Consider the following 72,089-nt stretch of genomic DNA (forward strand, 5'->3'; position numbering starts at 1 on the left):
TTCCAGAGGTTTGTTTGTTGAGGTTGATATGACCCCTTGACTAAAACCTAACCCTTGTTTGAGCCACTTGTTTGTGTATAGCGTGTGCTATCTATGCTTGTAGGATTGTTTGACTTGCTTCCTGTGCAAGTTAGGATAGTTTGACTTGCTTCCTGTGCAAGTTAGGATAGTTTGACTTGCTTCCTGTGCAAGTTAGGATTAGTTTAGACTTGCTTCCTGTGCAAGTTAAGTGTGTGTGGCTTGCTTCCTGTGTGAGCCATACTTAGGATAGGTTGGCCCTTGTGCCATTTAGCTAGAAACCTTAACTTAGGGATTTTGCATGATAACATCTAGGCTCGAGTCGTAGTCTCCCTAGTTGTGTCTCCCTCTGTTATCTGGTTAGGCTAGATCCTTTTTCCCTGCGTAGGGGAACTACATCGCCCTGATCTTCATACCAGATGAAGTATGTAGGCAGGAGATTGAGCTGATCTCTCCGGGCGCCCTTTTTTTCTTTTGTGTGTGTTGTTTGACAGTTGCTAGGCTCGAGTGCTTGACTCCTTAGCAATTTGTTGTCTGTTTGTTTGAGTGTGTGCTTGACAGTTAGAGGCTGAGTCCCCGACTCCCTATCGACCTGTTGTGTTGTTGTGTGCTTGGAAGCCGATGTAAGTCCATCGAGTGGCATTTGGGTTCCAGTGTGCGTGTGTTTGGTTCGGATGCTGATGTAAGTCCAGTGATTGGCATTCGGGCTCCATGTTTGCCTTTGCCTTGTTTGTTTGTGTGCGTGTCAGCCGAGCTACGAATGCTCTGATTCTTCTCTCGTCCGAGAAGATACGTATGCATAGGATGCGACATCCTAGCGAGCATGTGTCGTTTCCCCAGTCCGAACTACTTCGACTCTGATGTCTATGCCTGATAGACTAAGTAGGCCCAGGATGCGACATCCTGCCGAGTCAGTTTCAGTCAGTTTCTTTTGTCTCTTTTCAGCCAGTGTGTGTGAGTATTTGAGCAGTGTTTAGCAACCAATTTTCCTTCCTTTTGTGCGTGGATCCCGTAGAGTACTACGGATGCGTAGGGGTGCTAATACCTTCCCTTCGCATAACCGACTCCCGAACCCATACTCTTTGGTCGCGAGACCATGTTCTTTCCCAGGTTTACTCTGAGCGTTTCCTTTCCCTCTTTTGGGATAAATAACGCACGGTGGCGGCTCTGTTGTTCTTTCTTTTCCCGCCGGTTTTTCGCGCGATGCGACAGCTGGCGACTCTGCTGGGGAGTTATAGAGAAGTTGACCTGTGCTGGTCCATCTTCCCTAAGCGAGTCTCTCCTAGCGCTCTCTAGGTTAGGGTTTTGGTTGCTTTGTGCTGTGTTTATTATTGCATTCATTTGTATATATTTGCATTTACTGTTTGCATTTATTATGTGCATTGATGTTTGCATTTATTCATATTCATCTGCTGGTTGTCTGTTTCTCTCTGTTGGGGTGGGAGTTACTTGAGGTAAAAGGCCCAATACCCAGGCTATGAGTGAAATCTAGGAAACCTAGGAATAGAGTGATTCATGGGAAGCGGGTGGTATGGCGCCACTTAGCGGAACATTGATATCACGAGCAGTTCAGACCCTGGTGGGATATTATCGGTGCATACATCGGGTGTGCACAGGATGATATTCTGCGAAAGGTTATTTATGCTGCGTTTCTCTCGACCTTACCCTGGCCTAGATGACACCCGTGAGTGGGGAGGGTTTGATCATTACAGGTACAGTTGCTGATTGTTGGTGACTTGTTGGTGACTCTTGATACTGGTGGTGACTGTAAGTTATGGGCATTTATTTCTGGGACGCCGGAGTTCTGTCCGTGGTTTATCAGCGGGTTCCGTTTATTTCGGATCCCCGGGTTGAATTTGAGAGTACCTGTTCAGAGGAGCTGGCTGTCATCCGTTCAATGGATGTTCCTGTAAAGATAAGTGATATAATCTCCGGTTCCGTTTATTTCGGAACCCCCCAAGTTGGATTTATGGTGACTTGACCCCATAGATTGACTGATTCAGAAGAGCAGAGGGCCTACAGTCGACTTGGTGGCACAAGGGCCTGCATTCATGCATTTGCATCATATCATCTCGCATTCATCTGCATTCAACTCATGTCTGTCCATACTCAGGGTCCATTATTTTTAAATTAAAAACCCCGGTTGAGAGACATCCAGATGTCAAAATGTTGTTGATTAAATTTTATCTGTCTCAATGAAACCAGAAAAACAAAAAGAGAGAGAACTGAATATTCCTAGTATGGACAGACATTGCATGTGTGAGTCATATTAACCCATTTGCTGTTTTGTAGGTTTCAGTATTCAACCGGTACGCATAGCTCGTCTGTTCAGATAACCTGCTGAGGGTCAACAAATCCAAGCTGATGGATCTTCTCAACGCCGACGTCCTTGAGCTGAAAGGGATGATGAGGGAGTTGTTCAGTGTTGTGCAAGGGCTTGCCTCGGGGCAGAAAGCCATGTCCGAAAGACTGGAAAGGATTGAGAAACGGTTGATAATGGAGAAAGTTCAGGAGAATGCTCCGTCCTCCGAAGTAAACAAACCTTCTGGTACTGCAACAAAGAAACCTTCTGACAGTGGTCCATTCCAGAAAGAGGATAAGCCAGTTGGTGTGCCCGCAAAGAAAGAACGTAGCAAAGACCGTTATCATCCTTATGCTGCCACTGTAACCATTCCTGTCAGCAATCCCCCTGCTCAACAGCAACAACTGCCACCTCAGCAGAAGACACCAGGAGCTAAGAGCCAGGTGAAGAAGAAGAATGAGGATCGTCAGTTCGAAGAACCACCGGTGACTTATGCCTTTCTTTTCCAAAGGTTGAGGGATCTGGGTTTAGTTCGGCCGAGGATTTTGATTCCTATAGAACAGCAGCGGAGGCCTGCCAACTATGATGAGAGTGCCAAGTGCGAGTTTCACTCTGGGGCACCCGGACACAGCATTGAAGGTTGCAGAGCTTTTAAGCATATCGTCCAAGATCTGGTGGACTCCAAGGCTATCAGCTTGGCCCAGATAATGAATAAAGATGTCAACCCCGCACTCAGGCAGAGACCAGCAAAAGTCAAGATGGTGAAGAAGGCCGAGAAAGGAGTAGAGATGATTGAAGAGGGTCAGCTAAAAGGTCCAAAGGCTATGTTTCCAAAACTTCTGCTACAGGATGGAGCCTTACCTGCTGTTGATAATGCTTATGCCGCCGTCACTACAGAAGAGTGTGTATTGATGAAAGACACGACCCAGAAGATGAAGAAAGTAGAAATGGACGGTGTAAGATGTAAAGCACCCAGTCTGGCAGTTGAAACCGTCCAGGTAGAGAAGGCCCTTGTTGCTGAGAAAGAGAAGAAGCTGTCCATTTCTTCTTATAAACAAGCTCTGGAGGTGGTGAAGAACCAAGAGGCCCAAGGCTGGGGAAGGATCATCGACATCGTGGCAAAAGCAGACATGTTTGGAGTCGGTTATCATCCAGATTTAGAGTCATCCAGACCAGACAGAGGATGTCATCCACTATACGCCTTCGTCAGTGCAGGAATGATGGATCCTGGTCATGCCCGTTCAGTGGGTGGAGATGTTGACAACGACCGCGAGCTTGAGGCATGGATAAAGTCATGCGTACCAGGCAATTGGAAGGCCTCCAAAAGCATCACTGTCACTCGTTCTGAAGAGTAGTATTTCTGTTTTTCAATTTTTGTTTGCATGAAAGCCATACGTTTTGCCCGAAACGTAATGGTCCATTGTAAGGGCCATCTCATGTGTTTCATTATGCAACATTTTGCATCAGTAATGAATGGATGTTTTTATAGTTAAAAGCAGCGTTCCCTGTTTTTCATTTAATTTTGCAATTTAAAAAAGAAAAAAACAAATAAAAATGGCAACGTTTTTTCATTCTCTTTCCTTTTGATTTTGTCTCGTTCCAAAGTGACTACTCTCCTGATCTCACCGATAACGATTTGGTTACACCTCTATATGACTTCGACGATCCAAGCTATCATGCCGAGGAAGAAGGCGCAGAAGATTATGATTTGCTGGAATTAGCCAGGTCATTGAAACAAGAGGAGAAGGTGATTCAACTACACGAGGAGCGATTCAAGATTGTTACTCCAAGCTCCGCCGAGGTTAGAAAGCAAAAGCTGAGGCCGACAAAGGATGAGAAAGAGAGAAGGTGTGAATAGACTATCAAGATGCGAGCAGAGCTAATCTGAAAGATGGATTCCCGGTACATCACAATGAGGTATTGGTTGATCATATGGCTCAGGTCTCAGTGTTTATCTTCATGGATGACTTCTTGGCCAAGACCAGACTGAACTGTTTCCAGATGATATGAAGTGAACCAGGTCCATCACACAAGGGGCACCTTCTTGTTCTAAGTTGGTGTCGTTCCGTCACATGAGGCCGGTGCCACGTATCAGAGGTCTACGATGATTTTGTTTCATGATATGATTCATCGTGAAAGCAAATGCCATGTTGATGACATGACGGCAAAGTCCCAAGCAGAACAGGGGCATCCGGTAGACTTGGGGCAAGTTGTTTGACCGTTTGAGACAACTCATACTGTTGAGTCTGAAGTAGTACACTTATGGAGTGTTGTCCGTCAAGCTACCGAGGCTTGTTGTGAGCGAATCAGAGGAATCGAGGTCAATCCTGCTAAAAAAAAAAAAAAAAAAAAAAAAAAAAAAAAAAAAAAAAAAAAAAAAAAAAAAAAAAGAGATAAATTGCAGGAACCTCTGATTCTGATACCTCAGTAAAAGAGATAACTGTTAATCCGGTACTTGATAACCCTCGAGGGGTCCACGAGGTGCGTATTGAGTCAGCATGACTGGTCTTGTCGAAAAGAGTATGCAATTTACCTAAGCAAAAAGTTTATCGACTGTGAAACAATACACTCACTGTTCGAAAAAACTTGATGTACTTTGGCATAGGCTGCTCGCCGACTGAGACAGTGTATGCTAATTCATGCCATTTTGTGGATGTCCAAAATGAATCTGATCACATATGTGTTTGAGAAGCTAGTAACAACCCATGGAAAGGTTATCAACCAAGGAAGTTTGAGGTCCCTGATGAGGACATCTCGAGGTACTCAAATCGAAAGATTGAGAGTGACTGATCCCGGAGGAGGGGCCTGACCCCGAATCCGAACGGATTCCGATGTCTGAGGGGGAGGAGATGAGGTGAATAAGTTAGTGCTTCCCGGATCACAGTTGGTTGCACCAACAATGGTGGCTGAACATAAAGTCTGTATCCTGGATATTGAACCTAGGGATGTGTATCTACCTGGGGCAGTGTCTCCCTCACAGATGTGTGAGAAATCAGAGAAGACTAAATGGATAAAGACTCAGAATGACACGTTGAGTCCGACTGAGGGAAAGGGTTGACAATTACTTGGCATGGGGCAGTTGTACCCAGTGAACGAAGCGTGTTGTTAACCGAGAAGTGTGACCTCGCGTGTACCACGTGGAAGAGTTGGTTGAAAAGGATCCTTCCTCCTCAAGACGATTATGGGGCAAATGGACAAACAGCTATGAATGTCTGTTCGTGGTCAAGAGGGTCCCATCTGACAGAACCTTGTTGTTTACAACCACGGATGACGACGATTTTCATCCCCTGTGAATGCGGACGCGGTTAGAAAATACTTCGTGAAAAAAACCCGCTGGACAAAAAAGAAAAGAATAAAGAGTCCAGGCAAAAATTGGGCATCCCGGCGAACCAAGAAAAAGAGAAAGGTTCGGGCAAAAGTTAGGGATAAAAATAAAAGAAAAGAACTGTACACCCGGCAAGTTGAAAACCCGTAAGGGCGACTTGGGCAAAAAAGGGTATCCCGGTGGACTGAAACCCGAAAGGGCGGTCCAGGCAAAAGAGGGACTGAAACGAACAACTGCGTCCAGCATGACCGTGTGTGCTCTTGATGACTTGGCTAATCTCCGACAGAGACCGATCGGAAGCGTCTTGTGCAGAAGACAGAAGGTGCGGAAAGTCCTGAGGACATATGAGGTGTAACTGAGTTGGAACCCGATGAGATCACAGTTTCACGTTGCCATTAGGATAGATTTTTTTCTTTTATGTGCAATCACCTCTTTCCAGGGTTTGCTTCCTGTGTGTTGCTCAAATTGTGAGCCATCTTTTATTCCAGTCAAATAAAGCGTGTGTTCGGTCAAATAAATTTTGTTTTTTGTGTCATTACTGTTTTGGTTACGAAAACATCTATTCATTTTGATAAGAATATTCGCCTTTTGAAACATAGAGGTCCCTTCTGATGCATGCTTGTGAGATTGAAATCTGGAAATCTTACTTGGAAGTCTGAGTGACCTAAGTGTTGAAATATCAGAACACCTGGGGCATACCTGGGGCACGTTTTTATCTGACGATCTCTTGTGCAAGTACTGTTAGACATCTTCATTCACTTGCCAGTTGTAATATGAACCTTTTTGACAAAAGATCCCCTCAGAGTCCAACCAGGGGCAAGGGATAGATGAACCGTGAAAAGACGGTGAAGGATTACAACGACGATCCTGGAAATTCAATCAAGAAGACTCTTCAAAGTCTGATGATTGGAAAGTATGTATGAATACCAGGAGCTCGATCCCCGTGGAGTACGGGCGAGATTTGGAATACAAGATGATGGAGCAGAAAAGTCCAGAAGAGTCTGGGAGTTCTTAGAAGTGGAAAGGTCAACACCATGGGTGGATGATGGACACTTGTGGGAATTCATCTCCAGTATGATATGACGTGCTGTCACCCTCGACAGAGTTGTTACTCTCGCCACTATGGTTGTTCTCTCCACTAGGATTGTTCTCCTCAGCAGAATGGTGTGGTTTTCCTCAGCAAGTTCCCCGAGTGGAGCGGGTCTCATGAAATACACCTCCAGCAGTGATTCTCCTACATATGGACTGGTTGGGTCGTCCCTAATGGAGTAGCATTCATTTCTCCAGCAGAGTTCATCCTACCAGTGGATTGGACGAGTTTCTGTAGAAGACTGATATCTGCATCCCCAGTTGAGTTGATTCTACCCATGGATCGCGTGGGTTATCCCTAGCGGAGTAACAGACATTCTCCCAAGCAGGGTTTATCCTATCCGAAGGTTGGTTGAGTCTTTCTCCCAGTGAAGTCGTTGTACCATTCCCCAAGCAGAGTTCTCCGCAGAATATTTCCCCAAGAGGAGTCTCCCCACGGAGTCAGAGTATCTGGTCATTTTGGCTCCCTAGCCAGGGTTCATTTGCATTTTTGCATTTAGTAATCATTGCATCTTCAAAAATCGCGTAGCATTTCCATTCCTAAATGGAGCATTACGCCATAGAAAAATTCAAACATATGCATTCATGTGTTCGAAACCCCATCAAAACGTATTCCCTACAGAGACGGATTTTTTTGTTCAACCTGTACAACGCATTGGTTACAGTTACTCCAGTCAACATTTGGTGTTTATAATCCCCACGGAGGTTTATTTCCTCACCTGTTAGTGACAGAAAGTTTGTTTCTCCCCAGTGAGACCCCCTGCAAGTGTCCAGCCTTGCCAGGTCATCTTGTGGATGTCAGTATCCCGTCCGCACCCGCGTGTGTTTGTTTTCCTTGGTGTCGGTAACACCCTCTTTCGGTGATCCCCAGGCATGCGTAAGTGTCTGGTCTTCTTTGATGTCTGTAAACATCATCTTTCGATGTTCGTAACGTTGTACCCTCCCCATGTGGACTTACCTCTCCGTTGGTTTCGATAAACGACGAGTTTTTCCCAGTCGTCCGTCGACGTCTGGTTGTGTTTCTCTTATTCCCATTCATCTGTAAATGTCTGGTCGATCCTTTTGGTGTCTGTAAACATCATCTTTCGATGTCTGTAAACGTCGAGTATTCCCATTCATCTGTAAATGTCTGGTCGATCCTTTTGGTGTCTGTAAACATCATCTTTCGATGTCTGTAAACGTCGAGTATTTCCATTCATCTGTAAATGTCTGGTCGATCCTTCTGGTGTCTGTAAACATCATCTTTCGATGTCTGTAAACGTCGAGTATTCCCATTCATCTGTAAATGTCTGGTCGATCCTTTTGGTGTCTGTAAACATCATCTTCCGATGTCTGTAAACGTCGAGTATTCCCATTCATCCGTTGATGTCTGGTCGAGCCCCCCCCCCCAGTCATTCATTAATGTCTGTTTACCTCTCCGTTGGTTTTGATAAACGTCGAGTTTTTCCTAGTTATCCGATGATGTCTAGTTGTACCCCTCTCCATGCAGAGTTACCTCTCCGTTGGTTTCGATAAACGTCGAGTTTTTCCCGATCATCCGTTGATGATTTGTTTGTGCCCTTCTTCCCTAGTGAAGTATTCCTCCTCTCCGTTGGTGTCGATAAACGTCGAGTTTTTCCTATTCGTCCTATGACGTCTAGTTGTACCTGTCCCCATGTGGATTTACCTCTCCGTTGGTCTTGGTAAACGTTGAGTTTTTCCCATTTCGTCTGTTGACGTATGGTTGTATCCCTTCCAATCATTCAATAACGTCTGGTTACCTCGTCGTTGGTCTTGGTAAACGTCGAGTTTTTCCTAGTTGTCCGTTGGCATCTAGTTGTGATTTATTTTTCCCATTCGTCATCGTTGTGATGTCTGGATGTGATCGTACCCTTTGAAAACAAAACCAAAAATATATATACCCAGCAATAAATATCAAATCCCAGTGGACGTTTCCATTGGTGGATCCCTGTATTGTGCAAATTCTACGGTTCTTTGGTATTCAATCCCTGTTTACCCTGAAAGTCTGACAGCCGTTGCTCTCATCCATTCGGGTTCCCAGCTGATTGAATAGGGGCAGCTGTAGCACCTCAAATTTGCACCTATCATTGTACATACATTTTCATATTGGGTCATAGCATATCATGGTCCATTGCATAGCATTTGCATTGTTCACAGTTGCCTCAAGTGCAAGCAATCAGAATTAGGTCAAACTAATCTTCTGATCAGTCAACCAAGCAAGCAAAAGAATTTCTCATTGAATCAAGGCCCTAAGGTTTGTGCAACAAGTTCACATGGTTTGGAGGTCTATTTGAAGTGTTCATGTCAAGGGTTAAGGGCTCAGAGGTCAGCAGTTCATGCCCAGACAGTCAAAAACCCTAGAAAAGTCAACTGTCAGTCAAAGCAGTGGATGGTGGTCATTCTTGTGGAATTTGGGCACCATGGTCAATAATCAAGAGTTCATACAACTTGGGACATCATTTGAAGTCAAATTCTCAAGGAATTAGGGTTTGGAATTCATCAGTCAATGCATAATCAGACAAAAACCCTAATAGTCAACTGTTGGTCAACTGTCCATTTAATCAGAGATTTGATGATTGGAATTGGTTTGTGGGAGTTCATTCATGTCCAAATAGTCATCATATATCATGCCAAACACCATCAGGGAAGAATTTGAAGCCAGATCATGAGTTTCCCAAAACGGAAACTGGGCCTGTAACTGAAACTTGCCATAAATGGAAAGTTTTGATCCTCAAACTTACATCATGATACAAGCCTCAAATGAATTTTTGCCCAACATGAAAGTTGAAGATCTTGTTCTCCCATTTCCAAAAAGTCATAGAACTCTCAATTCCCATGTGTGGTTGGCAAGTTATGATCGAATCGATTTCAGAAAATCTTGAACTTCAAAGGGCCATATCTCCCAAACCGTTTGGCCAAATTTGGTGGGGTTTTTTCCTACAAACCACATTTTTCATCCTCTTTCCAAAAATATAAATTTCATGACCTAAAACCTTACCAATCAAAATGGCATTTTTGGACCTTTTTCATTTAAATTTAAAGTTTGACCAAGAGTTGACTTTTTGACTCAAACATTTTTTCAGCATTTGGCCAATTGGAACAGCTCATAAATATCATTTTGAGTGTGTTTGCAAAGTCAAATTATGCAGCACATGTGAATATTGCTTGGTTGCTTGAATTGTAAGAAAAGTACCATTTCACCATACTTGCACCATACTTGTTTATGCATCCACCATACCATGATTTGTACTCTCAAAACAGAAGATTAGAAGGCCCTTTTACTGTCAATTATGAATACATTCTGCAGCCAAAACCAATGGTACACATAGCCATGCTTGCTCACTTGAGTTTTGGCAAAAGGACATGTCCAATTGTTGAACCATACCTTGTACTTACAACAGCAGACCTAGTGGCAATGGTGCAGCATTCTTTCTGTCATTGTTTGGATACACTACTAGCAGCAAGACCAACAGAAATTGAGGAAAAGCTAAAAAACACTTTGGCCTTTCTTTTTCCAAAAGAGCTGTCAAAAGCACCCAAAAACACTGCCTTGCCATGCCTGGTACTGCTCATAGCAGACCAAGGCCTTAATGTGCTGCGACTGGTAGCAGCATGGGGAGGACACAAAAACTACTTTGGACCAAGGCAAAAGGAGGGGGGACTCTCATTCGAAAAAAACACACACTGCTGGCATTTCTGCATTTTCCTTCTGTCATAAAAAAAAAAACTAGTGACAACAGCATACCAATTGACTCATGTTGAACCTCACTTGCCTTTTCCAACAAAAGCCTGGCCCTTTGCATTTGGTCTAAAAAAAGCATCCATCCTGCAAAAAACCACAAGACCACAAACCAAACCACACACCCTTGGCCATTTTCTTCCAAAACCTGTAAAAAACTCAAGAAGAACAAAAACACAGGCCATGGCTCACTGATCCTAAAAAGAAAAAACTGCATTGGCTTGGCATTGGCATTTGCAAAACCTTCTGTCAAGCACAAGCATCCCTGCCTGGCCACATTACAACATGACGTAGCAGTTGGTTACATGGTATTTACTGTCGAATGAGGCTTCTAGCCAGCATCCATCATAAGCAGAAATCATTCTCACTAAAATCACATTGTTGCATCCCACATCTTCTGTCCAAAACCAAAAAAAAACTTCCTTCAAACCTTGCCTTGCCTTGTGTGTAAAACCTTGCCTTGCCAACAAACTTGCTAGCAGCAAGCCAACCAGTCACCTTGACTTGGCCATTCTGCATCTCCTGTCATGAAAAGCCTAGCAGCATCATACCACCATTCACAGCAGAAAACACCTGGTGCTAAAGACCACCCCTTTGGCATTTGAAAACCTGTCATGAAATAGCCATAACAAAACCTGCACACAGCATTATCTCAAACCAAAGCTTTTTGCTCACTTGCAAAACCAAGCCTTGCCTTGTAACCCTGTCATAAAAATCAATTGCAGCTCCAAACCAATCTCATTCATACATCTCCACTCTCAGCCTTGGTACTTAGCATCACCTGTCAAAACTCCCATTAAACAAAACCTGCAGCAGCATAAAACACAGGACAGCATAGGCATTGGTCCTCTCAACTGACCTTGCTACTGGCATTTGAACCTTGCCTATCCAAACTCAAGCAGCACCAAACCTTGCCATTTGCACCATTTTCTGTCATACACACACAGCATTGGCACACACCCTTGGCACTTAGCATCACCTGTCCAAACAGAAGAACCAAACCTCATACACCCTCCCAAAACTCACCTTACTTGCATTCCTATTTTTTTGTCATCACACTATACATCCTGCAGCAGAAAATGAAACCTCACCTGGCCCTCACTTTTCTGCCAACAAATGCAACAAACTTGGCATGACTGCCTGGCCAACCTACACAACCAAACAACACATAATAGACTTGACTCATCCACTTTTGGTTTTGGGCACTCTTGCAAAAAAACCTCATCCATTCCAACCCCCTTCACTTACTCACTTTTTTCTAACCTGACTTGGCATTGGAAAAGCTGTCAAGCATCCATCAAAAAGGATACATTGGCATTTTGGAAAAGAGGCTACTGAGATCAAAAAGGAAAAACCCCTGCTGTTAACATTTGAGTTTATCTGTCCAAAACACCATGGCATAAAAACAACACAGCAGAAAAAGAACTTGGTGCTGAAGACTACATCTTGGTATTTCAAATCTTCTGTCAAGAAAGCATCCAAGTGATAACCTTGTTTTGCATCACCATTGCCTTGCCACAACCACCAAGCACATGACCAACCATGTTCTTTCACTTAATACCTTACTTGGCCATTGAACCATTTTTGAAAACCCTGCAGTATCCAACAGCATAGGGTAAAAAAGGGAAGACCTTGCCTTGCCTCAAACCAACCTAACAACAAAACCTAGCAAACCAATACACTCTCTGAAAAACTGGACTTAGCTTTTTTTGGCCTTGGATGATCAAAGAAACTGCTACCAACACTTCCTGCAGGAGCAGGCCAACAAAACCAACATAGGCCACTTGACAGCAAGGAAGCAACGTCCTTCATTCATTTGTCCAAAGCTCACCTTTGGCCATTTCCAACAAACAGTCAAACAACTCTTCATCATACATCAAGGCAAGGCTATAGGACAATTATTTCACTTCAAATTCATCAAAAGGCACCAGCAACACTACTGCTCCTCCAAATTGGTAAGTTTTCAACTTCCACCATTTTTAAAATTGACACATGCTTTGAATAGGTCCTTCAATGCTGAGTACTATGGTGTTTTCCTTTTTGAAATGATTGCTTATCCATGAAAATATGTTGAGATAAAGTTTGGTGCTTGGAAATGTTTCTTCTGATTTCTTGATGCGCAGTTCAAATTATTGAAATTAGGGTTTGGATTGTTGTTGTATGATGTTTGATGTTTACAATGATGTGCTCAATTGATACTTTTGGGAAGAATTGAGAAATCACATTTTTTTGATAAGAACCCTAATCCCAATTTGCCCAGATTTTGGTCCATTTTCGTGTGCATGACTTTTCTCCCTCCAGCCAATCAAAACATTTCATTTTCTGGACCAAAACACGGTCGTTTTGATAAGTGACTGGGTTATTTACCAAAATGCCATTTTCTCCATATAAATTCAATTAATTTCTTCGATAACTTCATCAATCTTCCAAAATTCACAACTTGCTCATTTTTGATCCAAATTGAATGGGATTTTTTGTGTTGTGTTCATCATGATCTCTACTTTTTTATCATTATTTTTCCAGAATTTTTGGATGGATGGTTTTTAAATGGCCTTAGGGTTTGTGACATGTGACCAAATTTTGTACACTTTGCCAAATCAATTGTGAAATGATGAGAATGTATCCAATGGCTCTCAAATTTTTTGTGCTTAAACTAGACACCTTCATGGTGATTTTGGTATAAAGTTTGTGAATTTATCATTTGTGGTTTGTGAGATATGATTTTTTGAATTAGGGTGTGACAACTTGTGTCACACCATTGATGACCAACTTCATGATTTTCATTGCCATGCTTCTTGACATCCAAATGACCTCAAATTTTGCATGAACCTACTCTTGTATGCCTAGTTCACATGTGAATTTTCTTGGATTTAATTGAACTATTTTCCATTTGTTTGAGATTTTTCCTCCCTGTCTAGTCAAATGTTGACTTTGTGTGACACATGTTCCCATTTCATTTGTGAAATTCTCATACTTTATTGGATGGACATGAAATCTTGCATGAGATAACTAGACATCCTAATCTTTGCCATGGTTTTAGTCCCATTCATTTATCATACACCATTCTAGACTTATGATTTTTCTAAGTTGATGCATGTTTGGTTGACTTCATTGAGCATGTTCAAATTGACTTTGTCTTTCTGATTTTCATTGACTGCCTTCCACTTGTCCAAATGGGATGAAATTTGACATGCTTACCATGCTATGTGTTAGGTTTGATCATGATTTATTTGGTGATTTTTGAAAAATGTTTAGATTGGTTTTGAATCAAGTCTTTCTGTTGACTTCTGTGGGTTTCTGTTTTCCTTACTTTGACCTAATTGGTTCATGAAATGATGACAGTGATTGGTATGAATGTGAATCCAATTGGTTTTGTTTCCTAATTGTTTGAACATGATTTTGGATACTTACCCCTTGCTGTTGGGACTTTCTCATTCACCTTTGACCCTAGGTTAGCCCTAGTGGTCCTGTTACTCACCTTTGAGTTTGTGATTTCAGGTTGACCATCAAATGGCCATTGAGACCAATTCTTTTGACTGAGCTTGCTTGAATATAGTGTCTAACCTCTTTGTTTTGTAGGTGGCTTGGCTCACATGCCTTAAGCCTTGTGCCTTGCACATCCATGTGCCTCTAATGGACTGTTGGTGTCTGTTTCTGTCTGTCTTGTTTGAAGTTGCATACTAACATCTGCTTGACTGTTTCAGGTGCTTTAGTTGCTTAGTTCCTTGTGAACTTTTTGCTTTGCTTTGCTTGTATAAGCAATTTGCATTGAGGTATGTCTCTTTTACTTCATGTAGTCTGGAAGACCTGGCCTATTACTTGGCCAGGCAACTGTCTGAAGTCCTCCTTAAGAGGCAATGTTTGTGACTGTTTACTTTTGTCCTTGCATAGAGTCAAAGACCTCCTAAGTGAAGAGGCAATTGGTGGAAGGTAGGGATATGCAATCTATCCCCCACTATTCAGTGTGTCATCTGCTTTTGCTCACACCACTGTGTTGATGCATTTCAGATAAGAACCCAAGATCTTGTGCAATTGCACAGTTGAGTCAGTATTAAATGTGTAGAAGGGTTCCCACTTTCTGAACCCACACATTCTTGTCTTGAGCTCTCCCAGGCCAGGGATAAGAGCTGTGAGGTCTCATCCTCACTTCACCTTTCATCTGCTTCACCTTAGCCCCTCAATGGCAAGGTTAAGAGCAACATTCACCCAGTTCCAGAGGTTTGTTTGTTGAGGTTGATATGACCCCTTGACTAAAACCTAACCCTTGTTTGAGCCACTTGTTTGTGTATAGCGTGTGCTATCTATGCTTGTAGGATTGTTTGACTTGCTTCCTGTGCAAGTTAGGATAGTTTGACTTGCTTCCTGTGCAAGTTAGGATAGTTTGACTTGCTTCCTGTGCAAGTTAGGATTAGTTTAGACTTGCTTCCTGTGCAAGTTAAGTGTGTGTGGCTTGCTTCCTGTGTGAGCCATACTTAGGATAGGTTGGCCCTTGTGCCATTTAGCTAGAAACCTTAACTTAGGGATTTTGCATGATAACATCTAGGCTCGAGTCGTAGTCTCCCTAGTTGTGTCTCCCTCTGTTATCTGGTTAGGCTAGATCCTTTTTCCCTGCGTAGGGGAACTACATCGCCCTGATCTTCATACCAGATGAAGTATGTAGGCAGGAGATTGAGCTGATCTCTCCGGGCGCCCTTTTTTTCTTTTGTGTGTGTTGTTTGACAGTTGCTAGGCTCGAGTGCTTGACTCCTTAGCAATTTGTTGTCTGTTTGTTTGAGTGTGTGCTTGACAGTTAGAGGCTGAGTCCCCGACTCCCTATCGACCTGTTGTGTTGTTGTGTGCTTGGAAGCCGATGTAAGTCCATCGAGTGGCATTTGGGTTCCAGTGTGCGTGTGTTTGGTTCGGATGCTGATGTAAGTCCAGTGATTGGCATTCGGGCTCCATGTTTGCCTTTGCCTTGTTTGTTTGTGTGCGTGTCAGCCGAGCTACGAATGCTCTGATTCTTCTCTCGTCCGAGAAGATACGTATGCATAGGATGCGACATCCTAGCGAGCATGTGTCGTTTCCCCAGTCCGAACTACTTCGACTCTGATGTCTATGCCTGATAGACTAAGTAGGCCCAGGATGCGACATCCTGCCGAGTCAGTTTCAGTCAGTTTCTTTTGTCTCTTTTCAGCCAGTGTGTGTGAGTATTTGAGCAGTGTTTAGCAACCAATTTTCCTTCCTTTTGTGCGTGGATCCCGTAGAGTACTACGGATGCGTAGGGGTGCTAATACCTTCCCTTCGCATAACCGACTCCCGAACCCATACTCTTTGGTCGCGAGACCATGTTCTTTCCCAGGTTTACTCTGAGCGTTTCCTTTCCCTCTTTTGGGATAAATAACGCACGGTGGCGGCTCTGTTGTTCTTTCTTTTCCCGCCGGTTTTTCGCGCGATGCGACACAGCGCCCCGATGCAAAATTTTAATGAATAATTCATTTGAAATCGAAGTCGTTTTTCACATCAACACTTGATACTTTAAAGCACAGCTCTTGCACAGTCACAACCCTAATCACGTAACTCTTTGACAGCACAACCCTTGTGCCGTCATGAACCCTAATGCACCAATTTCAAACCGTCAAACCCACCTCGGTTGTTAATTTAGTATGATTGATCAACACATCATTGCTTCACCATACTAATGTAGGATCAAGAAGCAAACGACCATTGATCGCTCAAAGGAAAACAATCATTAAGTGTTTGAATGAACGAAACAGAAACAGTATATCATATATACCGTATTTTGCATCAGGATTACTTATATCATATATATGACTTGATCGATCTCAATTGCGTAACCTATAGACGATCGATGTATCGCTGCTTAACCATACTAACGTCGAATTTCGAAGCATAGTTAACATCAATCATCCAAATCGTACACATATGATTCCAAATTTAATTACTCGTTTATTCTTTGATTCATTCTATCTTTAATCGTATTAATATAGAAAATATAGAAAATAAACAGCTATCAGATGCATGGTTTCATAAGTGGCTCTGTACCGCTGAAGGAGAAGAGCGATCCAAAACGCAACGGAATTTTTAAAAAAATTCTCCTTTAGTGATCCTTACGAATGGGCATGATCAGTGATAAAATTTTACCTCCTGTGGTGATTGAAACCTTTAATGCAGATCTACGGAGCGATCACGAACGTTGAATGGTGACAACGCCTCTACTCAGTCCACACGAACGGATTCCTTCAATCTCAGTGCTAGCTGCTACGAATGAAGGCTTTGAGAGAGAGGGAGAGACAAACGAAATTGCAACTTCACAAATGCTTCTGCATAAGGATTCTATTTATAGAACCACTTGTGTGGGCTGCAAGCTAAAAAGCCCATTTAAGTGTATGTGGCCCATATCTTATAATATGTCAAAATCACTTAAGCGCGTGGTACTTTACCATATTTCGTATTCTACTTAAGTACACCGTACCTTACGATGTTCTACAATTCACTTAAGGTCATCGTACCTTATGGTGTTCCTTAGTTACTCTATCTCTCATCAATCCATCCTTTTGTGTGTGACCCTGTAGGTTTTCGTGGCATTGGTAGTTATATTAAATCACGTATTTAACATAATAAACAGTGAGTGGTATCTAGCAACACATCATTACTACCCAAGACACAAAAACATCATGTGATCTGACAAATCCTGTTGTGATAATATTTATGTGTACAATTACATTTTTTCCCTTATGTATATATTGAACACAAGGCATAGACCGTGTCATCCTTGTCCAGTTCAATATTGGGCCCGTAGACATTTATCCTGTTACGCAGGATAGGAAAATTCCATGTAGGTCACTCATGTCCCTCATCATGCTTCGTGGAGTACCCATCAACTGTCTTTATGGTCATCTAGTTACGGATAATGTTTGACCAGCAATAAGGCACTCGACTCTACATCTAGGGTACATAGTGGTTTCAGGTCAAAGGGTGGTATACACCATTATCACCATGAGAATAACTTATGACACCTAGCATAACATTCTATAAAGTCTTCTCATAGCGGGTCAATCCAGTATAAATATTACTCTCAATATTCATACTTATGTTTAAGACTTGATAACTCCTTATCCATGATCCATGAGATGTGATCATCAGTTTATATACATAATAGTCTTAATGCTTTAACGTTAACCCACTTCACAACAAAGCTCGACTACAGATACTTTAAGAATAGTGTCGTTATGTTTAATGGGATCTCATGATTAAGTCACACTTGATACATTAAACGGACTACCTATTCTAGGGACTTTATTAAACAAACATAATAAAGAAAAAGCCTTTTATTATTAATAAATAATTTGATACAAGTACCAAAAGTATTGGCCTCTAGGGCTTACACCAACATTAATTTGATGTTAGGTTTCATTTCATCAGAGAAAAAATTAAGAAAGGAGAAATTAAAGTGATGAAGGTTTCAACTATAGATAATGTTGTTGATATGATCATCAAGTCATTACCTAGTAGCAAGTTCTTTCACTGTATGCAACTGATAAATCTGCATGATGATAGCTAGCTTGTTACCTTGATGTATTAAAGTTTGTTCCAAGGTGAAGATTTTTAGTATTTGGATCGATGTCTAGTCTCGACAGGGATAACTTCATGGTTCAACGAGGATGTGCATGTTATAGTCGGAGTATGTTCTAGTATATAGTAGACTAAATTTTTTTATGTACTTTGCTATGTAGTAGTTATGTATGTCATGAATGATTGTTATAATCATACGTAATATACATATAGTAATAGTCTATAAATAAACTGCTCTCTCAGGTTATTGAGAGAGAGAAGTGGATTGTTATTCACTTGTAATATATTAACCCTATTTTAGAAAGTGAATTGAAAAATCGTTATAACCAATTCTCACTTCTTCTTTCTCTTCGTGAATTGAATTGTTTTCTTGACTATTCAAGAACTCTCTCTTTCTCACAGATTTGCTATGTTTGACATTATTTATCATAACGGGTACTTTGTAAGGTCAAGGTGAATTCAGGTGTTTGATCTTCAACAATATGAATGCATTAACTTTAGAATCATACTGATATAGTACAAGAAATCAATAGATTTCAAAAAGTAGTAGCAAATTGAGTCTCTCAGATATTGTAGAGTCATTTCAGCGTCTCGATTATATCTAGAACAATGATTCGTGTAAAAATACCACGATGACACAACATCGATCCCGTAGGAAGGGATTTATATAAAGTTGTCCAAAGGAAGAATTGCACCTTTTCAAGAGTCGGAATATGCTACACCCACTTCTAAGAGTTATTGTCTATTGTATTTTGAACAAATTCAAGTTTGTTGAACTAGTTATAACCATCCCGAGCATTATAAATATCATCTAAATTGCCTTTCCAGATTAATTGATCAGACACCAGAGAATTCAAACAAATGGAAAGCGATTTCAAGCGTTCACAAACAACCGGGGGAATATTAGTATATAATGAATTGAAGTTCTAATTCTCATCCAAGTCAACGTCATTCACTTCTATTTCCAAATCATGGATATTCACATAGAGAATTTGCTCCGCTAACTTCCCTACCCCGGACCAATTGAAAAATCAGAAAGAGGAGTTCTCATCCCCTAATCTAAATTCAAAGCTATATTTAAGAGCAAAGGGAGCTTTCATAATTTCATTCTAAGTAATTGATCCTGATTTCTTTTTTATATTAAGGAATGTTTCCTCACTAATGTACGTATGCTTCAAAACTTGGATCCATAGAGAATCACAATTGTGGTAAAGACCTCAAACCAGCTTACCCAACATAGAAGTATTTGCCTCTCTTAATCTCAGGATCCCGAGACTATCCAACTTTTTGCGTTTAGTAATTTTATTCCAGCCAACGAGATGCACACCAGAGTTTGAATTACATTTCCACAAAAAAATCCTAGTCATCTTATCAATGAAATCACAAGTTGGTTGAGGTAGCCAAGCCACTTGCATATAATAATTTGGGACGGAGTTCAGGACAAACTTAGCCAGGTTCAAACGACCAACCTTGTTTAACAATTTATGTTGCCAAGATGTTAACATTCATCGACTTCCTTGATGATTGTTTGTGATAAGAATTACATGCAGATAACGAAGAGATAGAGTGAAAGGGGGGGTCACCTTGTCGTAATCTTCTAGTCATAACAAAATTTGATAGTCGTCTCCCATTTCAAAGAATAGACATAAAGGAGCCAGTTACGCAGTGCGTGATCAATTCTATAGTAATGGGAGAAAAACCGTTTCGCTTCAAACAAATTTCTAAAAAATCCCAATTAACATTATCATAGGCTTTTTCAATATCTATTTTGAACATCATTTTTATTTTTTATTTTTAGATTTACACATAATTGATTGGTTGGTAATTGTATGTAGGGGTGAAAATATGTCAGACAATCTAACAGGGGCTTACGTCCTAGCTTATACAAATATCGACCAAGTCAGATTATGCCAAAGCTTTTTTATAAATCTATTTAGTTAAAAAAATTATGCATGAGACCATAAAAAATATTTTTAATTTATCAAACCGACCTACTTAAAAAATATATAATTTTATTTTTACTAGTATAATGTATATTATTCTTTGAATTAAAATAAAAAGAATAAAACTAAATCATCTTGAAGAATTTAAAATATAGAATGAAATCACTATGAACAACACAATTAGTTGTTTTCATAAGATTCTAAAATAATTATTCTCACAAAATTTATGCTATTAAATAAGATCATATAAGTCAATGCAACAAATTCTTAATATTATTGATTGTTTGATATTTTAGTCTATATAAATAATAATTAAACTTCTTATTTATAAAAGTTCAAATAAAATAGATTTTTAAGTAGTTTAATAGATCAATCAGACATTAAAAAAAACTAAATTCAAACCTAAAATTAACAATATAATTGACAAGAAAAAAGACGTAAGAGTTTAATATTTTTAGTAGATCAAACATAAATTTGATAAAATCTAATTCGACCCAATTTATTTTCATCGTTTGAGACTCTATTGCTAAATCTGAGTTTAACTAATCAAATTTAGACTCTTTAAAAATAATTATTAGATTTTTCAAGTAAGCTTATATGTGAATAATAATTCTTTTCTAGAAGTATGTCAAATGTTACTTTTAACAAATATTTAATACTAAGTAGATTTTCTAACAAACTAGTAAGCTGACTCAAACTTTTAAAAAATCAAACTAAAATTTAAAATTAAGTCTTTGACAAAAAATTAATCTCGGAGTTTAATTTAGCCAAATTTTGTTTAAAAACATCATCTGTAAAACAGTCTAGTGACTTAAATTTCACCATTTAAAAGTTCGAATTCGAACATGCAATCTGATGTTCTTATATAGATACCAGCTTAGCTGATTTAACTGGTTAAACTAAACATCTTACCACAAGTCTTATTTTACATTATGATATGAAAAACTAACTTGATACACACAACTTATGATAATGGATCTCAATGCAATTTATGTACACATAAAAAGAAACTTCTTCCACCTCTCAAAGTTACTTCGGAAGTACATGTACACAAAAAAAAAAATACATGTTTTGTGCCGTGTAGATGTGTATTTTTCGGAATTATGTGTGGTCTTATAAAAATGCAGGGTGCATACAACTGCTTTCAACAAATGGCATCTGAAATAAATTGTTCAACATCAGTTTATTGATATTCAAAATACATAAATGAATTTTATACATAATGCAAGGAACCGAACAAATTTAAAGATATTCTAAATACTAGGTTCCTGGTTTCTAATTGAGATCTCATGTATTACAAAATTACAGACATAGATAAATAACTTTAAAAGCACCAAAAGCATGAAATATAAACTTTCCCTTTGATCGTGGTCTTGTTGGAGAAGGTGAAACTTAATTACTATGCTTAAAAGACCATGGCGAGTACATCGAGACAGGAGAAAACTATCCCAACAGAGAGTGATTACGCTCTCCATTGACAATATCAGGTAGCTCAGAACTATGTGAGAACTTCATCCATCTCTTTTTCTCCATAAACTTGAGACAGGGATGCATCACAAGGCCAATCGACATAGCAACGAGGCTTACAACCAATACTTTGAGGGTTGAGAAAGCTAATACCACGCAGATCAATACTGTAGGAGGGATGCACATAATAATTGCTCCGGTCGTTCCGCCTGGTACTTTGTAAGGTCGAGGTGCATTCGGGTGCTTGATCTTCAACAATATGAATGCAGTAAACTCTAGAATCATACCAATACAGTACAGGAAGTTTTCTGCAGCTACAATTTCTTGAAAACTCAGCCATGATAGTAAAATTACACCAGAGGCTGAAAAAAGTATTCCTGCAAGAGGCGTTCCGTGGCGAGACCTCTTGGTGAAAAACTCCGGCAACATTCCTCTCTCAGCCATTCCTAGAAGCTGGAAGGAGTCACTGCTCATTTCAGCAACAAACATTCCCATGTTTGACATTGCAGCTGCAGCTTGAAGCCACCATCTCAACCACACTCCTCCAATGACCATAGCAATTTCAGAGAAGTAACCGTCCATCCATAACTCGCGCTGAACAGGAAGAGCGCCAGTACCAATCAAAAGAGGAAAGAAGTACGCCACCACAACCAGAATCAACGCGAAAAATAAACCTTTCGGAAGTGTTTTCTTTGGATTTTCAACTTCACCAGCAAGAGTGCTTATAGAGTCCCAATAATTGAGATTCCAAAATAGTGTATTCAAATACAAATTCCAATTCACATCATCCAAATTTGTCTCAAACCATCTTGCAGGTTTTATTTCTGGAATCGACATAAACCCCATGACAACAAAAGGGAGAAGCGAGAAAACCCCTAAACAAACAGCAGCAAACCCAACAATGGTTAAACCTCTGTAGTTCAAGTAAGTGAGAACTACAGTCAAACCCCACGTCGCAAAAACTCTAGGCAAACCACTGCCTATAACCGGAACCGCAGACTTAAGATAATCAAGAAACAGAACAGGATACAAAGCATTATCAATCACGCCACTAAGCCACTTCATCCAACCCTGCTGAAACCCCCAAAAAGGACCCAAAGCAGTCGAAACCCAAACAACATAACCACTATTTTCAGGAAACATGGTACCCATTTCAGCAGTAATCAAAGCTTCAGGAACACTCCATATGAACGGAAAAACCAAAAATCCAAGTAAAGCTAACAAAGGACCAGCTGCTCTCACAGTATCCTCAACACCAAAAGGTCCTCCTGATACCTCATAAAAGATGAGAAACACAAGAGGTAAAACTGAAACTTTCCTAGTATGATTTGTCACCCTCGGGGAAGCCGATTCACCTACTGCCACGTACTCGCTCCCAGTCCCAGAGAACTCCCCCATTGTATTAGAACCTTCTTGTCTATTATATGATGTAGTTCTTAATTTCTGCAACCAGCTAAAACATACATTTTTTTTCTTTTATAAGAATCATAATCACAACATACTCTATATTCATACACAACACAACCAAGTAAATCTGAGTCTCACTTTATTGAATCCAAATAGAATCCATGGCAAACTAGATTTGTCAATTCTACCCGGGAAAACCCCATTAATTAATAGAAAAACACAATAATTGAAGGTATAAAAAACAGATCTTTGACACCGATTTGAAACAAATAGCGACAAAAATTAATAGCAAACCCTTCCCTACTAGTAACGCATCTATTAATGGTTAAAATTGAGGTTTCAAAAAAGTAAAGCAATATTGTGACCCCAATTTAGAAGAGAAGACAAAATAGAGAAGGAACGAACCATGAGAGAATTGTAAGCGTGTCAGGATGTAGGGGATAATAACTTGTGCGGCGGAATATGATGTTGAAGGAAAACTACCATAGCTATAGTACAACTGAATCCCAGAAACCGACTGAAGAGAAAAAAGCGGTGGAGCCAAAAGGGGCGTGTTTGGGTCCAATTAAAGTTTATGTTTGATAGTACGAGATTTTTTCTAAATATTTTATACTTCATCCCTAAAATAAGAATCACATTTTATAAAAAAATTGTGGCTTTTAATTTTCAATATGATTTTAATTTTAATTTTTTAATTTTATTTTTTAATTAATACTTTTAAATTATTATTTTTTATTTTATATTTATGATAATTCGAATACACAAATACTAAATAAGGATAGTTTGATAAAAAATTATTGAAAATTCACCAAAACCTATGAACCGAACTGAATCTTGATGAATAAGAATCAATATTTTTGATTGATTACCCTCTTGTTATTCACTCTTCACTCGAGTGAATCAACCACCTTTGGTTGCAAGATTTTGATGCGCAGTGGTAATCAAAAGAAGCAAAATTGAATTGGGGAAGAAAGAGATCGGGGTTTTCGAATAAAGAATAATAAGAAGAAATTTTTGCAGAGTAAATTTCTGCTCTCAAACTGATATTTTATTCAACTATGCAACTATACACTCCTTTTGTGTTCCATGTTTTTTACAATGATATGGGTTACTCCCTATTTATAGATGTTGGGTTTGCTTGCTCATCAAGCAAAGCCCAAAATGCATAATTTTGCTAACACTACAAAATTGGGCCTAAGTAAAAATTCATGTCGAAGTTAACTCCTCGACATTTCGACAACTAGGTATTTCGACAACAACATGTTTCGACACCATGAATTACATTCTCAACACACCACCTAGTTCATTGTGTCTAAGCTATCTACATTCATCATAGACCTTGATTTCTTGAACACTACCTTAATTTCTTGTACACTTCCACTTGCACTCTTTTCGTCATGATATCTGCAATCTGATTCTCAGTTTTGCAGTGTTCCAAGTTCAACTTTCCGTTAGCTACCTGCTCTCGAAGTTAGTGGAACCTCATTTCGATGTGCTTGCTTCGTCCATGCTATTGGATTCTTCGTCAGATTGATAGCAGACATGCTATCGATCTTTATGGTAATCATTCCATGATTCTTCCATGTAATATCTTCGACCAAATTCATCATCCATGTTGCTTGACATGCATAGAGAAAAGTAGTTATATACTCTGCAACACACAACGACATTGCTACGACTGGTTCCTTTCTTAAACTCCAATCAACTAGTGCACCACTTAGCATAAACACATAACCAACTCTGAATTTTCTATCCTCGACATCACTACACTAACTTGAGTCAGTGTATTCCACTAACTTGCATTCTTTTCCTTCATCAACTGCAAGAAACAAAATTCCATAGTTGGGAGCTCCTTTCAGATACCTTAGTATCCTCTTATTCGCTGCTATGTATGATACCTTTGACTTCTGCATGAATCTGCCCACCATACCCATATTGTATGCTAGATCAGGCCTTTTTGACAAAGGTATCGAAGTATTCTAATAAGTCTTCTGTATTGCATTGGATCGACATCATCTTCATCTGTATCTTTCGACAATTTCAATCTGGGTTCAACTGGAGTCGAAGTTGGGTTGCAATCTTGCATCTAAAATCTCTTGAGTATTTCACCTGCATATCTTCTTTAGTGCATCATCAAGCCCCTACTACTTTTTTAGAATTCGATGCTAAAGAAATATGAGAGATTTCCAAGTCTGGAATTTCAAACTCCTCACTTAGGTCATGTTTGAAATCTTCGATCTCCTTCTTGCAGCTTCCTGTTATCAACAGGTCATCGACATAAATACATACTATAAGCAATGCATTATTGCTTCTTCTTACATATACTTCATGCTCAGTTGTGCACTTCACAAATTCCTTCTCCCTTAGGAAATTGACTATCTTCTTATTCCAAGCTCTTGGAGCTTGCTTAAGTCCATACAGGGCTTTATGCAACCTATATGCCTTGCTTTCTTCGCCATGTTTCACAAACCTATATACCTTGCTGAAGGAGAATAGCGATCTAAAGTGCAACGGAATTTAAAAATTTCTCCTTTAGTGATCCTTACGAATGAGCATGATCAGTGATAGAATCATTACCTCTTGTGGCGATTGAAACCTTTTATACAGATCTAAGGAGAGATCATGAACGTTGAATGGTGACAACGCCTCTACTCAGTCCACATGAACGAATTCCTTCAATCTCAGTGGTAGCTGCTACGAATGAAGACTTTGAGTGAGTGAGAGAGAGAGAGAAACGAAATTTCAACTGCACAAATGCTTCTGCACAAGGGTTCTATTTATAGAATCACTTGTGTGGGCTGCAAGCTAAAAATCCCACTTAAGTGTATGTGGCCCATATCTTATGATATGCCAAAATCACTTAAGCGTGTGGTACCTTACCATATTTCGTATTCTAATTAAGTATATTGTACCTTACGATGTTCTACAATTCACTTAAATGCAACGTACCTTACGGTGTTCCTTATTTATTTTATCTCTCATCAACCTGTCCTTTTGTGTGTGACCCTGTAGGTTTTCGCGACATTAGCAATTATATTAAATCACGTATTTAACATAATAAACAGTGAGCGGTATCTAACAACATATCACTACTACCCAAGACACGAAAATGTCATGTGATTTGACAAATCCTTTTGTGATAATACTTATGTGTATAATTACCATTTTGCCCTCATGTCTATATTGAACACAAGGCATAGACTGCGTCATCCTTGTCCAGTTCAATATTGGCCCCGTAGACATTTATCCTATTATGCAGGATGGGCAAATTCCATCTAGGTCACTCATGTCCCTCAGCATGCTTCATGGAGTACCCATCAACTGTCTTTATGGCCATCCAGTTATGGACAATGTTTGATCAATAATAAAGCACTCGACTCTACATCTAAGGTCCATAGTGGTTTCAGGTCGAAGGGTGGTATACAACATTATCACCATGATAATAACTTATGACACTTTGCATAACATTCTATATAGTATTCTCATAGAGGGTCAATCCAATATAAATATTACTCATAATATTCATACCTATGTTTAAGACTTGATAACTCCTTATCCATGATCCATGAGATGTGATCATCACTCTATATACATAATAGTCTTAATGCTTTAATGTTATCCCACTTCACAACAAAGCTCAACTACGAATACTTTAAGAATAGTGTCCTTATGTTTAATGGGATCTTATGATTAAGTCACACTTGATACATTAAACGGACTATCTATTCTAGGGACTTTATTAAACAAACATAATAAAGAAAAAGTCTTTTATTATTTATAAATAATTCTATACAAGTACCAAAAGTATTGGCCTCTATGGCTTACACCTATAATCTCCCACTAGCATTATAGCCAATCAGGCATACCCCTAATGCCCATAGATCTAGTATGGCCATCATGCTTCTGCTGTGCAAGAGGCTTTGTCAGTGGGTCAACAATATTGTCAAGTGTAGGTAATATGCATATTTTCACATCTCCTCTATCTATTATCTCTCGAATGAGGTGATAACGCCTAAGTATGTGTTTGGATCGCTGGTGAGATCTAGGCTCCTTAGCTTGTGCGATAGCACCATTGTTATCACAATAGAGACCAACGAGATCCACAATGCTAGCAACCTTTTATCCATTTCTAACTCGTAGGTCAACTTCACCTTTTACCAAATCTTTACTCCTTTTTAGCCCTTGCACATTGGTACAAATGTGAGAACCGCATCCAATATCTAATACCCACGATGCAAAAGTAGATATATTAATTTCAATAACAAAAATACCTGAAGTTGAAGTCTCTACTCCATTCTTCTTATCTTCCAGGTACTTTAGGTAGTTTCTCTTCCAGTGTCTGATCTTACCGCAATGGAAGCAGGTGTCATCCTTTGCTATGCCTCCACTAGGCTTCAAAGCAGGAACAGTGGGTTTGGATTTGGCAACTTCCTTCCCTTTCCCTTTACCACCCTACTTGGTGGGCCTTTTGTTCTGTTTCTTTCCATTTTTTATCATCAGAATGGACTTCCCTTTTAACTTCAGATTCTGCTCAGCAGTTCTTAACATGCCTAGCAGTTCAGAAAGAGTTTTGTCCATATCATTCATGTTGATATTAAGGACAAATTGACTGAAGCTCTCTAGCAACGATTGTAATATCAAATCAGTCGCAAGTTCCTTTCCGAGGGGAAAACCAAACCTCTCAAGGTTCTCTATATACCCAATCATCTGGAGCACATGGGAACCTACAGGGGCTCCCTGTCGCATCCTGCGAAAAATCAACCGGCGAGCCTAAAAATAAAAACACACAGAGCCGCCACTGCGCGTTATTTATCCCAAGATAGGGAAAGGAAACGCTCAGAGAAACCTGGAAAGACATGGTCTCGCGACCAGAGAGAAAAGGTTCGGGAGTCGGTTACGCGAGGGGAAGGTATTAGCACCCCTCACGTCCGTCGTACTCGACGGGATCCACGTCCTAGAATAAAGAAAAGGTTGCTAAACATCACACACACACACGGGGAACGCAGGTGGGGTTAAGAGGAACGGGCTCGATAAGGTATCGCACCTTATGCCTACATATCTTGTCTGGAACAAGAATCAGAGCCACTGTAGTTCGGCTTACGCACGCCAAACAACACAAAACAAATAAACAAGCAAGGGTGGCAAACATGGAGCCCGACAACCACTGGATGGAATTACGTCAGCATCCGAACCAAAACACACTCAAAAGGGCAAACATGGAGCCCGACAGCCAATCACTGGGCTTACGTCGGCATCCGAACCAAAACACACAGTCAGACAACAAGTTAACGCACGCAAAAAAGAAAAAGGTTGCCCGGAGTGGTCTCGCACGACCACCTGCCTACATACCTTGTCTGGAACAAGGATCAGGGCGATGTAGTTCCCCTGAAAGGGACTGAATTGCTAACCAGAAACCGGGGAAAGACACACAACTAGGGAGCTGAGACTCGAGCCTAATGTTGTCATGCATCGTTAACCCTAAGTTCGGTTTTCTATCCTACTTGCATAAGCAAACTAACCTAACCAGGGAAGAAGCTAGCACACAAGCATACAATCATATATCAGCATTAAATGAGAACAGGCATCTCAAACAAACATGTCAATCAGATATCCACATATCACGCACTATAGCCAAACAAGGGGGCTCAATCAATCAGGTTTGACTGCCTAAGCAAGTCGTCTGTACGGGCCGCGTTTGCTCTTAACCTTGCCATTACGAGGCTAAGGTGAAGCAGATGAAAGGATGAAGTGAGGATGAGACCTCACAGCTCTTATCCCTAACCAGGGAGAGCTGACAAATGAGCATGGGTCCAGAATAGGGGAACCCTTCTATACTCGATGACTCTGACACAATGTGCACTGCACAAGATCTTGGGCTTTTGATCTCAATGCTACAACCATGTAATGGGAGCAAGGAGAAGACTCACTGAATAGTGGGGGACAGGTTGCTTGTCCCTACCTTCCACCAATTGCCTTCTTTGAAGGACTTTTCCTGCTTGGGCTTAAAAATAAACAAACACAATCATTGCCTCTTAAGGAGGACTTCAGACATTTTGCCCGGCCCGGTAACAGCCGGGTCTCCAGACTACATGAAGTCAAGAAGACCTACCTCAATGCAAGTTGCTTAAGCAACGCAAAGCAAAAGTTCGCAAGGAACTGAGCAACTAAAGTACCTGGAAACAGTCAAACACAGTTAGTACTCAGACAGACAAAACCAAACAGCAAGTTCAATCAGACAAACTATACAAGCTATGCACAAACAAAGCAAGCCAAGGCTCAAGCCTATGCTTCACAACCTACAAAACACAATTATGTTAGTGTACAAACATCAACAACATCAATTAAAGTTAATTTGAATCATTCTCCATGTGCATTGCCTTTTTGATCCTGAAAAATCAAGCAAATATTAGCAACTAGACCACTAGGCCAAGCCTAGGGTCCAAAAGCAAGAAAAAATCTAAAACAGCAAGGTATTCATCAACCAACATCAAATTATCATCAAACAAGAGCCAACATCATTGGTCTCATGTTTATATCATCCATCATATTCAATTCATGCACAAAAGAAATCAAATGATGCCAAATGAACCACCAAACATACAAACAGAAGTATTGCCTTCAAATCCCTATCAAAATAAATCCAAAAATTCTCAAATTAAATACACCTAAACAGGGGTCAATCAAGGTCTACCATGTCAAATTTGAGCTTAATTGGGCAAATGGAACCATGTCAATGAAAATCAACAAAAACAGACACAATTTCATGCTTCAATTCACACCATCAATGCATACATCCACTTCAAAAATTCATATCTCATTGAAAACAAAAAAGAAATGGATGGGACCAAAACAGGAATGTCACATTATGTGTCTACAACATGCATATCAAATTTCATGACCATACAATTCCATATGAGGATTTCCCAATCATTCTACCAACCTATGTCATATGAGCTTGCAATTTCAACCACCAGAAATGAAAAATCATGATCAAATTGAAAATGCAATGTAAAATTCCACAAAAATTCATACAATATCTCAACATGCTAACTAACCATCATGCAAAATTTCATCCAATTCTAACATGTATAGGTCACTCGAAAAAATCCTGCAAGTTGACATAATGAGGTGTGACACAAATTGTCACACCTAAGTTCCAGAATTTGCTGCTCTCTAACCAGGTATCCAAAATTCATGAAATTTACATATAAATAATCCTCAATGAGTCAAGAACCACCACAAAAATTTTCAAGAATTTATTCTACATTATGAGCATTTCATGATCAAATTACAAACATGTATCAAAATGTGACATACATTAGAAAACCCTAGGTCAAATGAAATATTCCCCAAGCACAACTTTGACCAATAGGTCAAAAAAAACCTACACTCAACAAGGAAGCTATAGAAAAAATTTCCATATTTTTTGGATTTTTTAGCTATTTTTTATGGATTTTTAAAGGTGTTAAAAATATTGTTAGAATTAATTAGAATTTAATTAAAATAACAGTGGCAATTTCATAAACATTAAAGGCAATGGCGGGAAACGCAGTTTTTGAACATTTGAATGGGAAACAAGATCTAGCCAGCACTGTTCATCGTCTTCAGCAAGAAATTTTCCAGAAAATTTCAAATTATGATGAACATCAAAACCTAACGAAAATTAACAAGCCATAGCTCGTTCGAACCGTCTTCTCAAGCACATTCCAAATATCCAAACTATTTTCCCTAATTGTTCCTAAAATTCTTGAATCGAGCATGTTAGGGTTTTGGATCATACTTTCAAATCGCGATTTCTCTCACTACAGGCAACTATTTGCAATTCTACAAACATCACAACGCTCTACGTACTACACACTTTCAAACGCATATATTTATTAAGCCAAAGGTGAAAGTTGAATTTTCGAATTACCTGGAAGGGCAGCAATGGTGCGCGACGTTTCCAAGCTTATGCTCTCAAAACAGCAACGCAACAACCTTCAGGAAGATGAATTCCATGCTCCGTTTCAATCGATTCCGCTCCTATCGTCCATAATTCGAATTTTCCATTGATGAGGTAATTTCGGACAGCCACGATGCAATGTTCTTCAGGCTCCAATCTTCCAAAACAGTTGGAGAAGATGATTGATAGAGTTGAATGCAAAAGAAATCTTGAAGTTTGGCTTAGAATTGAGGAAGAAACTTGAGATTGAAGCTTGTTGTGTTCTTGAGGGTTTGGAGAGAATGTGAGAGATCTTGATCCAACTTTGGAAAATGCAATTTTCTGTTATGATTAGGCAATGATTTGGAATATATATGGATGCTTAATTGTAGCTCTAATCACATAATTAGCAAAATGACATGGTTAATGGAAATTGTTATTTTTGTAAGTGAGGGCAAAATGGTAACTTCCACATGACAGCACATGCCAGCTCAAAATTGGTTCCAACATGTCCAAAACACCCTATGTGAAGTGTAGAAACAATTCCCATTGCAATTGGTTGCTTAAATCTCATTTTCACTATGTGTATGTAAAGTATCCATTTTTGTCATTTCCATTTTTCAAGACAAAACTCAAACCATGTGCATTAACCATGAAATGAATATCCAAACACACTTAAAATGCCATTCCTGAGGTGTTGGAAAAAGTCCCATTCAAAAATTCCCAATATTTTGACATTTGGACAATTTTGCCCCTGGTCCAATTCAGCTGTCCAGTTGAAAAGTGACTTTTTGCCTTGGCCATTTTTGGGAAATTCCAATGATGCACCCTCAAAGTACATGTCAAATGGAGTTTGTGCATATAAAGAACTTGCAATTTAGACAAACCATGTGGAAGTTATGGCCTCCTGATTACGGTCTTTTCTGAAATTCAATGAGCCATATTTTGCAAACCGTACATTGGATTTTCAAGTTCTTGGACTTTTTGGAAAGGTGAGAACAAGATCTACATCTGTCATGTTGAACAATTTTTCATTTGAAGCTTCCTTGGACTTCTGTTTTTGAGGTCAAAAACTTTCCATTTTTGGAAACTTCAGCTACAAGTCACTTTCTATTTTTGGCAGTTTTTGTCCTGACTTGATTTTCTTCATTCTTAAGCTTTGAGATGTCATATAACACTTGTTCCAACATGAATGAAGTGTGTCTAACTCATTTCCACCTCCAAATCCACCAGATCATGTACAGTTGACCACAGTTGACTTTTCATCTGATAGATGAATCTGGCAATGCATAGATCAAACTGAGCCCCAATCTTCAACTGAAATGGCTCAAGGGTGATACCCTAGCCTCCATAAGCACCATATAGTCACAAAATGATCCTCATCTCCTTCATAAACCCCATCTCCTGATCCAGCCCTGATTGGCCCAATACAACTGATTAGGGTTGACCAGTGGTCAAAACCCTAATCTCAAGGAATCTTCTTCAATCTTCTGATGACATCCAACCATGATGATGATGATGTATCCTTGCAATCAAGATGAAGATCAATCTCCCCTGAGAATCATGAAACCCTAATTCACAGTCCAATCCTCAGATGGCCAGTGATCAATCAGTAAAACCCTAGCTTGCACCTTCTGACTTCCTCATCTTCTGATCAAGACTTGGGAAGATAGCTTGCACTATGTAACCACATGTTATGCAATATGAAATGCCTAATGACCTAAAATGATATGCAAATATGTTAATGCTAGTCCCAAGAGAGGAGGGCAAATTTTGAGGTGTTACAGCTGCCCCTATTCAATCCACTGTGAACCTGTCGATACGAAATAGCCTCGGCTTTCGGATGATCAGGATGAAGAGTGATTGAATACCAAGAACAGACGAACAATTTGCACTCTGATGGGATAATAATTAACGACGCCTGTCAGCATCGGCGAAGAAACCGTTTCGGAAAACGTCGACCTGGATACCAAAATAAATGGTAACACAGGGATAACCATGGTCTGAGCACCACACATCCACTCAGGATTATCATTCTCTTTTTTTTTCTTTTTCTTTTTTTTTCTTTTCTTGAACCCCGAAATTTCCTCTGCGCAAACGATCCTCAGATCTCTGCATTTGAACCCCGGAAAATGCCTCAGCACTCCTTCTTTGCCAAAATAATGAACCCCATCTCCAGTTTGAACCCCAGTCGCCTGACGATAACTCTCGATCGCCAGAATGAACCCCATTCTCCAGAAAATGTCGCAACATCTCCCTTTCTCCATTTGAACCCCGGAAAATGCCTCAGCATATCCTTTCTCCCTTTGAACCCCAGGAAATGCCTCAGCATATCCTTTTCTCCAATCTCTCGTGATAATTCCGCTGGCAACGTCGGAAATAACACCAAACCACTCTGAGGGCGACATGTCAGAGGGTACACCTTCATAAAGAAGGTAACATGTGTAACTCTTCCTCAGAAGACACCTTTAACGACCTCCATTGGCCTCAGCCTGAGTCTACGGTGATACATGAACAGAAGATAATCCTGCGGACTTCATCCTGGATATAATCTTCAACTCCAATCTCCATTTGAACCCCAGAAAATGCCTCAGCATATACTCTTCTCTGATTGAACCCCGATCTCCAGAAAATGTCGCAACATCTCCTTTTCTCCATTTGAACCCCGGAATCGCGCTGATCGCGTAACGTCTTCTGATATCATTTCCATCTCTGTCCGACAGAAACATTTCCTCCAATATCGCACTACTGGGGAACACTGCTGATCTGACGTCATGGTACCACACTCCTCAGAGCAACACTTTCACCATCTGTCTCGCACGACAGAAACCTCCCCCAGAATCGTACTACTGGGGAAATACCTTTGGTCAAACCATGAGGCTAAACTCCTCGGAGCAACACCTTCACTGTTTGGCAAGAACCACTTCTCAAACGGTAACCACGGCTTGAGACTAGCTTATGCTTGCAATGATGCATGATTGATTTTTTCTGCGTAATGCTCCATAAACATGGAAATGCCACGCGATTATTCATTTTTCTATGCAATATGCCATGTTATTTTTCATGATGAATGCATAAAAAACAAAAACATCCCCCTCAAGGGACCCTTCTGGGGAATGCGAGACACTCTGCTGAGAACTCGCCACCACTCGGATTTCCACCCTGCTGGGGAATAACACTGCTGCGGGGAATAAGGCAACCCTTGCTGGGGAAGAACCTCCTTTGCATCCAATCCACTCGAGAAACTGCTGGGGATAAGCACCACCAGCACTCTGTGGGGAATACAACAATCTTTGACTTGCTGAGGATATCAATACTGACTCCGCTTCGGGAAACCCTCACAGATACCTGTCGACTTCACTGGGGAAATTCTCACAGAGACTCTGCTAGGGGAATAGCAATCTCCAGACTCATCTGGGGAAACATCCATATATCACCTGCTGAGGATAACCATCTTGACCCTGCTAGGGAACCGCATACTACTCCGCTGGGAATTACCCATGCAATCCATAGGTAGCATCAACTCAGCTGGGGATGCAAAAATCCGTCCACTACGGGAACTCGTTCAATCCACTGGTAGGATGGACACTGTTGGAGATATATTTCATTGAAACCCGCTCCACTCGGGGAATAGCAACCTTCTGGCTTGGCTGCTGAGGAAACATCGTTGTAAACCTGCCGGGGACAGCCCTCTTGACTCGGCTGGAAAAGTCACAGACATTGGATCTGCTGGGGAGCTAGTCCTATAACTCTGCTTGGGGACTTAGCTGGGAAATGAGAAAAGTTGGTATAAAAACACCCGTCAACTCGTCGAACCATGGTGTCTACCTCCAATACTCATATCGGCTTTCCACTTTTGAGAATTCCCAGACTCATCTGGACCTTTTCTGCTCCATCATCTTATATTCCAAATCGCTCCGCGCTCGACGAGAACGTACTCCTGGAAGTTATACAGAAATTTCAATTTTCCGACTTTGAAGAGTCTTCTTGATTAATTCCAAAGGTCGTCGTACGCCTCAACGCCTCTTCGCCACTTCTCTACCCATTCACTCATCCCTGATTAGACTCTGCGGGGAATTACACACTTTCAAGTCTTCCGACTTTGAAGAGTCTTCTTGATCAACATCAAGGATCGTCGTACGCCTCAACGTCACTCTGTCGTTTCTTCAGATATCTCTGTCCCTGATCGGACTCTCTGGGGATTTATTACAATGCTTCCACATCACAACCTGCAAGTGAGTGAAAATATCTAACAGTTCCTGCAAAACAGATCGTCAGATAAAACCGTGCCCCAGGCGTGTCAAGATTTCAACACTTGGGTCACTCAACCTTCCAAATAAGATTTCCAGCATTCAATCTTATAAACATGCATTGGAAGGAACCTGTATGTCTTAAAATGCAAAGATTCTTTATCAAAATAATCGGATGTTTTTGCAATCAAAGCGGTAATGAAAAACAAAAACAAAATTATTTGACTGAATATGCATTTTATTGATTGGAAAAGTGTGGCTCAAATGAGCAATACAAAGGGAAGCAATTCCTGAAAAGAGGTAATTGCGCTCAAAAGGAAAAATCTATCTTAATGGCAATGTGAAACCCGTGATCTCATCGAGTTCCAACTCGGTTACACCCCATATGTCCTCAGACTCTCCACGCTTTCTGCCTTCTGAACAAGACGTTTCTGACTGATCCCTACCGGGTATTATCCATGATGCTTTAACCAAAGCGCAAACGATCATGCTGGACGCAGTTGTTCGTTTCAATCCCTCTTTTGCCTGGACCGCCCTTTCGGGTTTTCAGTCCACCGGGATACCCTTTCTTGCCCAAGTCGCCTTTCCAGGTTTTCGACTTGCCGGGTGTACATTTTTCTTTTTATCCCTAATTTTTGCCCGAACCTTTCTCTGTTTTTGGTTCGCCGGGATGCCCATTTTTGCCTGGACTATTTTATTCTTTTCGTCCAGCGGGTCTTTTTACACGAAGTATTTTTTAACTGCGTCCGCATTCACAGGGGATGGAAAATCCTCACCATCCATGGTCGTCAACAACAAGGCTCCACCAGAGAAAACCTTCTTGACCACGAATGGACCTTCATAATTCGGTGTCCATTTGCCCCTTCGATCGTTTTGAGGAGGAAGGATCCTTTTCAGCACCATATCACCTACATGATATACCCGAGGTCGCACCTTCTTGTCAAAAGCACGCTTCATCCGTTGCTGATACAACTGCCCATGACAGATGGCTGCTAGCCTCTTTTCCTCAATCAGGCTCAACTCTTCATATCGGGTCCTTACCCATTCAGCCTCTTGCAATTTCACGTCCATCAGGACTCTCAAAGAGGGAATCTGAACTTCAACAGGTAATACAGCCTCCATCCCATATACCAACGAGAATGGAGTTGCCCCAGTAGATGTGCGCACCGACGTTCGATACCCATGCAATGCAAATGGCAACATCTCATGCCAGTCTTTGTAGGTCACCACCATTTTCTGCACAATCTTCTTTATATTCTTGTTGGCTGCCTCAACCGCCCCATTCATCTTCGGACGATAGGGAGAAGAATTGTGATGCTCAATCTTGAATTCCCGACACAGCTCTGCCATCATCTTATTATTCAAGTTAGAACCATTATCAGTAATGATTCTCTCGGGAACCCCATATCGGCAAATGATGTCTCTCTTGAGAAATCTGGCCACAACCTGCTTCGTCACGTTCGTATAAGAGGCTGCTTCTACCCACTTAGTGAAGTAATCAATAGCCACTAATATGAACCGGTGCCCGTTCGAAGCCGTAGGCTCTATCTTTCCAATCATATCAATGCCCCACATAGCAAACGGCCACGGAGACGACATTAAGCTCAATGGATTTGGAGGCACGTGCACCTTATCAGCATAAATCTGGCATTTATGACACTTCCGCACGAAATTAAAACATTGGGCCTCCATTGTCATCCAATAATAACCTGCTCTCAGCAGCTTCTTTACCATGGCATTCCCACTGGCATGGGTACCGAACGATCCCTCATGAACCTCTTTCATCAATTGGCTTGCTTCTGCATCATCAACACATCTGAGCAAGACCCAATCAAAATTTCTCTTATATAAAACCCCATCCTTATTCAGGTAGAATACCATGGCCAACCTCCGCAGAGTCTTTCTGTCTTTCTTAGACGCTCCCTCAGGATATTCTTGGGTCTCAAGATAGCGTTTGATATCATAATACCACGGCTTCTCATCATCAGGCGCTGCATCAACAGCAAACACATAAGCCGGTCTATCCAGACGTCCAACCTCCACACTGGGGAATTGATTCCACCTCTGCACCTTAATCAAGGCAGCTAGAGTAGCCAAAGCATCTGCCAAAGGATTCTCCTCTCTAGGCACATGATGCATCTTCACCTTGGTGAAAAACGTCAACAATCTCCTCGTATAATCTCGATACGGAACCAAATGAGATTGATGCGTATACCATTTTCCGTTAACCTGATTTATCACCAGAGCTAAATCTCCATATATGACAAGGTTCTTGATTCTCAAATCAATCGCCTCTTCGATACCCAATATGCAAGCTTCGTATTCAGCTACGTTGTTGGTGCACTCAAATGTTAGCCGGGCAGCAAAAGGAATATGGGATCCTTTCGGCGTAACCAAAACAGCACCAACACCGCTTCCGTTCACGTTAACGGCCCCATCAAACATCAGAATCCATTCGGATTCAGGGTCAGGCCCCTCCTCCGGGATCGGTTCCTCGCAATCTTTCGATTTGAGAAACATGATGTCCTCATCAGGGAATTCAAACTTCATCGGTTGATAATCATCAATGGGTTGCTGGGCGAGGTAATCAGACAATACACTCCCCTTGATCGCTTTCTGAGAGGTGTACTGAATATCATATTCTGTCAAAATCATTTGCCACCTCGCAACCCATCCGGTCAATGCTGGCTTTTCAAAAATGTACTTGATCGGATCCATCTTGGAAATCAACAAAGTGGTATGAACCAGCATGTACTGCCTTAGTCGGCGAGCAGCCCAGACCAAAGCACAGCAAGTTTTCTCGAGCAGTGAATATCTTGTTTCACAGTCGGTAAACTTTTTGCTAAGGTAGTATATGGCATGCTCTTTTCGACCAGACTCGTCATGCTGCCCCAATACACACCCCATAGACCCCTCGAGGACTGTCATGTACAGAATTAACGGTCTTCCCTCCACAGGAGGCATCAGAATCGGAGGCTCCTGCAAATACTCTTTTATTTTTTCAAACGCCGCTTGGCAATCATCATTCCACCTGACCGTTTGATCTTTTCTCAACAATTTGAAAATCGGTTCACACGTGGCTGTTAGGTGAGATATGAACCGTGAAATGTAGTTCAATCTACCTAAGAAACCACGAACCTCTTTCTCCGTTCTTGGTTCAGGCATTTCTTTTATCGCTTTTACTTTTGCAGGATCAACCTCGATTCCTTTCTCACTTACAATGAACCCCAGCAATTTACCGGACCGCACTCCGAACGTGCACTTGTTCGGATTCAACCTCAGTCTGAACTGTCTCAACCGGTCAAACAGCTTGGCCAGATCTACCAAATGCCCCTCTTCTGTCTGGGACTTCGCTATCATGTCATCAACATAGCATTCAATTTCATGATGAATCATATCATGAAACAAAGTCACCATGGCTCTCTGATAAGTAGCACCGGCGTTCTTGAGACCGAATGGCATCACCTTGTAACAAAAGGTACCCCACGGTGTAATGAACGTTGTTTTCTCCATATCATCTGGCGACATTTTGATTTGATTATAGCCAGAAAAGCCATCCATGAAGGAAAACACCGAGAATTGAGCGGTATTATCTACCAACACGTCAATGTGAGGTAGCGGAAAATCATCTTTCGGACTAGCTCTATTCAGATCTCGGTAGTCCACACACATTCTCACCTTCCCATCTTTCTTCGGGACTGGCACAATGTTCGCAACCCATGGCGGATAATTAGTGACAGCAAGGAAACCAGCATCCCACTGCTTTTGCACTTCTTCCTTAATCTTCATTGCCATATCCGGTCGAGTTCTGCGCAACTTCTGCTTCACTGGAGGACAATCTGTTCTCAACGGTAGCTTGTGCACAACGATATCGGTATCCAACCCTGGCATATCTTGATAAGACCAGGCAAAGATGTCGACATACTCTTTCAACAACGCCACCATTCTGCTCTTTACACTTTCCTCCAAAGCAGCCCCGATTTTCACCTTTTTCTTAGCCTCGTCGGTACCCAGATTCACCACCTCTATCTGTTCCTCATGCGGCTGAATCACCTTCTCCTCTCGTTTTAACAACCTGGTTAATTCCCCTGGCAGTTCACAATCTTCTTCGTCTTCTTCTTCAGCAAGATAGATCGGATTGTCGAAATCATATAGAGGTGTAACAGGATTGTTATCAATGAAATCCGGAGAGGAATCGCATCTGCATGAATGTTGATTCATGCATTGCTTTAGAACCGGTGTGAAAAATTGAAAAAGGAAAATGAAAACATTGCCATTTTTATTTAGTTTTTATTTTTAAACTGCAAAAATAAATGAAAAACAAGGAACACCGCTTTTAACTGAAAAAACATCCTTTTATTTATGATGCAAAATCTTGCAAATTATGACATGAGGTGGCCCTTACAATGAACCATTACGTGTCGGGCAACACGTAAGGTTTGCATGCAAATAAAACTGAAAACATGAAAAATATTACTCTTCGAGGAGAGTGACCCGGATGATCTCTTCGGCCTTCCAGTTGTGGATTTCCATCCCTGGTGCGCACGGTGTTATCCACCGGTCCATATCACAGTCGCTGTCAGTATCCTCACCCATCATGCAGATGTGGTCCGGATCTAGCATTCCAGCACTGGTGAAAGTTACAGGCACACGACCCCCTCTGCTCGGCCCAGAGCCTCGGCTCGGCTTATATCCAACCCCGAATCGGTCCTTCTTCTCAGGGACCTCCATTATCCTGCCCCAGCCTGGAGCTTCTCCGCTTTTGACCACCTCAGCAGCTTGCTTGTATGAAGCGATGGATGGTTTCTCTTCCTCTTGCTTGACGAACAGGGCATTCTCCACCTTGACGGTTTCGAAAGCCTGACTCGGCGTCTCCCATATTTCTCCATCCATCTCCACGTACTTGAACGAAGACAGATGGCTGACAAAGATGTCTTCCTCTCCGCAGACGGTGACGACTTGGCCTCCCCAGATATACTTGAGCTTCTGGTGCAAAGTCGACGTAACTGCTCCCGCAGCATGAATCCATGGGCGACCCAACAAGCAACTGTAAGCTGGTTGGATGTCCATAACATAGAAGGTTGACTTAAACACCTCCGGGCCAATCTTTACTGGTAACTCCACTTCTCCAAACACGGCTCGCTTTGACCCATCAAAAGCCCGCACAATTAAATCAGTCGGGGTCAAAATCAGCCCTTCACAGTTTAGCTTTGCCAAGGCCTTCTTAGGCAACACATTCAAAGAGGAGCCGGTATCAACCAGCACATGCGAAAGCACGGCTCCTTTGCATTCCATTGCAATGTGTAAAGCCCGATTATGATTTCTGCCGTCCACTGTCAGGTCCATATCCGTGAAACCCAGCCCATGGCTGGCATGAACATTAGATACCACGGTCTCCAGTTGGTTAATTGTGATTTCTTGAGGAACATAGGCCTTCTTCAAAATCTTCAATAAGGCCTCCCTATGCCCCTCTGAGCTCAGTAACAGTGAAAGAATGGAGATTTTGGACGGAGTCTGCTGCAAGTGATCAACCAACTTATACTCCGACTTCTTGATGATCCTCAGAAATTCCTCAGCTTCATCATCAAATTTAATATCCGACCCCGCAGGCGTCGGTGCCGTCACAGGAGTACCTTCATTATTCACCACAGATTTTCCTTTCGCCCTGGCTAAAGCCTCGGCCTTTTCTTTTTTCTCTTTTTCTTCCTCCCCCCTCCTCAAAGCATCCGGAGCAAACAGCCTACCGCTGCGAGTGAAACCGCTGGGACCGGCATTATCCACCTTTAGCACGGTGGTTTCACTTGCAGATTGCTCTTCAACTTTTTCCCCATTACAATATACCTCCCCACCATAATGCCAAGTGTAGCACCTCAAATTTGCACCTATCATTATACATACATTTTCATATTAGGTCATAGCATATCATGGTCCATTGCATAACATTTGCATTGTCCCTCAGTTGCCTCAAGAGCAAGCAATCAAGAATTAGGTCAAACTAATCTCCTGATCAGTCAACCAAGCAAGCAAAGGAATTTCTCATTGAATCAAGGCCTTGGGGTTTGTCCAACAAGTTCACATGGCTTGGAGGTCTATTTGAAGTATTTTGGTCAAGGGTTAAGGGCTCAGAGGTCAGCAGTTCATGCCCAGACAGTCAAAAACCCTAAGAAAGTCAACTGTCAGTCAAGGCAATGGTTGGTGGTCATTCTTGTGGAATTTGGGCACCATGGTCAATAATCAAGAGTTCATACAACTTGGGACATCATTTGAAGTCAATTTCTCAAGGAATTAGGGTTTTGAAGTCATCAGTCAATGCACAATCAATCAGAAACCCTAAAAGTCAACTGTTGGTCAACTGTCCATTTAATCAGTGATTGGATGATTGGAATTGGTTTGTGAGAGTTCATTCATGTCCAAATAGTCATCATATATCATGCCAAACACCATCATGGAAGAATTTGAAGCCAGATCATGAATTTCCCAAAACGGAAACTGGGCCTGTAACTGAAACTTACCAAAAATGGAAAGTTTTGATCCTCAAACTTACATTGTGATACAAGCCTCAAATGAATTTTTGCCCAACATGAAAGTTGAAGATCTTGTTCTCCCATTTCCAAAAAGTCCAAGAACTCTCAATTCCCATGTGTGGTTGGCAAGTTATGATTGAATCGATTTCAGAAAATCTTGAACTTCAAAAGGCCATATCTCTCAAACCGTTTGGCCAATTTTGGTGGGGTTTTTTCCTACAAGTCACATTTGATCCCCTCTTTCCAAAAATATAAATTTCATGAGCCAAAACTTCACCAATCAAAATGGCATATTTTGACCTTTTTCATTTAAATGTAAGTTTGACCAAGAGTTGACTTTTTGATTTAAACTTTTTTTCAACATTTGGCCAATTGGAACAGCTCATAAATGTCATTTAGAATGTGTTTGCAAGCTCAATTATGCAGTACATGAAGCCATTCTTCAACTTGCTTGAAATTTGGATAAAAGTACAATTACACCATGCCATCCATACTTGCACTTTAGCCATGCCTTGTACTCATCAAAACAGAAAATTTAGAGGCCATTCTCTGTCATTATGAATAGATTTTGCAGCCAAAAAAACCAGCAAAACAAGAGGCCATGCCAACTTGCTTAAATTTTGGAACAAAAGGACATTTCCACTCCATACTTCCATACCATGCCTTGTACTATCCAACAGAATTTTGGGAGATCATTTTTCTGTCATTAGAAACATTAGTAGCAGCAGCCATAAGACAAGAGATCACAGAAAACTCATTCTAAAAAAAAAAGCTTCATTTTTACACTTTTGCAAAAATCTGTCAAAAGTCTCAAAGAGACTAAGCTTTGCCTTACCTAAAACATCATCAAAACAACATATGGAGCTCATTCAAACATGGTTTCTTCAACTGTAAAGCTTCATTCCCGACTGTTTTCTACATGAACTCAACAATGGCAGTCCGAGTTCTAGACCTTTTCAAGTCGTTTCAAGCCAAACTCCTTCACTCATTCATCATTTGGAGGCTTATTGAGCATCTGTTTTAGGCCAACAACACCAAAAAACCACGATTCATCTCAGTTCCCCAAAACTGGTATGTATTTCGAATCTCTCTTCTATCAAAATGATGCTATGCTTTTTGAAGAGTGCACCTTCCTGATCATTATGAGCTTTGAGTCACTGAAAACGGTTGAGTATTTGTGGAGTTATGTTGTCTCAAAGTTTCATATGTGAATATGTTTTGGTTTGTTTCTCTCATGTTAGCATAAATCATTGAAAACTATTGTTGGATTGTGAACATGTGATGGAAGATGCACGTATTGGTATACCTGTTTTTGAATTTGGAGAAAAAAAAAATTTGGAAGATGCATGTGATGTGAACATGTGATGGAATATGTTACTGTAATATGTTTTCTGCAATTTGTGTACTGTAGCGTTTGTAAATTGCATTGCCATAAGCCATTGAATAAATTCCAAAAGGCCTGGGGCGAGGGGGATTCGAACCCCAGACCCTTGCTTCAAATACCAAGTGTTTTACCACTGGGGCGCGATGCCAATTCAATTATTAAATGCCTTCTAAAATATATATTTAAAAAGGAGCGCTGCTACTGGGCGCGTTGACCGGGGCGTTGACCCCCCCCCCCCCCCCCATTGTTTCTTTATTTATTCCATTAATCCATTTAATTTTCAATTTTTATTTCATTTAATCACTCAAACTTACAAAAATCATAACTTGTTCATTTTTAATCCAAATTTAATGGGATTTTTTGTGTTGTGTCCATCTTGATCTCTAGTTTTTTGTCATATATTTTCCAGAATTTTTTCATGGTCGAATTTTAAATGGTGCTAGGGTTTGTGACATGTGACCAAATTTTGTACACTTTGCCAAATCAATTGTGAAATGATGAGAATGTATCCAATGGCTCCCAAATTTTTTGTTCTTAAACTAGACACACTCATCGTGATTTTGGTGTAGAGTTTGTGAATTTATCATTTGTAGTTTGTGAGATATGATTTTTTGAATTAGGGTGTGACAATTGGTATCACACCATTGATGTCCAACTTCATGATTTTCATTGCCATGCTTCTTGACCTCCAAATGACTTGGTTTTTTGCATGAACTTACTCTTGTATGTCTAGTTTACATGTGAATTTTCTTGGATTTAATTGAACTATTTTCCATTTGTTTGAGATTTTTCTTCCCTGCCTAGTCAAATGTTGACTTTGTGTGACACATGTTCCCATTTCATTTGTGAAATTCTCATACTTTATTGGATGGACATGAAATTTTACATGATATAACTAGACATCCTCATCTTTACCATGGTTTTGATCCCATTCATTTATCATACACCATTCTTGACTTATGATTTTTCTAAGTTGATGCATGTTTGGTTGACTTCTTTGAGCATGTTCAAAATTGCTTTGACTTTCTGATTTTCATTGACTGCCTTCCACTTGTCCAAATGGGATGAAATTTGACATGCTTACCATGCTATGTGTTAGGTTTGATCATGATTTATTTCGTGATTTTTGGAAAATGTTTAGATTGCTTTTGAGTTAAGTCTTTCTGTTGACTTCTATGAGCTTCTGTTTGCCATGTTTTGACCTAAGTGGTTCATGAAATGATGATAGTGATTGATATGGATGTGAGCCCAATTGGTTTTGTTTCCTAATTGTTTGAACATGATTTTGGATACTTACCCCTTGCTGTTTTTACTTTCTCATTCACTTTTGACCCTAGGCTTGCCCTAGTGGTCCTGTTACTCACCTTTGAGTTTGTGTTTTCAGGTTGACCATCAAATGGCCATTAAGACCAATTCTTTTGATTGAGCTTACTCAAGTATCATTGTCTAACCTCTTTGTTTTGTAGGTGGCTTGGCTCACATGCCTTAAGCCTTGTGCCTTGCACATCCATGTGCCCCTAATTGACTGTTGGTGTCTGTTTCTGTTTGCTTTGTTTGAACTTGTATACTAACTGTGCTTGACTGATTTCAGGTACTTTAGTTGCTTTTAGTTCCTTGTGAACTTTTGCTTTGCTTTGCTTGTATAAGCAATTTGCATTGAGGTATGTCTCTTTTACTTCATGTAGTCTGGAAGACCTGGCCTGTTACTTGGCCAGGCAACTGTCTGAAGTCCTCCTTAAGAGGCAATGTTTGTGATTGTTTAATTTTGTCCTCGCATAGAGTCAAAGTCCTCCTAAGTGAAGAGGCAATTGGTGGAAGGTAGGGATATGCAATCTATCCCCCACTATTCAGTGTGTCATCTGCCTTGCTCACACCACTGTGTTGATGCATTGCGGATACAAACCCAAGATCTTGTACAACTGTACAGTTGAGTCAGTTTTAAATGTGTAGAAGGGTTCCCACTTTCTGAACCCACACATTCTTGTCTTGAGCTCTCCCAGGCCAGGGATAAGAGCTGTGAGGTCTCATCCTCACTTCATCCTTTCATCTGCTTCACCTTAGCCCCTCAATGGCATGGTTAAGAGCAACATTCACCCAGTTCCAGAGGTTTGTTTGTTGAGGTTGATATGACCCCTTGACTAAAACCTAACCCTTGTTTGAGCCACTTGTTTGTGTATAGCGTGTGCTATCTGTGCTTGTAGGATTGTTTGACTTGCTTCCTGTGCAAGATAGGATTGTTTGACTTGCTTCCTGTGCAAGTTAGGATTAGTTTAGACTTGCTTCCTGTGCAAGTTAAGTGTGCGTGGCTTGCTTCCTGTGTGAGCCATGCTTAGGATAGGTCGGCCCGCGTGCCATTTAGCTAGAAACCTTAACTTAGGGATGATTTTGCATGACAACATCTAGGCTCGAGTCGTAGTCTCCCTAGAGTTGTGTCTCCCTCTGTTATCTGGTTAGGCTAGTCCTTTATCCCTGCGTAGGGGAACTACATCGCCCTGATCTTCACACCAGATGAAGTATGTAGGCAGGAGATTGAGCAGATCTCTCCGGGCGCCTGTGTCTTTGTTTTGTATTGTTGTGTGCTTGGAAGCTGATGTAAGTCCATCGAGTGGCAGTTAGGTTCCAGTGTGGGTTTTGTTGGTTCGGATGCTGATGTAAGCCCAGTGATTGGCATTCAGGCTCCATGTTTGCCTTTGCCAGCGTTTGTTTGTGTGTGTGTCAGCCGAGCTACGAATGCTCTGATTCTCCTTCGTCCAATGGAGATACGTATGCATAGGATGCGATATCCTAGCGAGCATGTGTCGTTTCCCCAGTCCGAACTACTTCGACTCTGATGTCTATGCCTGATAGACTAAGTAGGCCCAGGATGCGATATCCTGCCGAGTCAGTTTCAGTCTTGTTTTCTTGTGTCTCTTTCAGCCAGTGTGTGTGTGAGTTTGAGCAGTGTTTAGCAACCAATTTCCTTCCTTTTGTGCGTGGATCCCGTCGAGTACGACGGATGCGTAGGGGTGCTAATACCTTCCCTTCGCATAACCGACTCCCGAACCCATACTCTTTGGTCGCGAGACCATGTCTTTTCCCAGGTTTACTCTGAGCGTTTCCTTTCCCTCTTTTGGGATAAATAACGCACGGTGGCGGCTCTGTTGTTCTTGTTTTCCCGCCGGTTTTTCGCGTGATGCGACAGCTGGCGACTCTGCTGGGGATAATAGAGAAGTTGACCTATGCTGGTCCATCTTCCCTGAGCGAGTCTCTCCTAGCGCTCTCTAGGTTAGGGTTTTGGTTGCTTTGTGCTGTGTTTATTTATTGCATTCATTATTTACTGTTTGCATTCATTGTCTATTGTTTGCATTTATGTTTGCATTAATGTTTGCATTTATTCATCTGTTCACCTGGCTGGTTGTTGTTTCTCTCTGTGTGGGGGGGAAGAGTCAGTTGAGGTAAAAGGTCCAATACCCAGACCATGAGTGCAATCTAGGATACCTAGGAATAGAGTGATTCATGGGAAGCGGGTGGTATGGCGCCACTTAGCGGAACATTGATATCACGAGCAGTTCAGACCCTGGTGGGATGCTGTCGTTACATACTTCGGGTGTGTATATGACAGTATTCTGCGAAAGGTTATTTATGCTGCGTTTCTCTCAAGCTTTACCCTGGCCTAGACTACACCCGTGAGTGGGGAAGGGTTATTTCATTACAGGTACCATTGGTGACTCGGTTCTGTTGGTGACTTGGTTCTGATGGTGACTTTGTGTTCAGACAGTGTTCAGTTAACCTTAAGTGGGATTTATGTTCCGATTTTGACTGAAGCTTCGACCTAGTGATCAGAGATTGCACAACCAGCCAGTCCAGTCTGCATCATGTGCATCATAGCATATTTATTTTTCAAAAGAAACGCAAAAAAAAAATCCAAAAAAAAAAGAAAAAAAAAAAAAAAGAAAAAAACTAATCCCTGCATGCATATCATTTCTCAGGTACATTCCCGAGCTTGTCTACTGATAGAGATGGCAACGGTCCCCGAGCCGAAGCGGAAGACCTGTTCCTACAGTTTCCACCGTGAGCCGTTGACTCCGCTAGCTGAGTTGGGTAGCCTCGTGACAGACGATCGACTGAAGAGTTTTGTCGGGCGGTATGGGGATATCTTGACAGTATTGAAGACGGTAGTAGATCCAGTGCCTCTGCAGACGCTACTACAGTTTTATGATCCAGAGCTCAGATGCTTCACTTTCCAGGATTACCAGTTAGCACCGACTCTCGAGGAGTATTCTATCATGTTGAGTATCCCAGTTCAGCACCAGACTCCCTTCTTAGACGTCCCAAAGGAGGTTGACTTTAGATTGATTGCCAGAGCTCTCCACTTGGGTATCAAGGAAGTCAGTGATAGTTGGAAGTCCAGTGGGGATGTTGTAGGATTGCCTTTGAAATTTCTGTTGAGGGTAGCTAGAGAAGAAGCAGAGAAGGGAAGTTGGGAAGCCTTTCATGCTCAGTTGGCCGTCATGATCTATGGGATCGTCTTGTTTCCGAGTATGCCGAATTTTGTTGACTATGCTGCAGTCAGCATTTTCATTGGAGGAAATCCAGTTCCTACTCTATTGGCTGACACTTACTATGCTATTCACAGTAGGCATGGTAAGGGTGGGGCTATCAGGTGTTGTCTCCCACTTTTGCTCAGATGGTTCTTGTCTCTTCTGCCAGTCAGTGGACCTTTTGTGGATGCTCAGAGCACGCATAAATGGACTCAGAGGGTTATGTCTCTTACCTCCTATGATATCAGGTGGCAATCTTACCGGATGGATGTGCGTAACGTCATTATGAGCTGTGGAGGATTCCGTAATGTGCCACTCATAGGGACTAGGGGTTGCATCAATTACAACCCAGTTCTTTCTCTTCGCCAGTTGGGGTTTGTGATGAGTAGAAGACCACTCGAAGCAGAGATAGCTGAGAGTTTTTGTTTTGAGAAGAAGGATGACCCTGTTAGGTTGGAGCAGATTGGAAGAGCTTGGAAGTCCATTGGTGTCAGAGATGGATCCGTCTTAGGGAAGAAGTTTGCCGTTGCTATGCCCGATTACACTGATTGGGTCAAGGAGAGAGTAGAAACTTTGTTGTTACCCTACGATAGGATGGAGCCGTTGCAGGAGCAACCACCTTTGATCCTTGCTGAGAGTGTGTCTGCGGAGCACTACAAGCAAGCCCTAATGGAGAATCGCCGTTTGAGAGAGAAGGAGCAAGATACTCATATGGAGCTGTACAAAGCCAAAGCTGATAAGCTGCACTTGGCCCATCAACTCAGGGAAGTGCAAGGAGAAGATGCTAGCAGACTGAGAAGTAAGAAGAGATCCTACGAGGAGATGGAGAGTATGTTAGATGCAGAACACCGGGAGCGCTTGAGACTGCAGAGAGCAGAAGCCAGTTATCAGAAGAAGATCAGAGACTTGGAGAAGCAACTCAGAGACAAAGATGCTCAGTTGAAGAAGGAGATGGAGTTGAGACAAAGATCAGAGGACCACCTTGGAGGAGAAGTCTTGGAGCTCAGAAGACAGTTGAAAGAGAAGATCACTCCTTTACCAGATTGCTCAGAATGCTCGCTGTTGATAGACCAGTGCCATTACCTGAAGACCCTCATTCCGGAAGACCGTCTGTCTTAGTTTGTATCTCTGATTGCATTTTGTTGAGAATCACCTCCAGGCTTGTTGGATGGGATTCATTTGCGTGTAAGCCATCTCTTGGATCTTTTTGTTAAGAATCACCTCCAGGCTTGTTGGATGGGATTCTTTTTCTTTTGTACGTTGTTTATTCAGATATTCTGTTGACATTGGTTGTATGCCTTTTTACCCTTATGTGTATATAAGGATGTCAGCATTTCCCTGTATCTGTTTGTTCTCTTGTTGCTGCAGGTTGCCATCTTTTCAGGATGGGTCAGGCTCTTTGAATGCCTGAGAAATGAGCATATCATGTGCATCATACGCATCATTAGCATCATACTCATATCATTTTGCATAACAGGTGTTCTTGATCGTGACTTCTCACTCTTGGTTCCTGTTCAGGCAGGATAGCTGATCAACGTCCGCACCGCTACTTAACAAGACTGAATCGACAGAGAAGTATGGATCAATTTCAAGCTGAGTTGGCTGAGATGAAGGCTAGCATGGCCCAGTTTATGAATATGATGCAAGGGGTTGCGCAAGGTCAAGAAGAACTTCGAGCTATGGTTCAGAGACAAGAGGCTGCAAATCCACCGATCAACAATGCTCCGCCAGAGGGAGGCCCGGTCAATGATAACAATGTTGCTACTGCCGTACCCGTCAACAACTATGCTGTAGGTGAAGAGTTGGGGGGTATTCGAATCAACGGTCAACCTATTGTTCCAGATGCCGCTAATGCCAGAGTAGTCCGTACTCCGGCCCGTAATCCTGCTACGATTGTTGACAGACAAGAGGATATGTTCTCTCTGCTCAGTGAAGACGAAGACATTCTAGGAAGGGTTAATGAGAGAGATCGTAAGGTTGAATCTCTTGCCGAGAAGATCCGTGCTATGGAAAGTCAAAATTCTCTCGGTTTTGATGTCACCAATATGGGGTTGGTTGAAGGTTTGAGAATCCCTCACAAGTTCAAAGCGCCGTCCTTCGACAAATACAACGGTACTTCTTGCCCTCGCACCCATGTGCAGGCTTATTATCGAAAAATCTCTGCGTATACCGATGATGAAAAGATGTGGATGTATTTTTTCCAAGATAGTCTATCTGGGGCTTCTTTGGACTGGTACATGGAATTGAAGAGAGATTCGATCCGATGCTGGAGAGATCTGGGTGAAGCGTTCCTCAGACAGTACAAACATAACATGGACATGGCGCCTAGCCGGACTCAGCTGCAGAGTCTATGTCAGAAATCCGGAGAAAGCTTCAAGGAGTACGCTCAGAGGTGGCGTGAACTGGCTGCTAGAGTTCAACCCCCTATGCTGGAGAGGGAGTTGACAGACATGTTTATCGGTACTCTTCAAGGTGTGTTTATGGACCGGATGGGGAGTTGCCCGTTCGGTAGTTTTTCTGATGTTGTCATTTGTGGAGAGAGGACTGAGAGTCTAATCAAAGCTGGTAGGATCCATGATGCTGGTTCCTCGTCTTCATTAAAGAAACCCTTCTCTGGGGCACCTCGCCGTAGAGAAGGAGAGACCAATGTTGTACAGCACAGAGGGGGTGTGTACAGAACAAATGCTAACAGAGATCAATATCGTCCAGTAGCTGCAGTGACTATTCCGGTACCTCAACCTCGTCAACAACAACAACCAAGAGTTCAACAACCGCAACAACAACAACAACAGCAACGTCCTTATCAGCCCAGACAGAAATTGCAGGCTGATAGAAGATTTGATCCTCTGCCCATGTCTTACACAGAGTTATTACCCGAACTACTCAAGTTGGGGATGATTGAGTTGCGTACAATGGCTCCGCCTACAGTGCTGCCTCCTGGTTATGATGCAAACGTCTGTTGTGACTTTCACTCTGGGGCACCAGGCCACCATACCGAGAAGTGTCGAGCTCTCCAGCACAAGGTTCAAGATTTGATCGATGCCAAGGCAATCAACTTCGCTCCAGTGCCTAACGTCGTGAACAACCCTATGCCTCAGCATGGTGGGCATAGAGTGAACAATATTGAGGGGAAAGAAGATGAAGATCTGGTTGTTAATGTTGATGATGTTCAGACTTCTCTGCTAGTTGTGAAGGGTCGTCTGCTGAATGGGGGTGTCTACCCGGGCTGTGATGAAGATTGTTTGGGCTGTGCAGAATCTGAGAATGGTTGCGACCAGTTAAGGACCGGTATCCAGGGTATGATGGATGAAGGTTGTTTACAATTCAGTAGGGCTGTAAAAGATCATGGAACAGCATCAACTATCACCATTTACTTTAAACCGTCTGAAGAACGTGGACAAAGGATCGTCAGTGCACCTGCAGCCAATGGTACACCAGTTACCATTCCCGTGCCTGTAACCATCAGTGTTCCAACTACTATCGTTGCGTCTGAAAGAAGGGCTGTTGAGAATAGTAGAGCTGTGCCGTGGAAGTATGATAATGCTCACCGCAATTACAGAAGGGCTGAAAATCCGACGAGACCAGTGAATCAAACTCCAGTGACAATTGGTTTACCGAATAGAGTTCCTGCAACTGTTGGTCCGGCCGTGGATAATGTAGGGGGTCCAGGAGGTTTTACCAGAAGCGGTCGTCTGTTCGCACCGCAGCCTTTGAGGGACAATAATGCTGAAGCTCTCGCCAAAGCAAAGGGGAAGCAAGCTGTGGTTGAGGAAGAACCTGTTCAGAAAGAAGCGCCCGAGGGGTCATTTGAGAAGGACGTGGAGGAGTTTATGAAGATAATCAAGAAGAGTGACTACAAGATTGTGGATCAGTTGAATCAGACTCCGTCCAAGATTTCTATACTTTCACTGTTGATGTGCTCTGAAGCACACCGTAATGCCTTGCTGAAGATGTTGAATCTGGCTTACGTGCCTCAAGAGATTTCTGTCAATCAACTGGAGGGTGTGATGGCCAATGTGAGCACCAGACATGGTGTAGGTTTCACCAACTTGGATTTACCACCTGAAGGGCGAAACCATAACAAAGCCTTGCACATTACCATGGAGTGCAAGGGGGCAGTGTTGTCTCATGTATTGGTAGACACCGGGTCGTCGTTGAATGTGTTGCCTAAGCAGATTCTGAGGAAGATTGATGCGGAAGGGTTTGTGCTTAATCCCAGTGACCTGATCGTTCGTGCTTTCGACGGATCCAAACGTTCTGTGTGTGGAGAAGTTACCTTGCCTGTGAAGATAGGTCCTGAGGTTTTCGATATCATCTTCTATGTTATGGACATCCAGCCTGCCTATAGTTGTTTGTTGGGGCGTCCATGGATTCATGCAGCAGGGGCAGTCTCGTCGACTCTCCATCAAAAGCTCAAGTATGTCTGGAACGGTCAGATTGTGACTGTGTGCGGTGAAGAAGAGATTCTGGTGAGTCATCTGTCCTCGTTCAAATATGTTGAGGTGGACGGCGAGATCCACGAAACATTATGCCAGGCGTTTGAGACTGTGGCTCTTGAGAAGGTGGCGTATGCTGAGCAGAGGAAGCCAGGTGCTTCAATTACTTCTTACAAGCAGGCTAAGGAGGTTGTTGATTCTGGCAAAACTGAAGGCTGGGGCAAGATGGTGGATTTGCCTATCAAAGAAGACAAATTTGGCGTTGGTTATGAGCCTCTCCAAGCAGAGCAGAATAGTCAAGCGGGTCCGAGTACCTTTACCAGCGCTGGGCTGATGAATCATGGCGACGTCTCTGCAACCAGTAGTGAAGACTGTGACAGTGACTGTGATCTGGATAACTGGGTTCGCCCGTGTGCACCAGGGGGGTCTATCAACAACTGGACGGCTGAAGAAGTGGTTCCAGTTACTCTTCTAACAGAGTAATTTTCTGTTGTTTTGTCATTTTGCATGAAAATCCTACGTTCTGCCCAAGGCGTAGTGATTCATTTTGTAGGGCCTCATCATGTTTTAATGATTATCATTAATGAAGGACATTTTTTGAACAAATTTTGTGATCCCTGTCTTTCTGTTTTCTGTTTTCACTTTTTTTCAAAACAATAAAAATGGCAATGTTTTTTGTTTTTGTGACTTTTTTGAACTCTTTTTCTAAAACAAAGCATCAAACATGCAGAAGCGATCTTATGGCATTCACTATGAACAGTTCTGTTATGGCTCAGTATGATTTCGACAATCCCATCTACCAAGCTGAAGAGGAGAGTGAGGAAGACTGTGAACTCCCTGCAGAATTAGCCAGATTACTGAAGCAGGAGGAAAGGGTCATCCAACCTCATCAGGAGGAGTTGGAAACTATTAATTTGGGTACTGAAGACGCCAAAAGAGAAATCAAGATTGGGGCTGCTTTAGAGGACTCTGTCAAGAGGAGGCTGATTGAGATGCTGAGAGAATATGTGGAAGTATTCGCCTGGTCGTATCAAGATATGCCTGGTTTAGATACAGACATTGTGGTGCACCGATTACCTCTTAGAGAAGGATGTCCTTCGGTCAAGCAGAAGCTTCGTAGAACGAGTCCTGACATGGCAACTAAGATCAAGGAAGAAGTTCAGAAGCAGTGGGATGCAGGTTTTTTGGCTGTTACCAGTTATCCACCGTGGGTTGCCAACATCGTTCCTGTGCCGAAGAAGGATGGTAAAGTCAGAATGTGTGTCGATTACCGGGATTTGAATAGAGCGAGTCCGAAAGATGATTTCCCGTTACCTCACATCGATGTATTGGTTGATAATACGGCTCAATCCTCGGTATTCTCTTTCATGGATGGTTTCTCTGGATATAATCAGATCAAGATGGCGCCAGAGGATATGGAAAAGACGACATTCATTACACCTTGGGGCACGTTCTGCTATAAGGTGATGCCATTTGGGCTAAAAAATGCTGGTGCTACCTATCAGAGGGCAATGACGACTCTATTTCATGACATGATGCACAAAGAAATTGAAGTGTACGTAGATGATATGATTGCGAAGTCGCAGACAGAAGAGGAGCACTTGGTTAATTTGCAGAAGCTGTTTGATCGGTTGAGAAAGTTCAAGCTGAGGTTGAATCCGAACAAGTGTACGTTTGGGGTGAGATCAGGGAAACTTCTAGGCTTCATTGTCAGTGAGAAAGGGATTGAGGTCGATCCAGCGAAAGTCAAAGCTATTCAAGAGATGCCTGAACCGAAGACGGAGAAGCAAGTCCGTGGGTTTTTAGGGAGGTTGAACTACATTGCAAGGTTCATATCTCATCTAACTGCTACATGTGAACCAATTTTCAAACTGCTCAGGAAGAATCAAGCGATCAAGTGGAATGATGATTGTCAAAAAGCTTTCGACAAGATAAAAGAGTATTTACAGAAACCTCCAATCCTTATACCTCCAGTTCCTAGGAGACCTCTGATAATGTACCTGTCAGTGACTGAGAACTCGATGGGGTGTGTATTGGGACAGCATGACGAGTCTGGTCGAAAAGAGCATGCCATATACTACCTTAGCAAAAAGTTTACCGACTGTGAAACAAGATATTCACTGCTCGAGAAAACTTGCTGTGCTTTGGCCTGGGCTGCTCGCCGACTGAGACAGTATATGTTGAACCATACCACTTTGTTGATTTCTAAGATGGATCCAGTGAAGTACATCTTTGAGAAACCAGCTCTCACCGGACGTGTTGCTCGTTGGCAGATGATTCTAACAGAGTATGACATTCAGTACACGTCACAGAAGGCCATCAAGGGTAGTATTCTGTCAGATTACCTTGCCGAGCAACCGATTGAAGATTATCAGCCTATGATGTTTGAATTCCCAGATGAAGACATCATGTATCTTAAGATGAAAGATTGCGAAGAACCTCTTGTCGAGGAAGGACCGGACCCAGATGACAAATGGACACTGATGTTTGATGGGGCTGTGAATATGAACGGTAACGGTGTTGGTGCAGTATTGATCAATCCTAAAGGTGCTCATATACCTTTTTCTGCCAGATTGACGTTTGACGTCACCAACAACGAAGCTGAGTATGAGGCTTGTATCATGGGGATAGAAGAAGCCATTGATCTGAGGATCAAAACCCTTGACATATTTGGAGATTCCGCTCTAGTGGTCAATCAAGTCAATGGAGATTGGAATACGAACCAGCCGCATTTGATTCCGTATAGAGATTATACCAGAAGAATACTGACGTTCTTCAAGAAGGTGAAGTTGTATCATGTCCCCCGGGATGAGAATCAAATGGCTGATGCTTTGGCTACTTTGTCGTCTATGATCAAAGTTCATTGGTGGAATCATGTGCCACATATTGAAGTGAATCGACTCGAGAGGCCTGCGTATGTGTTTGCAGCCGAGTCCGTTAATGATATTGATGATAAGCCGTGGTATTATGACATCAAGAATTTCCTCAAGACTCAGGAATATCCTGAAGGTGCGTCGAAGAATGACAAGAAAACCCTGAGGAGGTTGGCTGGAAGCTTCTATTTGAATCAGGATGATGTGTTGTATAAGAGAAACTTTGACATGGTCTTGCTCAGATGCGTGGACAGACCCGAGGCAGACATGTTAATGCAGGAAGTCCATGAAGGTTCCTTCGGTACTCATGCCGGCGGACATGCAATGGCTAAGAAATTGTTGAGAGCAGGTTATTACTGGATGACTATGGAATCCGATTGTTTCAAGTATGCTCGGAAGTGCCATAAGTGTCAAATCTATGCTGATAAGGTGCACGTACCACCAAGCCCTCTGAATATCATGAATTCGCCTTGGCCGTTCGCCATGTGGGGCATTGATATGATTGGGAAGATTGAGCCTACTGCTTCGAATGGACATCGCTTCATCTTGGTTGCAATTGACTATTTCACCAAATGGGTGGAAGCAGCTTCCTATGCTAACGTTACCAAACAAGTGGTTACCCGGTTCATCAAGAAAGAAATCATATGTCGTTATGGAGTTCCTGAGAGAATCATCACTGACAATGGTTCGAATCTCAACAACAAGATGATGAAAGAGCTTTGTAAAGACTTCAAGATTGAACATCACAACTCTTCTCCTTACAGACCGAAGATGAATGGTGCTGTAGAAGCGGCGAACAAGAATATCAAGAAGATTGTGCAGAAGATGGTCGTTACGTACAAGGATTGGCATGAGATGCTGCCTTTCGCCTTGCATGGGTACCGTACCTCAGTACGTACGTCGACCGGGGCAACCCCTTACTCCCTTGTGTATGGTATGGAAGCTGTCCTACCTGTTGAAGTGGAGATTCCTTCTCTGAGAGTTTTATTGGATGTCAAGCTAGACGAAGCCGAGTGGATTCGAACAAGGTTTAACGAGTTGAGCCTTATCGAGGAGAGACGGCTAGCAGCTGTATGTCATGGACAGTTGTATCAGCGAAGGATGAAGCGAGCCTTTGATCAGAAAGTGCGTCCTCGAAGCTATCAGATAGGTGATCTAGTGTTGAAGAGGATCCTCCCTCCCGGTGCAGATAACAGGGGCAAGTGGACTCCTAACTATGAAGGTCCGTATGTTGTGAAGAAGGTCTTCTCCGGCGGAGCCTTGATGCTTACAACTATGGATGGTGAAGATTTTCCGTCTCCTGTCAACTCAGATGTAGTCAAAAAATACTTCGCATAAATCGACCCGCTGGACAAAAAGAATAAAAGAGTCCAGGCAAAAAAAGGGCATCCCGACGAACAAAAAGCAGAAAGAAAAGGTTCGGGCAAAAATTAGGGATAAAATAAAAAAATTGTACACCCGGTAAGTCGAAAACCCGCAAGGGCGGCTTAGGCAAAAATGGGTATCCCGGTGGATTGAAAACCCGAAAGGGCGATCCAGGCAAAAATTAGGGATTAAAGCGAAGACTACAGTCTGAGTTGTCTGTACTTCATCGAGCTTTGTCGTCTGCCATCTCGAAAGATGTGATCTGTCCAGTCATTCTTCTCAGAAAGCAAGGAGTTGGGAGGAAAACTGATGATCTGTGAGTTATAACAGAATTGGGAAATAGTGGATGCCGTGTCCACGTTGCCATTAGGATAGGATTTTCCTTTTGTACGCAATTACCTCTTTCTAGGAATTGCTTCCTAATGTATTTGCCTCTTCAGGCACATCTTCAATCAATAAAAAAGAAAATCGTTATTCAGATAAATAGCTCTTATTTTTATTTTTACTGTTTTGTTCGCAAAATGTCCGAATTTTTGATAAGCATTGCATATAAAAAACATGAAGGCTACACAACAATGTGCAGAATGATAAAACATTTGAAAATCATTTTGAATGTTGCGGACACTTGAGCGTATCTTGTCCATACATCCCCTGGGGGGCATTTCGTTGTGCTGTTTTTCAGATTGGCGTCTGTGAGGACGTTTCCTCAACAGATATTTTCCCCAAGCAAGCTTGAAAGCTATCAGAGTTATGTTCCCCTGCGAAGACGTCTGTGGATAGTGTTTTCTATTCCCCAACAGATCTAAGGATGGCCTGTCCCCAGCAGGCCTGTATTTGCCGATTTCCTCCCCGAGTGAGGCAGGTTCATTGAATTTATCCCCAGCGGAGTTTACCTTTTCCCAGCAGCAGTGCCATGCTTCAACGTGAGTGTGGAGTCGCTTTACCATTCCTCAAGCAAAGTTCCCCGCAGAGTATTTCCCCCAAGAGGAGTCTCCCCACAGAGTCAGAGTATCTGATCATTTCGGCTCCCTAGCCAGGGTTCATTTGCATTTTGCATGTAGTAATCATTGCATCCTCAAAAAAACTGCGTAGCATTCCCATCCAATATGGAGCATTACGCCATAGAAAAATTCAAACATATGCATTCATGTGTTAACTTCACCAGACCGTATCCCCGGCAGAGGCGGATCATTTCATTCAACATCAGCACAGCAAGACTGCTACAGTTGCTTTTGACAGCATTCAGAATTGTTTATTCCCCACAGAGGTTTATTTCCTCACCCGATGGTGACAGAAAGTTTGTTTCTCCTCAGTGAGACCCCCAGCAAGTGGTCAACCTTGCCTTGACATATCTCAGATGTCGTTTTTGTGATACCAGTAAGTACCCGCGTGTGCTTATTCATTTTTGGTGTCGGTAAACACCATTGTTTCGGTGTCGGTAAACATCGAGTATTTTCTCCAGTCATCGGTAAATGTCTGGTCATCATTTTTGGTGTCGGTAAACACCACTTGTTTCGGTGTCTGTAAACATCGGTACTCTCTCCAGTCATCAGTAAATGTCTGGTCATCATATTTGGTGTCGGTAAACACCATTGTTTCGATGTCCGTAAACATCGAGTCTTCTCTCCAGTCATCAGTAAATGTCAGGTCATTCTTTTGATGTCGGTAAACATCGAGGCTCACCCAGTCATCGGTAAATGTCTGGTCATTTTTTTTGATGTCGGTAAACATCATCTTTCGATGTCGGTAAACATCGAGTCTTTTCCTCAGTCATCGGTAAATGTCTGACAAATCCCCAGCTAGAAATCCCCAGTAGAGTCATCTGTAAATGTCCTATCTGGTTTCCAGTTGCGAATGTTTGTTTGTCTCATCCCAGTCATCAGTAAATGTCTGGTCATTCTTTTTGATGTCAGTAAACATCATCTTTCGATGTCGGTAAACATCGAGTCCCATCCCAGTCATCGGTAAATGTCTGGTCATTTCTTTGGATGTCGGTAAACATCATCTTTCGATGTCGGTAAACATCGTGTCCCACCCCAGTCATCGGTAAATGTCTGGTCATTCTTTTGATGTCGGTAAACATCGAGTCTCATCCCAGTCATCTGTAAGTGTCTGGTCATTACTTTGTTTCCTTGTTGATAAAATCAAAATCCCCAGAAGTCGTCGGTAAACGTCTTGTCTGGTATCACCACAAAGATTTTATCCCCCCCAAGTGGAGATGCCATCAGTAAATGGCCCAGTTTTCTTCGATATCGGTAAATATCAAATTCCCAGTTGCAGTAGCCATCGGTAAATGGTCAAGTTGAAGTTGACATCGGTAAATGTCAAGTTTCTTTGAAGATGCCATCGGTAAATGGTCTTGCTAAGTTGACATCGGTAAATGTCAAGTTTCTTTGAAGATATCATCGGTAAATGGTCTTGCTTCCTTTCTACATCAAAATCTGTTTCCCAGCCGCCATCGGTAAATGGTCGTGCTGAAGTTGATATCGGTAAATATCAAGTTTTAACCATCGGTAAATGGTTTTGCTTTTCAGAAGTTTGTTTTCCCCAGCCGCCATCGGTAAATGGTCGTGCTGACGTTGATATCGGTAAATATCAAATTTCCAGTTTCTAACCATCGGTAAATGGTTTTGCTTTTTCTGAAGCTGTCATGCAGTTTGTCATCGGTAAATGACGTGGTTCTTTGGTATCATATCCAGTCTGTGCAAATTCTACGGTTCTTTGGTATTCAATCCCTGTTTACCCTGAAAGTCTGACAGCCGTTGCTATCATCCGTTCGGGTTCCCAGCTGATTGAATAGGGGCAGCTGTAGCACCTCAAATTTGCACCTATCATTATACATACATTTTCATATTAGGTCATAGCATATCATGGTCCATTGCATAACATTTGCATTGTCCCTCAGTTGCCTCAAGAGCAAGCAATCAAGAATTAGGTCAAACTAATCTCCTGATCAGTCAACCAAGCAAGCAAAGGAATTTCTCATTGAATCAAGGCCTTGGGGTTTGTCCAACAAGTTCACATGGCTTGGAGGTCTATTTGAAGTATTTTGGTCAAGGGTTAAGGGCTCAGAGGTCAGCAGTTCATGCCCAGACAGTCAAAAACCCTAAGAAAGTCAACTGTCAGTCAAGGCAATGGTTGGTGGTCATTCTTGTGGAATTTGGGCACCATGGTCAATAATCAAGAGTTCATACAACTTGGGACATCATTTGAAGTCAATTTCTCAAGGAATTAGGGTTTTGAAGTCATCAGTCAATGCACAATCAATCAGAAACCCTAAAAGTCAACTGTTGGTCAACTGTCCATTTAATCAGTGATTGGATGATTGGAATTGGTTTGTGAGAGTTCATTCATGTCCAAATAGTCATCATATATCATGCCAAACACCATCATGGAAGAATTTGAAGCCAGATCATGAATTTCCCAAAACGGAAACTGGGCCTGTAACTGAAACTTACCAAAAATGGAAAGTTTTGATCCTCAAACTTACATTGTGATACAAGCCTCAAATGAATTTTTGCCCAACATGAAAGTTGAAGATCTTGTTCTCCCATTTCCAAAAAGTCCAAGAACTCTCAATTCCCATGTGTGGTTGGCAAGTTATGATTGAATCGATTTCAGAAAATCTTGAACTTCAAAAGGCCATATCTCTCAAACCGTTTGGCCAATTTTGGTGGGGTTTTTTCCTACAAGTCACATTTGATCCCCTCTTTCCAAAAATATAAATTTCATGAGCCAAAACTTCACCAATCAAAATGGCATATTTTGACCTTTTTCATTTAAATGTAAGTTTGACCAAGAGTTGACTTTTTGATTTAAACTTTTTTTCAACATTTGGCCAATTGGAACAGCTCATAAATGTCATTTAGAATGTGTTTGCAAGCTCAATTATGCAGTACATGAAGCCATTCTTCAACTTGCTTGAAATTTAGATAAAAGTACAATTACACCATGCCATCCATACTTGCACTTTAGCCATGCCTTGTACTCATCAAAACAGAAAATTTAGAGGCCATTCTCTGTCATTATGAATAGATTTTGCAGCCAAAAAAACCAGCAAAACAAGAGGCCATGCCAACTTGCTTAAATTTTGGAACAAAAGGACATTTCCACTCCATACTTCCATACCATGCCTTGTACTATCCAACAGAATTTTGGGAGATCATTTTTCTGTCATTAGAAACATTAGTAGCAGCAGCCATAAGACAAGAGATCACAGAAAACTCATTCTAAAAAAAAAAAGCTTCATTTTTACACTTTTGCAAAAATCTGTCAAAAGTCTCAAAGAGACTAAGCTTTGCCTTACCTAAAACATCATCAAAACAACATATGGAGCTCATTCAAACATGGTTTCTTCAACTGTAAAGCTTCATTCCCGACTGTTTTCTACATGAACTCAACAATGGCAGTCCGAGTTCTAGACCTTTTCAAGTCGTTTCAAGCCAAACTCCTTCACTCATTCATCATTTGGAGGCTTATTGAGCATCTGTTTTAGGCCAACAACACCAAAAAACCACGATTCATCTCAGTTCCCCAAAACTGGTATGTATTTCGAATCTCTCTTCTATCAAAATGATGCTATGCTTTTTGAAGAGTGCACCTTCCTGATCATTATGAGCTTTGAGTCACTGAAAACGGTTGAGTATTTGTGGAGTTATGTTGTCTCAAAGTTTCATATGTGAATATGTTTTGGTTTGTTTCTCTCATGTTAGCATAAATCATTGAAAACTATTGTTGGATTGTGAACATGTGATGGAAGATGCACGTATTGGTATACCTGTTTTTGAATTTGGAGAAAAAAAAAATTTGGAAGATGCATGTGATGTGAACATGTGATGGAATATGTTACTGTAATATGTTTTCTGCAATTTGTGTACTGTAGCGTTTGTAAATTGCATTGCCATAAGCCATTGAATAAATTCCAAAAGGCCTGGGGCGAGGGGGATTCGAACCCCAGACCCTTGCTTCAAATACCAAGTGTTTTACCACTGGGGCGCGATGCCAATTCAATTATTAAATGCCTTCTAAAATATATATTTAAAAAGGAGCGCTGCTACTGGGCGCGTTGACCGGGGCGTTGACCCCCCCCCCCCCCCCCCCATTGTTTCTTTATTTATTCCATTAATCCATTTAATTTTCAATTTTTATTTCATTTAATCACTCAAACTTACAAAAATCATAACTTGTTCATTTTTAATCCAAATTTAATGGGATTTTTTGTGTTGTGTCCATCTTGATCTCTAGTTTTTTGTCATATATTTTCCAGAATTTTTTCATGGTCGAATTTTAAATGGTGCTAGGGTTTGTGACATGTGACCAAATTTTGTACACTTTGCCAAATCAATTGTGAAATGATGAGAATGTATCCAATGGCTCCCAAATTTTTTGTTCTTAAACTAGACACACTCATCGTGATTTTGGTGTAGAGTTTGTGAATTTATCATTTGTAGTTTGTGAGATATGATTTTTTGAATTAGGGTGTGACAATTGGTATCACACCATTGATGTCCAACTTCATGATTTTCATTGCCATGCTTCTTGACCTCCAAATGACTTGGTTTTTTGCATGAACTTACTCTTGTATGTCTAGTTTACATGTGAATTTTCTTGGATTTAATTGAACTATTTTCCATTTGTTTGAGATTTTTCTTCCCTGCCTAGTCAAATGTTGACTTTGTGTGACACATGTTCCCATTTCATTTGTGAAATTCTCATACTTTATTGGATGGACATGAAATTTTACATGATATAACTAGACATCCTCATCTTTACCATGGTTTTGATCCCATTCATTTATCATACACCATTCTTGACTTATGATTTTTCTAAGTTGATGCATGTTTGGTTGACTTCTTTGAGCATGTTCAAAATTGCTTTGACTTTCTGATTTTCATTGACTGCCTTCCACTTGTCCAAATGGGATGAAATTTGACATGCTTACCATGCTATGTGTTAGGTTTGATCATGATTTATTTCGTGATTTTTGGAAAATGTTTAGATTGCTTTTGAGTTAAGTCTTTCTGTTGACTTCTATGAGCTTCTGTTTGCCATGTTTTGACCTAAGTGGTTCATGAAATGATGATAGTGATTGATATGGATGTGAGCCCAATTGGTTTTGTTTCCTAATTGTTTGAACATGATTTTGGATACTTACCCCTTGCTGTTTTTACTTTCTCATTCACTTTTGACCCTAGGCTTGCCCTAGTGGTCCTGTTACTCACCTTTGAGTTTGTGTTTTCAGGTTGACCATCAAATGGCCATTAAGACCAATTCTTTTGATTGAGCTTACTCAAGTATCATTGTCTAACCTCTTTGTTTTGTAGGTGGCTTGGCTCACATGCCTTAAGCCTTGTGCCTTGCACATCCATGTGCCCCTAATTGACTGTTGGTGTCTGTTTCTGTTTGCTTTGTTTGAACTTGTATACTAACTGTGCTTGACTGATTTCAGGTACTTTAGTTGCTTTTAGTTCCTTGTGAACTTTTGCTTTGCTTTGCTTGTATAAGCAATTTGCATTGAGGTATGTCTCTTTTACTTCATGTAGTCTGGAAGACCTGGCCTGTTACTTGGCCAGGCAACTGTCTGAAGTCCTCCTTAAGAGGCAATGTTTGTGATTGTTTAATTTTGTCCTCGCATAGAGTCAAAGTCCTCCTAAGTGAAGAGGCAATTGGTGGAAGGTAGGGATATGCAATCTATCCCCCACTATTCAGTGTGTCATCTGCCTTGCTCACACCACTGTGTTGATGCATTGCGGATACAAACCCAAGATCTTGTACAACTGTACAGTTGAGTCAGTTTTAAATGTGTAGAAGGGTTCCCACTTTCTGAACCCACACATTCTTGTCTTGAGCTCTCCCAGGCCAGGGATAAGAGCTGTGAGGTCTCATCCTCACTTCATCCTTTCATCTGCTTCACCTTAGCCCCTCAATGGCATGGTTAAGAGCAACATTCACCCAGTTCCAGAGGTTTGTTTGTTGAGGTTGATATGACCCCTTGACTAAAACCTAACCCTTGTTTGAGCCACTTGTTTGTGTATAGCGTGTGCTATCTGTGCTTGTAGGATTGTTTGACTTGCTTCCTGTGCAAGATAGGATTGTTTGACTTGCTTCCTGTGCAAGTTAGGATTAGTTTAGACTTGCTTCCTGTGCAAGTTAAGTGTGCGTGGCTTGCTTCCTGTGTGAGCCATGCTTAGGATAGGTCGGCCCGCGTGCCATTTAGCTAGAAACCTTAACTTAGGGATGATTTTGCATGACAACATCTAGGCTCGAGTCGTAGTCTCCCTAGAGTTGTGTCTCCCTCTGTTATCTGGTTAGGCTAGTCCTTTATCCCTGCGTAGGGGAACTACATCGCCCTGATCTTCACACCAGATGAAGTATGTAGGCAGGAGATTGAGCAGATCTCTCCGGGCGCCTGTGTCTTTGTTTTGTATTGTTGTGTGCTTGGAAGCTGATGTAAGTCCATCGAGTGGCAGTTAGGTTCCAGTGTGGGTTTTGTTGGTTCGGATGCTGATGTAAGCCCAGTGATTGGCATTCAGGCTCCATGTTTGCCTTTGCCAGCGTTTGTTTGTGTGTGTGTCAGCCGAGCTACGAATGCTCTGATTCTCCTTCGTCCAATGGAGATACGTATGCATAGGATGCGATATCCTAGCGAGCATGTGTCGTTTCCCCAGTCCGAACTACTTCGACTCTGATGTCTATGCCTGATAGACTAAGTAGGCCCAGGATGCGATATCCTGCCGAGTCAGTTTCAGTCTTGTTTTCTTGTGTCTCTTTCAGCCAGTGTGTGTGTGAGTTTGAGCAGTGTTTAGCAACCAATTTCCTTCCTTTTGTGCGTGGATCCCGTCGAGTACGACGGATGCGTAGGGGTGCTAATACCTTCCCTTCGCATAACCGACTCCCGAACCCATACTCTTTGGTCGCGAGACCATGTCTTTTCCCAGGTTTACTCTGAGCGTTTCCTTTCCCTCTTTTGGGATAAATAACGCACGGTGGCGGCTCTGTTGTTCTTGTTTTCCCGCCGGTTTTTCGCGTGATGCGACACCAAGGTACGGCATCATCTTTGTCATATGGAATTGGCCCAGGTACCGTGATGGTAACTGGGGCCTCCTCCACCAGATTTGACAAATCCACCGGATCATAGTAAATGGTTATGGTGGAGACCTCCTCCTTTTTCCCTTCAGACTTCTCGATCACAATCTCCCCCTCGTCCATCAGCCCCTGGACATGCTTCCTCAGAAGCTCACAACCATTTGCAGAAATAGTGCACTCAGCACAATCAGATCCGCAGCCCGGATAGACCCCATTCCTCAACAACTGCCTTTTGACCTCAATCAAAGGCGTCTTCAGCTGATCAACCTCAGACAGTCCAACCCTATTTTCAGCAGAAATTGCATTCACCCCCCTTTGACCATGCGCGGGCATGGGATTTGCGTTGACGTTGGGAGATGGAGCAAAATTAATAGCCTTGGAATCCACTAGATCCTGAACTGTGTGCTTAAAAGCTTTACAGTTCTCAATATTATGCCCAGGCGCACCTGAGTGGAATTCACATTTCGCAGTCTCATCATAATTGGCTGGCCTCTGATCAGGTCTCAAAGGTGCCAGAGTTCTGGTTTGCACAAGGCCCAAATCCATCAACTTTTTGAACAAAAAGGCATAGGTCACCGGAGGCCTATCGAATTGTCTGTCCTGCGCTCTGCCCCGGACTTGATAACCAGCCCTTTGTGGTCTCTGTTGAAAGGGTTGTTGTCTCTGTTGCTGTTGCTGTTGCGGTTGTGCTGAATGAGACTCAGCAGGAATTGTTACCGCAGCGGTATGCTGGAAGTAACGTTCCCTACCGGGTCCGCGCTGCGTGTACACTGCGCTGGTGTCTCCTTCCTTCTTTCTCTGCCCACCATTATTGCCGAATGGTTTCTTCGTACCAGAAGAAGAAGAAGACGCACCCTGAATTTTGCCCAGCTTTAACCAACTCTCTATCCTTTCCCCCGCCACCACAATGTCGGAGAAGTTGGTGACAGGACAACCTACCATCCTCTCAGCAAACGGCCCCTGCAGGGTCCCCATGAACAAATCGGACATCTCTCTGTCTACCAGAGGAGGTTGCACCCTTGCAGCCAGTTCTCTCCACCTTTGCGCATACTCTTTAAAGCCCTCATTATGTTTTTGAGACATACCCTGCAGCTGGGTACGACTCGGAGCCATATCTGCATTAAACTGGTACTGCTTAAAGAAAGCATCTCCCAAATCTTGCCAGCTTTTGATATCGGACGATCTCAACTTGGTGTACCATTCCAAGGAGCCTCCAGACAGGCTGTCCTGGAAAAAGTACATCCACAGTTTTTGATCCGCGGTGTATGCCGAGATTTTGCGGACAAATGCCTGGAGATGAGTTTCCGGGCAAGAACTGCCATTGTATTTGTCGAATGCGGGCGCCTTGAATTTCTGAGGAATCACAATTCCCTCCACCAATCCCATGTTGGACATGTTTACCACCCCAGGCGTGGCATAGCTCTCAAGCACTTTTATCTTTTCAGCCAGCAGCTGAATTTCCTTGTTCTGAGGAGGAATGTCATAAGGCACAAAAGGCTCATTTCGCATAGAGAACTGGTCAGCCTCTCTATCTTCCTCCTGATCTTCGTCAAAACCATAAAACGGAGGCACAAAGTTGTCTTTCGTATTCTGACTAGGCCCAGGTTGACCAGCAGCACCAGCATTATTCACCAGACCAACTGTTGTCCTCTTTCCACCATCACGAGATCCCTGCCCCTGGTTGGAGACTCCATCCAGGTTGACCCCACTGTTCTGAGCAGAAACCCGCTCGAGTTTCTCAACTTTATCTGCGAGAGCCTTCTGACCAATGGCAAAACCTTGCATTATATTGATCAGTTCGGTCATTTTCTCCTTCAATTCCAGCATATCAGCACTGGGAAGCTCCATGAGTCTGGGAGTGTTTCTTCTTGTGTAATATCTGTGAGGGCGAGTTGAGTGCAGGGGTACAGCTCTACGAGCGCGAGCAATGGTTCCTGTTTACAAACAAGCACGTTAGTAATAGTCACCTGCAAAATAAAACACAAGTTATCATGATTAATGCATGTATGCAGTGTCTATCCATATGAAGGACACTTTGTCTCTCGACCCTGGCATCATCGAGACAAATAATAAGCCGGCATTAACATTCTGATTAGCAATGTTTGATTTCATCGTGCAGATCGGAGATATGTGATTTAGCATGATTCCCCCCAACCATGTGTGTGCTTGTGTAAGTGCATACGGTAAAGCAAATAAAGCTTGTCAACCAATCACTGAATAGAAACCATCATTACATAACCAAAAAGTGCACAAACAGTGCCATAGTCATACATCAACCAGACAAAGTCAAATACAATCCTCCAAAATTGGAAAGAAATACAGACAAGCGAATTCCGTCAACAAGCCTGACGGTAATCCAACACAAATGAAAGATCTAGCTAGATGAGGGTCCCACAGATGGCCCTATCTCGCCTTCCATCCTTGCGAACTCTGCGGCGAACCTGAGCTCGGTATTCTCCTGCTGTAGTCTTCCAACTTCCTTCTGATGAATCTTCATCTGCCTGAAGTAGTGGTCTCTCTCTGCCATGTAATGATCTCTCTCAGCCTTGATCTTTGCTTTCTCTGCCTCCCACTCTGCAGCGAGGACTCTGGCTCTCTCATCCCTCTGATCCCTGACTAGGATTTGCCTCCTCTTCTCATCTTCTATCACCTTTGATGCTCTGAACAGCTTATCCTTAGTGATGTCGTGCTCCCGGTTGGACGATGCTAAAGCTTGGCTGATCTTCCCATAGTAGGCTGTATCCATCTCGAAGCGTTTGGCCTCCAAAGCATGTCGCTTGTCTTGATCTTCCATCTTCACTTTGATTTCCTGATTAGCTGCCTGAAAATGAGCAACACTTCTCTCCAACTCCGCTTTCTCTGCAAGTAACTGATCTCTGGCCCTCTTCATCTCAAGGAACTCCTCCATGCTGACAGAAGAACTTGGACCCTCAATCCTAGGACACACTGAGTCACCTCCAGGGAACGGTAGAAATGTAGACTCAATCCTCTTCCGCAACCAATCCTCAAATAGTGGAAAATACCGGCAGTTGACTTTGCCATAAGGAACCTTACCCCTCCTCTGGATATCTCACCATTCGTCCAATACCTGCCTCAACTTGGTCTGGTTACCATCAATCGGGAAATAGAAGGACTCCTGAATCTCTCGCCCGAGAGGAGGACCCTCTATAGCAAACCCCATCTGTCTCCGGAGAAGCATCGGGTTGTAATTAATGCAACCCTGAACTCCCACCAAAGGCACATTAGGTAAACTCCCACAACTGCATATGAAGTCCTGACCAGCTAAACCATTATGAGTCCAAGCAATGTCATCAGCCCGCAGACCCATCAATCGGAAGGACCACTTGACACTAGGGTCAATCTGAACAAAAGCACCTCGGGAAGGCAAATACCCCATGAACCATCTAAAGAGCAACTGAGAGCAGCATCTAACCAGACCACCCCGCCTCTTCTCATTCCTGTTATGCACTGAGTAGTAGACATCTCCAATCAGGGTAGGAATAGGGTTTCTCTGCATAAACAATCTGATAGCATTATGGTCCACAAAATTCTTCTGGTTAGGAAACAACACAATCCCATAAATGCTCACAGCAATCAGAGCACAGACCGTCTTCCAGTTACCCACAGCAGCATGTTCCTGGGCATTGGCCTCCAAGAAACTCAAATGAAACCCGGGTAGCTTTCCTTTTTCCTTCAAACCTTCCTTGACCATTTCCGGACTCAAATAAAGAGCACGTGAAATTCCAAGGACATCTGGCTCTGCTCTGGTGACATGAAAAGGAATCTGATCACGGATCTGAATACCCAGGATGCTGACATAATCCTCCATCAGAGGTCCCAACAGATAGTCTGGAAAAACGAAACACCTCAACCCAGGGTCATAGAACTGAAGAAGAGTGTGGATGGCGCTCCTGTCGCAGTCAGTGAGTCTGAAAACCATCTTCAGAATACCGCCGTATGACTCTCTAAACATTCCCACATGGTCAGGAGTAATCAATGCTATCATATCCTTGAGCACACCAATCTCTGGATCAAAGAAACTGTAAGCAATGTTGTTCTTCAAACCGGTCCTCATATTGGAGCAGAAAATCTCTCAACCAGAATCTCGATCAAAAGTGTCCCTGCATATGGGTAAACATGGGTTAGATGCAAATAATGCAAAATGCAATGATGCTGATGAATGAATGCAATGCGTTGCCATCCTCCAAGCCATCTGATCATCTGTACTGAATCTGGGCTCTGAACTGATCATAACCATCTGAGTGGACAAATAATCACCAATCTGATCCACGGGTTCCGAAATAAACGGAAGACAAATACATCATCATCACCATCATCACCAAACCATATCCGAGTAGACACATCACCCTTATCTGAATCGGCCCGGGGAATCCGAAATAAACGGATCCCCACTGGTAAATAACTCGGCCCGGGGAATCCTGAAATAAACGGATCCCCACTGATAAGTCACGGACAGCACTCCGGCGTCACGGCAATAAATGACCATAAATCCGACTTATAATTATGTCTCTGAATCACAGATCAAAAGTCACCATCTGAAGGCTATCTGAACAAACATCTGACAGAACAACCCTCCCCTCACAGGTAAGTTCTAATCAAGTCATCCTAAGGCGGATAATGGTCTCGACGATCGGGCGGAGATACTCAATGGGTTTGCCCTTTCGGGTGTGCCATTGTAGCTCCCTTAAAATCGTCTAAACCAAAGATCCGGGAATGATCGGTCACCAGAGTCAACAACTCAAATGGAGTGACTCAAACAAAGCGGAATATCCACAGAGATGAGCACTATCAAGTGAGCCTCGTCCGGCTTGTGGCACATCACGCCGCCAGGCACATGTTGACTTAACATGAAAGAGGCAACGTGAGACCACACTAGTCCTAGGTGTATACTCGGGCCTGGGTTTTAGCCCCACTCAGAACACCCACCCCACACAACAGAACCACCTGCAGAGGACAGCAACAACATGATAGTATGATGCATGCAAACATTTAATGCAAATATATACACACTGGTTAGAATAATAAATGCAATAAATAACACAAACAAGCAACCTAAACTAATCCTAGAACGCTAGGAAGGACTCGCTTAGGGACGATGGACCAGCATAGGTCTACATCGCAAGTTGTCGTTCCCCAGCAGAGTCGCCAGCTGTCGCATCCTGCGAAAAATCAACCGGCGAGCCTAAAAATAAAAACACACAGAGCCGCCACTGCGCGTTATTTATCCCAAGATAGGGAAAGGAAACGCTCAGAGAAACCTGGAAAGACATGGTCTCGCGACCAGAGAGAAAAGGTTCGGGAGTCGGTTACGCGAGGGGAAGGTATTAGCACCCCTCACGTCCGTCGTACTCGACGGGATCCACGTCCTAGAATAAAGAAAAGGTTGCTAAACATCACACACACACACGGGGAACGCAGGTGGGGTTAAGAGGAACGGGCTCGATAAGGTATCGCACCTTATGCCTACATATCTTGTCTGGAACAAGAATCAGAGCCACTGTAGTTCGGCTTACGCACGCCAAACAACACAAAACAAATAAACAAGCAAGGGTGGCAAACATGGAGCCCGACAACCACTGGATGGAATTACGTCAGCATCCGAACCAAAACACACTCAAAAGGGCAAACATGGAGCCCGACAGCCAATCACTGGGCTTACGTCGGCATCCGAACCAAAACACACAGTCAGACAACAAGTTAACGCACGCAAAAAAGAAAAAGGTTGCCCGGAGTGGTCTCGCACGACCACCTGCCTACATACCTTGTCTGGAACAAGGATCAGGGCGATGTAGTTCCCCTGAAAGGGACTGAATTGCTAACCAGAAACCGGGGAAAGACACACAACTAGGGAGCTGAGACTCGAGCCTAATGTTGTCATGCATCGTTAACCCTAAGTTCGGTTTTCTATCCTACTTGCATAAGCAAACTAACCTAACCAGGGAAGAAGCTAGCACACAAGCATACAATCATATATCAGCATTAAATGAGAACAGGCATCTCAAACAAACATGTCAATCAGATATCCACATATCACGCACTATAGCCAAACAAGGGGGCTCAATCAATCAGGTTTGACTGCCTAAGCAAGTCGTCTGTACGGGCCGCGTTTGCTCTTAACCTTGCCATTACGAGGCTAAGGTGAAGCAGATGAAAGGATGAAGTGAGGATGAGACCTCACAGCTCTTATCCCTAACCAGGGAGAGCTGACAAATGAGCATGGGTCCAGAATAGGGGAACCCTTCTATACTCGATGACTCTGACACAATGTGCACTGCACAAGATCTTGGGCTTTTGATCTCAATGCTACAACCATGTAATGGGAGCAAGGAGAAGACTCACTGAATAGTGGGGGACAGGTTGCTTGTCCCTACCTTCCACCAATTGCCTTCTTTGAAGGACTTTTCCTGCTTGGGCTTAAAAATAAACAAACACAATCATTGCCTCTTAAGGAGGACTTCAGACATTTTGCCCGGCCCGGTAACAGCCGGGTCTCCAGACTACATGAAGTCAAGAAGACCTACCTCAATGCAAGTTGCTTAAGCAACGCAAAGCAAAAGTTCGCAAGGAACTGAGCAACTAAAGTACCTGGAAACAGTCAAACACAGTTAGTACTCAGACAGACAAAACCAAACAGCAAGTTCAATCAGACAAACTATACAAGCTATGCACAAACAAAGCAAGCCAAGGCTCAAGCCTATGCTTCACAACCTACAAAACACAATTATGTTAGTGTACAAACATCAACAACATCAATTAAAGTTAATTTGAATCATTCTCCATGTGCATTGCCTTTTTGATCCTGAAAAATCAAGCAAATATTAGCAACTAGACCACTAGGCCAAGCCTAGGGTCCAAAAGCAAGAAAAAATCTAAAACAGCAAGGTATTCATCAACCAACATCAAATTATCATCAAACAAGAGCCAACATCATTGGTCTCATGTTTATATCATCCATCATATTCAATTCATGCACAAAAGAAATCAAATGATGCCAAATGAACCACCAAACATACAAACAGAAGTATTGCCTTCAAATCCCTATCAAAATAAATCCAAAAATTCTCAAATTAAATACACCTAAACAGGGGTCAATCAAGGTCTACCATGTCAAATTTGAGCTTAATTGGGCAAATGGAACCATGTCAATGAAAATCAACAAAAACAGACACAATTTCATGCTTCAATTCACACCATCAATGCATACATCCACTTCAAAAATTCATATCTCATTGAAAACAAAAAAGAAATGGATGGGACCAAAACAGGAATGTCACATTATGTGTCTACAACATGCATATCAAATTTCATGACCATACAATTCCATATGAGGATTTCCCAATCATTCTACCAACCTATGTCATATGAGCTTGCAATTTCAACCACCAGAAATGAAAAATCATGATCAAATTGAAAATGCAATGTAAAATTCCACAAAAATTCATACAATATCTCAACATGCTAACTAACCATTATGCAAAATTTCAGCCAATTCTAACATGTATAGGTCACTCGAAAAAATCCTGCAAGTTGACATAATGAGGTGTGACACAAATTGTCACACCTAAGTTCCAGAATTTGCTGCTCTCTAACCAGGTATCCAAAATTCATGAAATTTACATATAAATAATCCTCAATGAGTCAAGAACCACCACAAAAATTTTCAAGAATTTATTCTACATTATGAGCATTTCATGATCAAATTACAAACATGTATCAAAATGTGACATACATTAGAAAACCCTAGGTCAAATGAAATATTCCCCAAGCACAACTTTGACCAATAGGTCAAAAAAAACCTACACTCAACAAGGAAGCTATAGAAAAAATTTCCATATTTTTTGGATTTTT

General features: G+C 42.0%; 2 protein-coding genes across 4 annotated transcripts; one reads left to right on the top strand and one right to left on the bottom strand.

Annotated features, from left to right (window-relative positions):
• Positions 1 to 5,166: 5,166 nt before the first annotated feature.
• Positions 5,167 to 52,442, top strand: LOC127119854 (uncharacterized). 2 transcript variants are annotated; one of them, XM_051050201.1, is made up of 2 exons: positions 5,167 to 14,246; positions 48,980 to 52,442. In XM_051050201.1, the coding sequence occupies exon 2, from the start codon at positions 49,039 to 49,041 to the stop codon at positions 52,378 to 52,380; it is 3,342 nt and encodes a 1,113-aa protein (XP_050906158.1). In that variant the 5' UTR covers positions 5,167 to 14,246; positions 48,980 to 49,038; the 3' UTR covers positions 52,381 to 52,442. The 2 variants fall into 2 exon arrangements, with proteins under 2 accessions (XP_050906158.1, XP_050906160.1); XM_051050203.1 differs by lacking the exon at positions 5,167 to 14,246 and adding an exon at positions 43,253 to 44,602.
• On the bottom strand, positions 21,148 to 23,453 carry LOC127119855 (probable polyamine transporter At1g31830). Of its 2 annotated transcripts, none has more exons than XM_051050204.1 (2): positions 23,268 to 23,453; positions 21,148 to 22,898 (listed from the first exon to the last, which is right to left on the bottom strand). In XM_051050204.1, exons 1-2 carry the CDS (start codon positions 23,268 to 23,270, stop codon positions 21,432 to 21,434), a joined length of 1,470 nt encoding a protein of 489 aa, XP_050906161.1. In that variant the 5' UTR covers positions 23,271 to 23,453; the 3' UTR covers positions 21,148 to 21,431. The 2 variants fall into 2 exon arrangements, with proteins under 2 accessions (XP_050906161.1, XP_050906162.1); XM_051050205.1 differs by having other exon boundaries at positions 21,148 to 22,908.
• Positions 52,443 to 72,089: the final 19,647 nt, after the last annotated feature.

The sequence above is a fragment of the Lathyrus oleraceus genome, chromosome 2 (assembly GCF_024323335.1).
Source record: "Lathyrus oleraceus cultivar Zhongwan6 chromosome 2, CAAS_Psat_ZW6_1.0, whole genome shotgun sequence".
NCBI classification, from domain to species: Eukaryota; Viridiplantae; Streptophyta; class Magnoliopsida; order Fabales; family Fabaceae; genus Lathyrus; species Lathyrus oleraceus.

Coding starts and splice junctions, on each gene's coding strand:
- LOC127119854 (XM_051050201.1), top strand. CDS start 49,039: ATGGATCAATTTCAAGCTGAGTTGGCTGAGATGAAGGCTAGCATGGCC.